The 72,089-nt window shown below is 38.2% G+C and overlaps 2 protein-coding genes and 1 long non-coding RNA gene across 8 annotated transcripts; all 3 read left to right on the top strand.

Annotated features, from left to right (window-relative positions):
- The first annotated feature begins 8,658 nt into the window (after positions 1–8,658).
- LOC121865752 lies at positions 8,659–21,172 on the top strand. The gene is made up of 2 exons (XR_006088810.1): positions 8,659–9,172; positions 21,079–21,172. It is a non-coding gene; the product is annotated as an uncharacterized LOC121865752 (long non-coding RNA).
- Positions 21,173–21,463: 291 nt separating this feature from the next.
- On the top strand, positions 21,464–28,265 carry LOC121865745 (ras-related and estrogen-regulated growth inhibitor-like). Its single transcript, XM_042365294.1, has 4 exons — positions 21,464–22,218; positions 24,566–24,696; positions 25,866–26,040; positions 26,513–28,265. The coding sequence occupies exons 1-4, from the start codon at positions 21,690–21,692 to the stop codon at positions 26,725–26,727; spliced, it is 1,050 nt and encodes a 349-aa protein (XP_042221228.1). The 5' UTR covers positions 21,464–21,689; the 3' UTR covers positions 26,728–28,265.
- Positions 28,266–31,623: 3,358 nt separating this feature from the next.
- Positions 31,624–68,640, top strand: LOC121865722 (GTP-binding protein 1-like). Of its 6 annotated transcripts, none has more exons than XR_006088807.1 (16): positions 31,624–31,926; positions 33,427–33,803; positions 37,009–37,120; positions 37,688–37,868; positions 38,894–39,072; positions 39,402–39,565; positions 40,490–40,728; positions 44,164–44,308; positions 45,658–45,918; positions 47,900–48,091; positions 48,671–48,781; positions 52,907–52,933; positions 56,852–56,952; positions 66,177–66,326; positions 66,567–66,644; positions 68,622–68,640. XR_006088807.1 is itself a non-coding variant. In XM_042365258.1 (14 exons), the coding sequence occupies exons 2-14, from the start codon at positions 33,693–33,695 to the stop codon at positions 59,289–59,291; spliced, it is 2,055 nt and encodes a 684-aa protein (XP_042221192.1). In that variant the 5' UTR covers positions 31,624–31,926; positions 33,427–33,692; the 3' UTR covers positions 59,292–61,110. The 6 variants fall into 6 exon arrangements, 3 of the variants coding, with proteins under 3 accessions (XP_042221192.1, XP_042221200.1, XP_042221214.1); XR_006088806.1 differs by lacking the exon at positions 68,622–68,640 and adding an exon at positions 68,195–68,215; XR_006088808.1 differs by lacking the exons at positions 52,907–52,933; positions 68,622–68,640 and adding an exon at positions 68,195–68,214.
- Positions 68,641–72,089: the final 3,449 nt, after the last annotated feature.

Here is a 72,089-nt window from a genome sequence, read left to right as displayed (position 1 = left end):
ATTTTTTATATCTATCTCTTCGGTACATCTTCTTATGGCTGCTGTAGTTAATAATAATCATAATAAACATTCTTTTATTTTCTTTCTATCACAATGTTTAATTTGCTGAACAATCGTGTCTCAATGTATACCTGTTGTGTACTATGATCACCTTCCATTATTGTGAATTTTGTTTTGATTAAAAATAATATTTCCAGATTTATTAAGAGTCCTACACTATAACTAATAAAATACTTAATTATTATCTTCTAAACTACTCTGTTCATTTGTAAGATCATTCTTTTGGATTCATCAACCATATATTCGCTGTTACTTGACCCGGTATTGGTAAACAAATACACACATCAAGGTAATGGAGTGAGACGTTTATTACTCTTTACATACTCCTGAAAACAGTGGTAATGAGTTATCTTCCGAGACTTATAAGGATTTCGTGTGTTAATATCATTTAGAATATGTTTTTGGTGATCAGCGAACACTGGAACGATGCAGTGTAGGAAATATGAAGTTGTGTTTACATCAAGGTGAGGAAATGGGAGACGATTTCACTCGAGAAACTTAACGAACAGGTGAGTGAAAGTTTGTTTAGCTTACAGTTAGGTGTTGAGGTAGACAACTGTATGACTAACGACTACATCCTGTACATTATGATCACACCTTATTTACCGAATGGCCACCCACTAGAGGTGGCCATGCCGAGAGAAGGAGTCTAGTGGCCAGTGTCGGATCCCTCCATTGTTTTTTATAGTATTCTTAAAGACTGTTTTGAAACCCAGTACTGTTCTGTGTTCTCTGTACCACAGCTTGAGCTGGTAGACCGTTCCATAGGTCGACCAGGTATAACTGCAGTTTCGGACAATATGGACCTCGAGTTGAGCAATGGGTTTTTCCGATAGTTTACACAATTTTAAGACACTTTTCTTCTATGACGTTTCCCTTGGGTGATCCAGGGGGCAGAGCCCCCGGTTAGGAGGTAAAGTTAGGTAATTTTAGGTCATTTGCGACGGAAACTTCATAGAAGAAAAATGTTTTAACATTGTCTAAACCATCGGAAAAACACACTGCTCAACTACTAGGGCGTATTGTCCGAAAGTGCAGTTTTACCGTCTACCAGCCTGTTTGAAGAAGTGTTTCCTTAGGTTCATTCTGCATGACAACTTGACGAGTTTGTAGTTTTGCCCTCGCGTGTTGGTGATGCGTGACATCACAAACAAATGGCCCGGGTTCATGTCTATCCTTCCTTTCAGGATTTTGAATGTCTCAATGTAGATCTACCCTATTGTGCTTTGTCTGAAGGGTTGTTAGTCCTAAAGCCCTCAGTCTACTTGGAAAATCTAGATTACAATGTTCCGGGATCATCTTAGTCGCTCCGTGTTTCAACCTGACCACACCTACACTTTGTTATTGTTGTTATAATGTTATTACCGTGTTTGAACAACTAAGGTCTTCAAGCGCGTAACACAATTATTAATACACTAGTCCTACAACGATGGATTGTCGGCATCGTTCAGTGTTCCTCTTTGCATAGGTTGAACTCAGATGACCAAAGTGTTTCTAAGTATCTCGATAAACGTGATCCCTGCCGGTATTACTGAAACTACTAATGACGAAATGAATCCTAAATTTAAATTGGTGAATGTTAATCTCTTATTGACGATGTTTGTAACGTGGTAATGCGAGTACCTCTCACCAATATGTCAAGGGTTGGAGTCCTGCTTGGTCCAGACACACTTGAGAAGGGCATTATCCGTTGGGACCTTCACTACCAAACATCACAAGTGCCCTCCGAGTAGTCCACTTTCCTCCTGTGTTAACATTGGGGAGACCAACCATCCGAATGGCCAGTAAGATGATAAGTGGTGTAGAGATAAATGAAAATCAAAATCAAAATAAAATTAAAGGTGAGAGAGTTAGTAGAGTTACCCCATAAAAGTCTCCTCAAAGTTTCATTTTCTATCATTATCAGAAAATAAAGAATTTAAGGGTCAACTTGTATATCCTATTGTTATATTTCTGGGCCAACTGGTCTATACTGTATAAATTTTCATGCTTATCCTTTTGCCAATGGTCAGCGCTCTAGCTGGTTGGGCGATCGGCCACGTCTCTGATACACACTGTTGGCAAATACTGGCTGTATTGCGCACTGCTAACAAGCACTGGTTCCATAATGTATCTGTACCTGTAGTCTTGAACGAGCTCATACTCAGTGTCGTCACAACACTCTTTGGTTGATTGTTCCATCAGTTTACAACTCTCACTCACTGACAATTTTCTGAACTTGTGGATTCTTCAACCTTAAGCTGTTAAGAATGAAGCCACATATCGCCATGGTCGGTTGAAATCTTTGCCCCTGGGTGCTTTAATCCTCCCAAACATGGCGGGAAATTATTTTAAGTCTTGACTACACAGATGGATAATAATACAGGGTACAGTATACAGATAGATAGATTGACACGAATATATATTTTTTTCTTTATAAAATCGTTAAATACAAATTTACATTGAATAACCGCGTAATAGGTTTGCAAAGTACAGTATTTAAGGAGTCGGAGTACATGTATACAATGTACATAGTTAGTGCAGGTATATAAAATGCATACAGTTGTACAGAGTGCTGATATACAATGTACAGTACATGCAAGCAGTGTACAGTCTGGGCACTGTTGCCATAATAATTTTCGTCGTACAGTTGCAATTAATCTTACATAAGGCGATTGTTGCCATTAATAATTTTCGTCGTACTGCTTCCGTTAATCATACATAAAGCGATTGTTGCCATTAATCGTTTTGAACTGGCCCTTAACCATTGATTCTTGAGGGGTTAATGGGCTAGGACATGTAGAAGTATTTAGGGTCTTTAGTTGCAAAAGCCCAACTGTCTTTTCTGTATTTATTAAGAAAATATATTATATACAGTTCCAAGTGTATATCACCGTAACTTAATCACTGTAGCTATGAGTGTTAAGATGAGGACGGAGGCTATGTTAAATAGCTCTTCTAAAATACGTCCTGTTGGTGTGAGAGGTTGAGTGAGAATGCCTGCAGTAGCCGGCTTCTATGTCCTGACCTAGTATTTTAGGGCAGCGCCTCAATAGACTTACCCATCATGTGATGTTACCATGTCACCTCATAGCCGGTGGAAAGTTACAGGGGGTGATATGATAATATAAACTCAATGTACTGCCCTGACATTTCTATAAGAACTAAGGGGCTAATACAGCTTTGTCGTACTGCTGCCCTTAATCATACTTAAGGCGGCTGTTGCCATTAAACTTGCGTTTGTTGTTTCAGTTACAAAACAAATATTATCATCTCTGTTATGAGAACACTCATTGGTGAACACTGGGGAAGGGAAGGGTTCTTGTGTTTAATAATGTCGACCAAGGGGATAACGGCATAAGATATTATGTTCCTTTGGCTGAAAAGTTTATAAAAAATAAAGTACATAAACAATTATTTAATTTTTACTTCCTTCATTATTTAGCATATAGAAATCAAACTATGATTTAAATCAATTGTTTGAAAATATATTTCATTTAAATCATGATTTAAATCTACTTTATTTAAATCAAACAACCCTTCTTACAATCCAAACAATGCATTCCTTACATGCCAAACAATAATTTCCTTGCAGGCTAAATACTAATTTCCTTACAGGCCAACATTGTATTCCTTACAGGCCAAACAATAATTTCCTTGCAGGCTAAACAATAATTTCCTTACAGGCTAAATACTAATTTGTATATTCATTTGGATTATTTTTATTTTCATTCCTTAAAATTCACGTTTATCTATTCCATCACGTAAAACTATGTTCAGCAAGAAGCGTGATAGAAATTAGGCTAGCTACTCCTTGAAATTCATGAATACTTGGTTTTCCTATGAACCGTATATTTCTAATGAATGCTATTGTTTGTGTTGGTAATAATATATTTAGAATTCCACAAACACATATTGATTAAAAATGAACTACATGGAATAACGAAATTGAGATTAAAAAAAAATAATTTTTTTTTTTTCATTATCACTTCCATTACGAATGCCATCAGGGCGCTGTTTTCTAATTTCCTCAATGTAACTGCATATGGCTTCAAAATTCTCCAAAGAAGTGTTCAAATTTCAAAATTTTCCCTGGGGGCTTACAGCGCCCCCCGGAACTCCTAGATGTTTAGGCTCGCTTCACTCGCCACCCCACCCTCTTGGGTAGTTATAATGAGGCGGGCCTCCACAAAGAGGCTGCCCATGGGCCTCCACAGGTCTAAATTCGGCACTGCCAGGGCGGAGACTCAAAATACCTCGTAAGTTACACATTAGGTGACCAATTTACAGTATAAACTTACAAACTGCTTACAATATTGTAAGTCCCCATACTGAAAACTATTATGTGATGTGGCAAGGATATTGTAAGTCGAGTGTAAATAATAAAATAAAGCCACCGCCTCGGTAAGAGCACCACCACAGCAGGTGTCAACAATATTTCCTTTATCACAAAGTGTTTTATAAGTTGATGACCCAGCACCTGTTGTGAGACGAGTGATCCCCGAGGCTGGATCATCACCGGGCCGTAAACGTCCATGCAGACCTCCCACGTGGAAGAGTAATGTTGCAAAAAGGCTTCGTAGTGAAGGCAAGACATACACCAGTCGTATGACCAAAAAATTACTACCAGCAGGACAGATAGCGCCCCCCCCCCTCCCCCCATGTGTTTCGCGAACGTCGCCTTTTTCTCCATTTTTTTTTTAAATATCACTTGTGCTCTTACTACTGCGGTGGCTTCCATTGCGGGTGGACGCAAGAGCTGAGAGACCGGTACCAAGAGCTACAGACGGACATCCAGCACGAGAGTAAACGTCTACATGAAGAAAAGTGGGCCGCCTTGGTGTGGGAGGCAGCCAACAATTACCGCGATTCTGCTGCATTCTGGAAAGTGATCAAGCTACTGATGGGTTCCACCTCTAGCACGGTCCCTTACCTGCTCGACCAAAACAACGTGAAAATATTCGAGGAAGAAAACCAAGAACAACTACATCGGCGATATTTACGAAAGATCTTTACCATTAGTGAACAGGAGAACGAGGGCTTCGACAGGGAGTTTGAGGAGGACATTTTAGGTCAGTTGAAGGACCATCAGCACCTGCTCCAGCCGCTCCCACGGACTGACTTCACTAGACTGGTGGACGGAAGACGGAGCGCATAGTTCCTGCAGATGTGTCAGCCGTCATAAAAGGGTTTAAAAACAAATCACCTGGTCAAAGTCACATTAACAAGAAGATCCTGGCTCAACTCCCCGACAACATGATAGAGAGGCTTGCTCATATATGCAACGACTGCCTCGCCTCTGGATACTTCCCTAAGGTGTTCAAAATCGCCGTTATTCGCCTCATACCAAAAGCAGGGAAGCCTCCAAACAAAGTCGAAAACTTTCGACCAATATCGCTGCTAGAGGTACCTGCCAAAATCTTCGAAAAAATAGTCAACAAGCGATTGCGGATGTATCTGGAGGACGAAGACGTGCATAATCCCCGCCAATTCGGCTTCCGCCAGTACCGAGGCACATCCACCGCCATAGCTCAGGCCTACGAGCAGATCGCCAATGCCATGACTGGCCGCCTGCAGTGCAATATAGTACTGAGGGACGTCAGCAAGGCGTTTGACAGTTTGGCACGCAGGGCTGCAGTATAAGATCATACAACTGGGGCTACCCGAAAATCTGACGCGCCTGCTGTGCAACTTCATTATGGACCGCAGAGCCAAAATCAAGATGCAAGAACATTTTGGCGAAGAATTCTCACTATCGAGCGGCGTGCCTCAGGGCTCTTGCCTCTCACCAGCCCTTTACACACTCTACACGGCTGACCTGCCACCCCCAATCGTCGGCAGCGAGTACGTCATGTATGCCGACGATGTAACACAGATCGTCACCTGCCCAGGAAGGTCCACAGCAAGGATGGCGCGACTCACTGGTCGGGCAATAGAGAATATCTCGGAGTATGAAAATAAATGGAAAATAAAAACAAACAAAACGAAATTTGAGGTCATACCCATAGCCAAATTCAAGCCGGTGCCATTGATGATCGACGACGAAGAGATTGAGTACTCTAAACAAGGCAGGCTGCTCGGCCTCATCTTCTCTCGGACGGGCATCATTCCCCACGTGAAGGACAGACTAAATATAGCCAAAGTCGCCGCAGCCAAATTAAAACGTTTTAAACTGATGCCTGAGAAGATACAAGTTCACCTGTACAAGGCGCTGGTGAGGCCTGTGTTGGAGTACCCATCTATACCACACGTCACACTCGGGAAGACTAGACTACAACAACTACAGAGCTTCCAAAACAAGTGTTTGAGGTCAGCCAGTGGCCAAGCGCCACCTTACCAGGAGACAGTGGAAACCATCAACCTAAGAAATAAAACAGAGGCCCTTAACTTCAGGTTCTATCGCCTAGGGAAGAAGGTTTGGGACAAGCTCCTGGACGACCCTCACAGCCCAGACCACCTACGCGTGGAAGACATCAACGGAGGGAGACCCCACGCCTGGTGGCCCCGGAGTCTGCCCGCATTACAACAACCCAACCCGCGACCCATCTATGTCCGCCACAGTGATCCACCTTAGATTAAAACTTAGATGATATAAATTCACATTTAACAAGTCACAATCAAGTAAGTCCATAACGTAATACAGTATAAGATGTTAATAAACTTGTAATTGTAAAATAAATCTAGTCATTGTTTACTAAAATAACCATTGTACAACCACATTCTAAATCCTAGGTTAGCTTAGTTAGGCAACAAACTTTGTAATATGTAAAACAAGGGGTGTCGTCCCCCTCTGTTTAACTCATTAAACTTCTTTTCCAACCTTTCCCCCCACGACTATATGTTGTGACTTCTCCATCCCTCATGTCTGGCTGTGCCTTGAGCCCCAGCATGCCTTCCATCCTTTCCCCACCTTAACCTAAAAAAAAACAAAAAAAAAACAGGGTGTGTCAACCTGGTATGTTGGGGTACCAGAGGCCTGTAGCACTCACTGTTATATGTGTTGTAATTCTCTGGACTGTAAGCTGTGGTCTGATAATAATCACTCATTACATTATTATTATTATTATTATTATTATTAATATTAATATTATTATCATTATTATTATTATTATGTTTGTTTCTTTATCGTCTATTGACCTTCTCCTGATGTCTTATGACCTGTGATCGAGTTCTTAACAGTGTAAAATTGTGCTCCAGATGAGATCACGTGAAGTTTAACCCCTCGACTTGATTTACCTTAAAATTAACTACCCTAACCTAACCTAGCCGAGCCCCCACACGTAGCGTTGTCTCGTTGTACTATACACGGTTGGCTGCGACGCAAAAAAACAACACTTATCTGTTAAGTCCGTAACCTATGATTAAGGTCCAACATTAAAAAAAAAATACAACTAAGTCCAAGTATACCACGTCCGTGTACTATTCAGCCGAGTCAATTAGTCAATCATACTTCCTTTGCTGTTATTTACAAACTCTTGTCTTTAATATTCAGGTTTTTATAAGGGGGCTGTCGACACACTCTGAGTGAGACGACTCTGTCCCCTCCTCACTGTACCACCATAACCATCACATACTCCAACTGGACACCAGGTGAAGAAACTGCTTCACGAAGCTACTGTACTCGACCCCAGTGAGTACCGATTCACAACCAGTTTCCCATCCGACTATGAGACCGAGGTATCGAGGCAAGCGTGTCTGCCTGGTGAGTCTCTTCTCTGCGACTGACGATGTTCCTCTTCTCCCGGGTTGTGGACGACTGATTATATTAAGGACTACTGCTGGTGGTGTTGTGATCGTTTGCCGGTAGTGGACGACGGCGTAAATCCCTGGTTCCTTGTGGTTGGCCATCACAACCTAGACTTGCTACCTGAGCTGCCACTTCTATCAGGTTTTTGTGTTGTCTATAGTAGGTGAATATAATGTTTAAAGTAAGAATAACTGCGTAATATTCTGGTGTGTTTTGTTAACTGCATATTTTGTTTTATTTGTGTTATTTAATGTACTTAATTAACTATATTAATCAATACTTAATATAAATGTTAATAAATTACTTAGTTTACATGATAATCTTCTTATCTCTTCCATTACTTAAATTTGTCTGTCACGTACACATTTTGTATGTGTTCCTTACTTGCTACACGTATTTCAACCCTTAGATTATTCACTCCTTGTTTTCACTTGTCAACTTTGTCTTTCCTCAATGCTGTGGGTAGCAAGGAGGGACATCTCACCTTGAACATTTAAAAGTGCTCTTGACAACTAATTTATCTTATCAGGCTCTGTTCCTGCTGGCCAGTTATCTCATCACCTCACCAGTATACTCATACGTCTAGTGTTTCCTCTGTTGTTACCCACCTAACCTAACCTTATCCCTTATCCTCCTCACCATCTCCTATCCCTCACCACCCCTTATCCCTCACAATTCCTTTCCCCTCACCACCCTTTATCCCTCACCATTCCTTTCCCCTCACCACCCTTTATCCCTCACCATTCCTTTCCCTTCACCACCCCTTATCCCTCATCACCCCTTATCCCCCACCATTTCCCTTTATCCCCTTCCTTTCCCCTCACCATTTATCCCTCACCATTCCTTTCCCCTCACCACCCTTTATCCCTCACCATTCCTTTCCCTTCACCACCCCTTATCCCTCATCACCCCTTATCCCCCACCATTTCCTTTCCCCTCACCATCCCGTATCCTTCACCATCCCTTATACCTCACCACCCCTTATCCCACACCATTCCTTTCCCCTCACCATCCTATATCCCTCACCACTCCTTATCCCTCACCATTTCCTTTCCCCTTGCCACTCCTTCTCCCCCACCATTTCCTTTCCCCTTACCACCCCCTTATCACCCCTTACCCCCTTTAGCAGTTGTCATTACCGATATAGGAGAAAGACCTTTTACGTCTGGCAGAGGGGAGCCATGTGAAGTTACTGCCGGAAGGGTTTTGACAACTTAACGTTCAGTCAGTGTATCAGGTGCCGCTGTAGTGAGTGGACGGGACAAGTAGTCAGCTCTCCCAGTGGATATATACCTCATAAACTATTAAATACCTTCAATACTATAACTGACAATCTAGTACTGCGCCTGTGTCTCAGTTATAAGCTCACAGCGCCAATATTAACCGGTAACTGTGCTTTAATCTCTTCTATACGTACATTACATCTGTGTTAACTGTATATTGTTATTTGTCCTTTGTGATTAGTCTATGTACAAAGTAAATAATGAAATGATATATATATATACATATAATGTGAACTCTGACCATTAACTAAGAAAGTCTCGTGTAAGAAATTATTAGTTTTTTTTTGGAGAATGCCACAGGAGGATTGATATTTACCGATTGCTTTGATGCGACTGTCATTTGTTGGAACATTTATTGCCGATTCTCTTAATGGGGATTTTTTATATGTTTATATGTTTACTGTTATTGTTTACCTGTATATGTGTGTGTGTGTGAACTTGAGAGTGAACTTAGGGAGAATTTCATAATAAAACGTTTCCCACAAGTTACAAATTATTAGTTTTTTTTTTTAACGAATACACCACACAACGGTTGAGCCATTTGATACTTACGTGGAGCCCATAAGCAGTTGGTAGACCTGTGTTGGGTAGTCAGGTTTCATTATACTTCGGCCAGAGCTGGGGAGATATTTTTATTTTCTCATTGTATGTCATTAATAAAAAAAAAGTAATGAAGCACGATACTAAATTCTTAGGATTTTTCCACTTGGCCACCTACTCAGTTACTCGGTCACCTACTCCCAGTCAGTTACTCGGCCACCTACTCCCAGTCAGTTACTCGGCCACCTACTCCCAGTCAGTTACTCGGCCACCTACTCCCAGTCAGTTACTCGGCCACCTACTCACAGTCAGTTAATCAGTCACCCATGAACCACTCACCTGTATTCTTACTTAAAACTACCAACCCATTGTCCTTCACTCACAAACATCTACTCATAGCCACCTACTCACAAACAAGCACGTACTCACAAACACCGCAGACACGTAGGTACAATCACCTACTCATAAACATAAGACTCACGGCCACCTACTTAAAAACATCTCTCTCAACACTACCCTTATCCCTCCTCTCTTCCCCTTCCTCCCTCTCTTCCCCTTCCTCCCTCTCCTCCTCTTCCACCTCCTCCTCCTCCTCCTCATCTCCCTCATGGATGACTTGAAAACAGTGAGACAGTCATAAGTAACTCTCTAGACACCAGGAACGAACTTGTTATGGCCGCCTTGTTTGAGTCCTAAGCCAGGAGTGGAGAGAGGAACGGGGGGAGGGTGTGGGGTAATCTTGTTCCTCCTCTTACGTGAGCCAGTGAGAGAAGGGGTGAGGAGTGTAGTTGCAACAAAGCTCTTCAGTAAGCTTAGCTGCCTCTCAGAGATACGTTTTAAAAATAAGCTGACGTAGGAGAGCAAATTCTTGTATACTAATAAGCACTGAGAGTAAATTCTAAAACCCCTTATTGTCTGATTTTACGTTTGTTTCATTTTTATTGAAGTTTTAAAGGGAGAGAGAGGTATAGGGTCAAAGACAGAGAGATAGATAGTGTGGTTTAAAACATTATAATTATATATCTCGACAGCATTTCACTAGAATAATTTAATTTATTATCATCCTTGTTTTGATGCCCCCACCCCCTCAAAAAAAATGTCAAAGAAATTTCCACCTTGGTCCGGATAGCTGAGTCATGTTTGTTTACATCTGGACTATTGGGTTGCGCGCGCATATCAACAAACACTGGCGCACTCTGCCATAGTTCACTGCCAAGGTCTCATATATGCACTCCACACATCCTTGACTTTGTCTAAATTTATGAACTGTTATCTATATTTACTTTATTTTTAAGGTGTATATCATTATTTCTTCATTTGTTTGTTGTTATCTTCCATTCGCTTCCTTTCACGATGATGTAAACAAGTTACTTTCGCGGTAAACTTTATTTCGCGTTCAAGCAGAATCATATTCAGTATTCTTTCTGTTGACAATTTCTTCCACCTTTCTTTTTTATCTACGATATATCTTAGCCAGAAATAAGTCACCTCGACCACACATATTGATAAGGAAAGACCATTTTCTCGCGTCACCAAATCTGTTTCAAACCATCGCTGTTAAACTGACTCGCTCGTAACCTCTCTTGTCTAAACCATTTTATTATTCATGCATCTCTCTCTCTCTCTCTCTCTCTCTCTCTCTCTCTCTCTCTCTCTCTCTCTCTCTCTCTCTTCCATGTGTATATTTCTTCTTTCGTTTTTAATTATTCACTTAAGGTACTTGTTCTGGTACTTACTGAGCTCACACTACATAACAATCACATTATAAGTATTCAGACACTTCAATACGTACGCCACACTTATATATACGCACCACATTTACGCACAGCACACATACACCTCACTTACACACTACACTTACATAAATTTACACTCATAATACTTACACAACATTTACTTACACAATGCTAACATACACTTACAAAACTTAAGACTTACTAACACTTTACAATACACATTACCACTTTATTCCCCACATCTACATAAGTACACATCACACACTTTCCTACTTAAACACCATAGTTACACTTAGAAATCATTACTTACATACTACACTTAAGTACTCACGTATTCCAGTTACATACATGTGTACATACAGACAAACTCACAAACCTACCCACTCCCCATGACCCACCCACCCACCCTGACCCACCCACCCACCCACCCACCCACCCACCCAGGCTTCTGTATATTTTCCCAAGTGGAGATTTAGTAAACTCTTGTGATTTATTGAACCGTAAACCACTAGGAAATGGTTAATAGATATGAGGTAACTTTTCTTGTTTCATGTTACCGGAAAACTTAAACTTTTCGTCTTCCTTTTCTTTCTTATTTCTTGTTGTTGTTTCCTTGAATATTACAGTAAATATGTGTATAATAATAACAATAAACAGGTTATTAATAGAATTGCTGTGTGTGTGTGTGTGTGTGTGTGTGTGTGTGTGTGTGTGTGTGTGTGTGTCGTGGATGGGGTGAAATACGTTTTTGTATTTGAATTTAAATAGTTATATCCCGTAAATGTAATTGAGAATTTCGAAAAATGTGCATTAAAATATTATTTGTATTTGATCGTTATATTTGCTGTAGTTACTGAAATACTTGTCAGATATGGTTTGGCTGCTCACTCATCCTTGGACAGTTAAAGATAGTAAAATCTAACTAGTGATGATTTTTTTTTTATTAATTGATGAAAGTCACAATTTGGGAATTTGCATTTACATAAGAACATAAAAATGAAGGAAACTGCAGCGGGCCACACTGGGCAGTCCCATATTACACCCAACCCCTATCGCTCATATATCCATCCAACCTATGTTTGAAGCTATCCAGCGTATTCGAGTTAATGATGATATTTGGTAACTTTATAACAAAACAAATCTTGCAAGAAGAATATTTATATATATAGGTAGAATATTTAGTAAGAGAGTAAAAGAGAGGAAGATTTTGGTAGCGTGGCCGTGATAGTTATTTACACTTATCGTATCTTCTACATCAATACACATCTATTACGTCTTAAGGGCGACTTCTCAAACACCGCTTCGTTACAACTCTTTATTAATTACGAACATGACATGGACACATTAATAACACCTTCTATTGAAGTTACTAGGACATTATATTTACGTTACTAGACACTGATTCTCGGACACGGACATGAAATGAATACACTTCCCACATAAGTAACTCATCCCATGGAAAGCTTTGACAAACACTCACGTGACCTAGGGGAGGCCTAGCAGGTGGTCCTGGGTTGTCTCTATGGGAGACTGCTTAGCTGGGCGCCGGAGGGAAGTCTCGGTCCTGACCGGAGGCGACCGGAGGCGGCTTGCCTCCGGCCCCTGACTTCTCTCGAGCAGGACTCGGCTGTGGTGGACCTCCTCCTCCGATCCCTGTGTGTCTCTCTGTCTCACTCCCTGTCTGCGAATTCTCGAGGGAGGACTAGCACGTCCTATATATTGGGAGGCGAGCCGTCAGGTTGAGCTGATCGGGGGGGCGGCGGCGAAGGGTCTCCTTACATTTGCCCTCGCTAATGTAGGGTCAGGTCTGGACGTTGTCAGAGACTATAAGTTGTATTTTCTGGAGAAGTCATCAGGTGGGGCCGTGTGACATGAGAGGCCCTGGTTGATTTGTGGCCCCTTGAGTTGGGCTCCGAGGGTTACATTTGACCTGGCTAATGTGAGGTCAGGTCTGGACTCTCTCTGCGATGTAGGTTATTGTATATTGGGAGAGAGTCGGCTGGTGCCTTCTTACATGTTTGTTGTGGTGACATGTCACATGGGAGGGGAGCCTGGCTGATTTATAAACCTTGGTCAACCGTGAGAGTTATCCTACACTTGACCCCCTAATGTCGGGTCAAGACTGGCGTTTCTGAGATGTAAGCTGTGGTCTGACAACCCATCACTACAACTTGTTCCACTCGTCCACTACTCTATTTCCAAACCAATGTTTACCTATTTCGCGCCTAAATCTAAATTTGTCTAATTTAAGACCATTGTTACGAGTTCGCTCCTGGTTGGATAGTTTGAGTACCTTTGTAATGTCCCCTTTGTTTAGCCCTGACTCCCATGTATACAACTCTATCATGTCGCCCCTCACTCTATGTCTCTCGAGGGAGTGCAAATTAAGAAGCTTTAACCTGTCCCTGTACTCAAGGTTCCTAATGCCCGGGATTAGTCTTGTCATTCTCCTCTGAATTCTTTCCAAGGATTCTATATATCCATTCTGTAATACGGTGACCAGAATTGAACTACGTAATCCAAGTGAAGTTTCCCATGCGCAAGATACAGTTTTAGGATGACCTCGCTAGTCTTGTAATTGCATTAAAATAAATTATATAGACATTCCAAAATCACCATATGTGTCTTTCTAGTTGACAAGGTGTATTTCACCTTGGTCCTTATACATGAACTGTATATTTTAAGTGTACATAGTTATCTCTATATAAAGTGTACTTAAATGTCCCTGATATACAAACACTATATAAAGTGTTATCTGTATCTCACTTGTAAACATTATGGGGTGTACTGGGGACTTGCTCGTAGAAGACCCGGCAAGCTCTCGTGTTTCAGGTGGGTGGTCAGTCGAGCTGGAAACGTCTGAGTGTATGGCGTCATGTTGTCCCCGCCAAACTAGTTCTGCCAGACGGGCTTCCACTCAAGTTTCGTTACCATGGGTGCCGTGTGTACCCCAACACCCTTGTTCTTTACAGCCGCTGGCGAAGACCTGTTTATTTTTGTGCCGCCGTTGTGTGTAGGTTGGGAGCTATTGATTTGTGCCAGTCCGGTGTAAAACAACGGAATTTAGTCGGCTTCTCTGTGCTTTGGATTACCTGATTGGATTAGGTTGCCGTCAAGGTGGTTAATCCTCAGGTGAAATAAGCGGCAAGACGGGAGCGAATCTTCAAGTACTGTAATCCCGTTTTTATTTGGTTTCGTTTGCTCGGGAGTCTTTCAGTGTTATTTTGGCCTCAACTTTCGTGATGTCCCACAAGTGAGTCAGTAAGAGACGCTGTTTCGTCTCCAAGTAACGAAAAACATTGTTCTTCACGAAGCTTCATCGAGTTGTTTGCCGTGTGCTTTTATTTATTTATTTAATTATTAATGTACGTCCTAATTTATTTCCTACTTATAGTTATGTTTGTTATCTTTACCAGTCAAATTAAACCACTTGAGGAACAGTTCTCGTGGTATATACTCTACTAATTGGAGCCCAAAACACAAGAACAACCACGTTTTCGATATTTGATTAAATATTATTAATTACGCTGCATCAGGGAACTTAATTAAATCAGGCATCAAAGATTTTACGGTTCAAAGAATCACTCTCGGAGACCATGAGGTTTAGCCAATCAACACTCTCGAGGAGAGCTTGAGATCTAGCCAATCAACAAAGAGTTTGAGATCTAGCCAATCAACAAAGAGTTTGAGATCTAACCAATCAACAGAGGAGAGCTTGAGTTCTAGCCAATCAACAAAGAGTTTGAGATCTAGCCAGTCAACAGAGGAGAGTTTGAGATCTAGCCAATCAACAGAGGAGAGCTTGAGTTCTAGCCAATCAACAAAGAGTTTGAGATCTAGCCAATCAACAGAGGAGAGCTTGAGATCTAGCCAATCAACAGAGGAGAGCCAATCTAGCCAATCGAGAAAAAAAACCCAATTCACAACCGGAAAAAACTGTCTCCGCTAAGTCAGTGAGGAAAGTCAGGCCCAGGGTTCACTAAAGCAACCATAAGGAGATTTAGTTTACCTTGGTGGTGATGATGATACTAGTAGTGAAATGTGTTACAATGTGGTGATACTGGTGATAGTGCTTTGACGCCATTTCAGTTATCTTTCTGTCGTAACTAATTTTTAACGATATATTAAAGAAAACGTAATCTTATGAATGTGAAATTATTGTTTTGTTTTCCCTCATTATATTGTAGTTTAACCTTTATGTTGGTTTATTTCATTGTGGGTTTATTGGTATTTGGTTTCAGTTTTATCATCGTTAGGATAATCGCTAAATAGGAGTAATTACTGAATAATCTTTAAAAAAAACAGTTGATGTTTTTGTCGATTAGGGATTACCTTTTGTTTATATGACTCTAACATATAATTGAATTTAATACGTTTATTATGAAGTGTGTGTGTGTGTGTGTGTGTGTGTGAGAGAGAGAGAGAGAGAGGTCAAGCCGTCTCCCACCAGCCTACAATATTCACACGTTAAGGGCGACCTGTGATCGTCAGCCCTCAACCCAGCTGACGTCCTGCTAACCTATGTGTGCGTCCTGCTTATATCTGTGTATGTTTTGCTGACCTGTGTGTGTACATCCTGCTGACTTGTGTGTACGTCCAACTAACATGTGTGTACGTCCAACTAACATGTGTGTACGTCCAACTAACATGTGTGTACAGTACGTGCTGCTAATGTGTGTGTGTGTGTATGTATGTATGTGTGTGTGTGGTCTCACGTCAATTAAGTAATTTTCTTTTCTGAATAAATTTAATAGACTTTGAAAAGTTTAATATAATAATAAAAACAAGAATATTGAATTATGATTTGAAAAGATAAATAAAATCGAAACTAAATGTATTCAAGATAATACAATCAACATAAACATAAACTACCATTACAAACAATCAACAAGACCTAATTTACTTAAGCAAGACGGGTTACTGATTCTCAACTCATAAGCCACAGGTTTAATTGTCAGTTCAGGTTGATTGCGTCGTCGGGAAGGGGGGAGGCAGGGAAGGAGATGGGGGAGGGAAGGGAGGATGGCTTACTCTATTATGGTGTTCGCTGAGGATGGTGTTCGCTGAGCTTGGTGTTCGCTGAGGATGGTGTTCGCTGAGCTTGGTGTTCGCTGAGCTTGGTGTTCGCTGAGGATGGTGTTCGCTGAGGATGGTGTTCTGTAGTCCCTTCCAGCCACCGTCTTGCCCTGGTTATCGTTCACTAAATTGTGGGAAAAAATTAAAAGTGGATGGTTGGTTAGGTTAAGTGGATGGTTGGTTTGTGGAATAATAATGTTTATGAGTAAATCACAGGGTATAGGGGAATGTGTGGATGTTGTGGTGGTGTGGATGTTGTGGCGGTGGTGTGGATGTTGGGTGTGGTGGTGTTGTGGTGGTGTGGTGGTGGTGTGGATATTGTGGCGGTGGTGTGGATGTTGTGGTGGTGTGGCGGTAGTGTAGATGTTTGTGTGGGTGTGGCGGTGGTGTGAATGTTGTCTTATGTGGGTGTGGCGGTAGTGTGGATGTTGTGTGGCGGTGGTGTTGTGATGATGTTCTAATTATATGTATATCAACATCACCGAGGCATCACATAATGTGTCGGAAGTATGACACATTCACCGAGACATCACATGGTGTTGGATTAACCACACACACACCCTCACTGGTGGTGTTATTTCTTGCTGGTTACCCACAAGGAGTGTACCTAACACCTACTGCTACATTCTACACCTCTCACCATTCCCACACCCAGTGTACAGTTACCTACACTCCGAGTATCCTTACACTCTTCTTTCATTTTACTGTAGGTTCATCGCCACTTTTCAATCGGTCCGGTGGTCAGTCTGTTTCTGCTGCACATTACTGCCAAGTACTGGTCATGTATTGGCTCTGTTACACACTGTTGGAGAGTTACACACTGTTGGCAAGTACTGGTCATGTACTGGCTCTGTTACACACACTGTTGGCAAGTACAGGTCATGTACTGACTCTGTTACACACTGTTAGAGAGTTACACACTGTTGGCAAGTACTGGTCATGTACTGGTTCTCTGTTACACACTGTTGGCAAGTACTGGTCATGTACTGGTTCTCTGTTACACACTGTTGGCAAGTACTGGGAATGTACGGACTCTTGAATGTACCTGAATATGGTGTTGGTCAGTTCAGTTCTGGTCTTACATGGGCTAACACTTGGCAAATTATTCTAAGAGCTCACAACTCTTATTCCAAAGAATTTAGGTTTGGTTAGGTTAGGTTTGGCTAGGCTAGGTTAGGTTAGGTTAGCACTGACACTTTTTCTGTATAGAGTGCCGCTTTGTGGCTATAACTTCTAGTGAGGCTGCCAATCAACCGCTAACTCCAAATATGTACATTTGATTGAAGAATATCCCCCAGGTGCTCATAATCTTCTGCTAAATAGCCCCTTGTCTTTCTGCATTGCAATATAGACTGTAGTAAACGTTTTGGTCGTCTTTTGTGAGGTGAGTGAGTGTCGGCAACAACTTATGTGTGTTTGGTATATTCTGTTGACTAAGCACTACACTTAAACCTACTTACAGACCGATCATATAAGTCTTTACACAATTTTCGTATTAATTCTACCGGTTTGATAGCAAGATTCGTTTGCTGCTCACAACAATCCCCGAACTATTTGTAGGAATAAACATCTAGATACATCTCAGGTTTATTCCAGTTTAAAAAATTATCTTCTTTAACTTAGGACATGTACAGCAGTGCCAGTATGCTGCCTTACTATTAGCACAACCATGGTTCATCTTCCTGCGGTTCACATCATTAACTCATCACCATTCCTTGTGACCATTCCTGAGTCCGAGAGAGATCACCCAGTTATACTTCACGGTCTGTTAGATTTTCACTTTCTTTGAATAACATGACAACATCAGAAAACATTTGCTTGGAAGTGAATATCATATGGCATATTATTCATGAAACATACAAACAACATCAGTTCCAGCACACTGCCTTGCCGCACACCGCTTGTCACGGGTACACCCACCGATTTCGTGCTTATTTCCAGTCATTGTTGTTCTTTTGTTCTTGCATATTTCTGAGTGTTTGTTATACATTTCTCTTAATACTCCAGGATGTAAACTATATTTTTGAACCTTGAACTTAGATAATTTACTTTTGATACACTATTCTGAGAGCTCTGTATATAATATACTTCAGTAATGTGCAGTGACTCAAAAAGCTATCTGCCCTTGGGATGAGCGATGAATTCCAGAATGAACACTGCGACTCCTGTTGTCACGGTAATGTTGCCAAAATCCTTCGTCCGTTGTGTCATATTTTCTCAACACAATTGTGTATAGATAGTTTGTGAGTGACTGTTTACCGACCTGCTCTTCCTCAAAAGCTGGTTACTCATTTTTGTATTTATCGCTAGACTCGCGCTCAAATGTAGCTAACATATCGCTAAACTTATAGATAAAAAATTAAATCACCCAAGTGTAAAAAATCATTTTATTAATTACTGTATAAGGAAATAAAATTATCCCACAGAACCGTATTGACACCGAGTACTTTAAGCAAGAATAAGTAAAGCAAAGATAATTAAATATGAAAAGATATATCATTTAAAACACTTACATATCCCAGCCTACTTCTTCCTCCTTCTCATGTTACTTTTTCTCGTCGACTCCCTGATGGACTTTTCTGATCACACTTCGTAAACAACTCTTCCCGCTGTGTCACAATCCATAGTTTATGACCAAGATGGCATTCTTTTTTGGTGACATCCATTTTGTTGTGCAGTGTATTATTGTAGTTATCTCTGCCCAAACACGTAATGTAATGTATCCGAATTTTCTGTTTACTTAACCTATCCTAACGGCGGGAAGGAGTGTACAGTTTAATATCAGCCGTTGGTTCTTCGCTGCGTCATTATCCCTGATGTAATTTGTTTATTTTATGTGTTAACGACAGAAATTCCTTTATTGCTAGACTGCACAAAAATCACCTAATTAACTCCCATGTTGTTAACTATTGTTTTTATTTGAGTTAATTAACATACAGGGTGTCCATAAATGATTACCCTGATTATCGCATGGTCTACCACTGTGTTTAGGGTATTCATTTATAGACACCCTGTACTGTCCTGTAAACACCGAGGAAAATAATTCATTTGACGCCTTCACTTTGTCCTGGTCTGAATCTACATAACTTTCTTCGTGTCTCCGATCTGATACACTCACACTTGTCCTTAATTCACATCTTACAGAACGATAGTCTTGACTGGTGCCTTATTCACGACCCACCTTTCAAACTCTCCTTCCCTTTTCTACACTCTACAATTAAAGTTCTTCTGTAATTCCTTTGTTATGAAATTCTTGTATAACTTAGATTTTCAGAACGATGTAACTACTCTTATCAAACTACCTCATTCGGCTACCAGGAACTACAAGTCAGGAGCTCGGTTATCCCTCGCTAGGTTCCTCACAGTCACTACCCACATCAACTGTACCAGCCAAGACGATACACTTTGGCTACAGCTCTTGTATGTACTGTACCACCGCTACCCACACCCCTTCCCACCTCACTCAAGTCTTCGTGTGGCTGACGTCCAAACAAACGCTCTCTCATTTCTGATAACTGTACATTAGACCATAAACTTTTGCTATTTCTATTCCATCATTACGCATATACACCTGTAACTATTGGTGACGTATGGTAACACTGCTGGGGGTTATACAGCTTGTGGCTTGTTTATTGTGAATTTTCAGTGACGATACTGTATTCTGTAACGATATACCTCACTGTAATTGTACTACAGGTGTGTGTGTGTGTGTGTGAAATACAAGATGGACCTTGTAGGTAGGTTACACATTTTTGTATTCTGTCAGATATTGGAGCTGCCCTTCATTGTATCACTTCCTTAACAAAAGGTTTTAATGTTGTTTAGGTTTTGTTGAATTACTGCAGCACACTTCCGGTAGTTAATGTTTAATAATTGTGAACTGTAAAATACACTCTCGATCTGTCCACAAGAGAAAACATCCATTTTAAGTAAGTTCTCTGTACAAGGAGGCGAATTGCACCGACGATCACCTCCCTTCCATCACAACTGCAGTGTTTCATCCTGTTAGTTACAACACAGTGAGGGAGGAACGTGTGGGAGCCTCGTCTTGTAGTGATCACAGTCGTGCTCTGTTCAGTACCGAGGGCTCTTCTTCCTTTAACCCTCTTAAATGTTCCTTCACTGTAGATTATATCATCTTGTGGTCCGTCACTCTCTGGGGTCATTTCCATAAAGTTCTTCCTCTTGACTCGCCGCTAAAGGCCAGAGTTTGTTATTGATGAGTTTTTCCACCTACCATGGGATTCAGTTCCTGTTTCTTGAATGATTTTCCTCAATGACCTTCTCGGGTTTGTTTCAGTTTTTTCTGGAGGTACAAGATCAAGCTGTCATGTGTAGAGATGCAAGGCTGACCACTCTGCCAGCCTTGTCGATCACACTTCCTGTTTCAATTATTTTACTCTTTGTGGGATTATTCGTTACCCTGACATAGACTCATCTGAAATAATCTTCATGTAATATTTCAAATTCTTCTTTAACCAAAAACATGTAAATCTTTCTTTGTGGTGTCTAATTTCTTAATATATTTACATAAATTTGATGAAATATTGTGAAAAAATGCCTCTTAGTCTGTTTTTTTTGGCATCATGTAAATATTAGATGAAGTGAATCACAGATCCAAGAGGAGTTAAGTGATGGTGTTTTGTTTTGTCCTCAGGACACGGAGGATAGAGGAGCAGACGACCAATTGGAAGGCATATATATATCCACGCACTACCACCCTCACCACCCACTACCACTGCCACCCTTCCTAGCACCACCACCCACTACCACTGCCACCCTTCCTAGCACCACCACCCACTACCACTGCCACCCTTCCTAGCACCACCACCCACTACCACTGCCACCCTTCCTAGCACCACCACCCACTACCACACCACCCACTACCTGCCACCCTTCCTAGCACCACCACCACCCACTACCCTTCCCTAGCACCACCACCACTCACTACCTGCCACCCCCTAGCACCACCACCACCACTACCACTGCCACCCTTCCAGCACTACCACCACCCTCACCTCCCCTTCCTAGCACCATTACCACTCACTACCACTGCCACCATTCCTAGCACCACTACCACCCACTACCACTGCCACCCTTCCAGCACCACCACCACCCTCACCAGCCACCCAGCCACTACACCTGAAGCTTCTACCTCACCGCTGTAGTATTGTGGCCACCTCCTACAATGCCATTTACACTTCTGCCACCAGTGGTTGTTCCGCTACAAGTGCAACTAGATCTACCGGTACGGCTATCTCCACTACCATGGCTACATCTACTACTACAACCACAGTCACAGCCACAACAACTACAGTGAGCAAGGAAGCTACTCTCGCCTCCACTACCACAGCAACAACAACCACAGTTAACAAGAAGGCTACTGTCACTTCCCCAATGATAAACTGCAGCTCTACCACTACTACCATCCCTCGCCTTGCCTTACCTCCCTCTGCCACCACAACACCATCCTCCTTCAACACCACTACAACAATCTCCACCTCCCCTTCTCCATCACCAAACAACAACCGCACTCCCATCACCACCATAACCCGACCCATCATCACCACCACCAACACTCCCAGTAACAACCGTACTCCAACTCCCACCACTACCACCAATCGCACTCCTACTACCACCACCACCACCAGCACCAGCAGCAGCACCACCACCGCCACGCACTTGTCTCCGTGGTCCGGCCCTACTGGTTTCACCTCGTCAGCCGGACATAAGAAGAACTCTACCACCACTGACTCGAGACTTGTTGTCCTAGGAGCTCCAGCCGTCGGCAAATCTGGTGTGTGACTTTGTCTTTCAGTTTTATATGAAGTCTTTTGGAAGTCTTCTAAATTCCTTCACTAATTATTTACTTTTAATTATCCCCACGAGAGTAATTATAATATTCACTTAATTTACTCCTATGAACGTCACAATTAAGGGGGAGAAGAATGGTGACCGTGATTACTGTTCTTGCTTCCAGAGTTTCATAGGTCTACCACTCTTAACGTGATGAAGAAGTTATGAAATTTCTTTATAGTCGTTCTGAAACACGACGCGACTACCTTGAAACAATGACTGTTTGTGCTTGGGATCATGATGAATTAATCTGAGTTAACGTCTACCATTCAGGATATTTTTAATGTCTTGATGGGATTCATAATGTCTTTGGTCTCAAGGGTCCACAGTCATCTAGGGTACTCGAGATGTTTTGTGTCTGGAATAATTGATGTCACCCTGCGTTGTACTTTGTAGGTGTTGTGTGTGTGTGTGTGTGTGTGTGTGTGTGTGTGTGTGTGTGTGTGTGTGTGTGTGTGTGTGTGTGTGTGTGTGTGTGTGTGTGTAAAGGACAGACAACATAATCAGAACGTAATGAGAGAAAACGGAGAATTAGATCGAGAAAGTGAGTTTAGAAATTAGTTGTGAATAATAATAGAATAAATCAGTAAAGGCGAAGAAGGATATAGAAAGATAGAGGTAAAGAAGGCACTAGACGTAAGAGTGATGGATATCCAGGAAACAACAAAGGGTTTAAGTGAGAGAAGAGCATCAGGGCCTCAAGTGGTGTTTGAAGGGGTGGGGTGATGCTGAGGTGTGTGGAGAGGCAGGTAAAACACACAGGTATTTTGTGTCTTGTGTAAATGATATAAAGTTCAAATTAGTTCTGTTTTATTCAGTATTGTTGACTTTACAAATTAAGAGGTGACTTTTCTGGCAACTTTTTTTTATATAGTAACCGACTCTATATCCACCCATTTTCTATTTTAAAGTTTATTTTTGTTCTAATATTATTATAAAGTAGGTTTAGAGCCGTTACTATATAAATATCTCGTCTGCCATGTCAACAAAAGAGGGCCCGTCACTCAGCATACATATCAGTAAGCTCGGACCAACAGGGTGACAAATGCTTTAGTTACTAATCAAATTACAAGATAATTTCGTTTTCTCTCATGTTACCAAATTAGAAAACGTACCTAGGTCTAGGCGGTAGATTCAGATAAATTTTATTGGGCTTGCCATGACGGTGGAAGCATATTGGAGATATTTTTTATAAACAGAGGAACAGACACAACCATTCAAATCAAATGCAGTGGTTAATAAAGATCCCCAGTGGTGAGGTATGGAAAAATGCCGCCAAACGCCTCACGTGTACAGTAGAAAACATAAAATATATATTTACATGTAGTTTGATCATTAGTTTTTGGAATAGGAAGTTGATATTCAAGCAGAATAATCTTTATTTCTAGTGAGAGTTCCATGCAAAGTTTTAGGTGTTTGTGACCAATAGGACCTAAGTGATGGATGCAAAGAGAGATTTAATTTTGTTAGAGCCTTTATCCAAAACTTCGTCCATATTCTCTTATTTATTGACCGATTTCCACTAATAAAAGCTCATTTTAATTAATTCCATTGTGAAATTAATGGGAAAAGAGAATAAATTTCCTTTAGTTCATTATTTTCACAAATAAAAACAATAAAATGAACTTTGAATGGTGGTAATCGATAAATAAATGAGTTCGAATACTTTATTTGACTATGTTATTCAATATGGCGTCAATTTAACCTTAAAAGTGATTCATCATAGACAATACAGGTATACAAAGCACATCCTCGGTGTAGCAGATATACGGGGAAAAAATACCCCCTGACTGGGCATATATACACCGGTAAACAGCAAAACAATACGACCATGGAACGCCAACAAAGCCCTGAGATGTTTATTTTCACTATTATCCTTTGCTTAGTCTTATGTACTAATCAGTAATAGTCTATCTACACAAACACAACTGTTAAGAGCAAGAATGAATGAAGAAATGAAACAAAGATGATATTGCTGTTCTTTCGTTCAAACAGACTTTAAAACAACAACACATTATTTACGCCTATATCAGTTACCTAAACATATTATAATATTTATCGAGCAACAGAATTTCGAGACAAATATTATTTTCTATTAACGCGGCGAACAGACTGGTTTAAAGTGCTGGTGGTAGACGAGAGTGGTTGTCATGGTTACAGCTCTGGTGGTACGACTATTGACTGGTTGTCATGGTTACAGCGCTGGTGGTACGACTATTGACTGATTGTCATGGTGTCATGGTTACAGTGCTGGTGGTACGACTATTGACTGGTTGTCATGGTTACAGCGCTGGTAGTACGACTGTTGACTGGACGGTTCATCTGGGAGTACGACCCGACGTTGGAGGCTGCTTATCGTCATCACACTACAGTGGACGACGAACCGACCGTCATGCACATCTACGACACGGCCGGACAGGTACGTAGGTCATGGCCGGACAGGTACGTAGGTCATGGCCGGACAGGTACGTAGGTCATGGCCGGACAGGTACGAAGGTCATGGCCGGACAGGTACGTAGGTCATGGCCGGACAGGTACGTAGGTCATGGCCGGACAGGTACGTAGGTCATGGCCGGACAGGTACGTAGGTCATGGCCGGACAGGTACGTAGGTCATGGCCGGACAGGTACGTAGGTCATGGCCGGACAGGTACGTAGGTCATGGCCGGACAGGTACGTAGGTCATGGCCGGACAGGTACGTAGGTCATGGCTGGACAGGTACGTAGGTCATGGCCGGTCAGGTACGTAAATCATGGCTAGACAGGTATGTAAATCATGTCTAGACAGGTACGTAAGTCATAGCCGGGAAGGTGCGTACGTCATGGCTGGGCAGGTACGTAAGTCACGGCCAAACAGGTACGTAAATTATGTCTGGACAGGTACGTAAGTCATGGTTTTGTTGTTTATCAGTTTGTATATTATATCACACTTGCTGTTTAAGTATCGCCTGTTCTCTTAAATGAAGATGAAGTATACATATATTTTACCTTTTCTCAATAATAAAGGCTTTTGTATACATATCAGTTTGTGTTTATAATGTGTAGTTCCCGCCTTGAGACATGAGTAGGCGGAAGGTGACAAGACTCCCATCAGAACTGACTCGTTGACTTACACAGTATATAAACAGTTATGGCGTACAGCTCAGCGGATATAACACGGGAGTAAGACAAAATATTTAAAGTAATGACCTAAGTAATGGAGGAATGTGAGGTATTTATCTTATACCAAGTACCACAACCCAGCTTCACGTGTGGAGTAGAGAAGAGGTTGGAAATGTCTCACAACTGAAGAGACAGAGAGAGAGACAGAGAGAGAGACGGAGACAAAGAGAGACGTTTTCTGTGTTACGGCATGATGGAAGAGTTGTGCAATATGTAGAGGAGTATTGTGGGATGAAATGGGAGAGAAGGTCAGAGTTATATGTAAGAGGAAGGGCAAAGGTATTTTATGGGGAGGGAAAAGAAGGGGGGGGGGCATGGTTGTGTTGTGTTTGTTCAGTGACAGGATGAACTAAGGTGTGCCTGTGATGGGATACGACCAGAGAATAACGTGTATATTTCTCTCTCTATCTTGTATTTACTTCCCCAGGAGGAGGGATGTGTGAGTGAGGCTCATGCTCGCTGGGGTGACGGTTTCCTCCTAGCTTTTAGTTTGACCGACAGACGCAGCTTCACAACTCTCGCCGCTATCCACGCTGCTGTTGCCGCCGCCAGACAGACGCCAAACTTCTCCTGTGTCGTCGTCGCCAACAAAACTGACCTGGGTTTGTGTTTTTCTTCTGCTTATTATCTTCTTCGGGGAAAGTATCAAATGATGTAAATATTACACACACACACACCACGATGTTCTATCTGTATGTGGAGTGTGTGTGGGGGCAGGTTGAGAGATTGGTTAGAAAAATATAAAAATACAATTGAAGGTAAGACAATGAGACGACCATCACACAGGTACACTTCATATGTTAATTACTGAGGTGTGGTGCCATTATCTACTCTTGACGCCTCAACCTTTTGACACAGTAACTGTTGTTGTGTGTGAGTCAACATGGGGTGCTGATGTGCTCTGTCTACTGTCATGAAGTTGCTTAGTGTACCTCTTGTCTGTTGCTCCCTAAACTTATTTCTTATTTCCCTGTGCGTCTTTGCTGTATGTATCCTTTTGATCCGACTCGTAATTTGGGTTTGGGTAAAAGAGTTACACTGTGAGCCTTTTCCGATGTGATCTTGTCTCATCAGGCCACCTAGCGGAAGTGAGCGAAGATGAGGCCTCAGAGATGGCGGGAGAGTTAGGAGCATCGTTGTTCTTGACGTCGGCATGTGACGGCGGCCCTGCCATCCAAGCGGCCTTCACTGAGCTTCACAGAGACGTGGTGAGACGACGCTGGTCCCGTCGACGGAGGTCCTCAGCCAAGACCGTCATCGAGGGCTTCTACAAGATGTTCTCCCGATGACTTAACTGGTTGAGCTGTAGTCATTATGATCACACGTCTAACATTTACAAGGTGTACCTCCCTTAGTGAATGTCACCTAACGTTAGAATTAAAAAGATTATATATCACCTTCAACAGTGACCTAATATTAGAATAATTTAAACCCTCAACCACAGTGACCTTACTTTACAATATACAAAATGTTACAAGATGATTCTATTGTATGTAAACCCATATCTATGTTACTCAGGACAGAAGGCATTTTTAACACCCATGAACCTGAGACGCGGATATTCTCGTCCCCCCTTTTCCCGTTGTCATGTCTTAACAACAACAAGTGTTCCCGGAAAGATGTATTTATGTACAATGGCAATAATTTTTGGGGGTGTTTACAGCATAATAAAAACCCTCCCCCTGTGTTTTGCTGTATTGGGCTTTGGTGTATCTCTTTGTAGACAGAATATTCTCGTTTGTGTGTGTGTGTGTTGTGTGTGTGTGTGTTGTGTGTGTGTTGTGTGTGTGTGTGTGTTGTGTGTGTGTGTGTGTTGTGTGTGTGTGTGTTACGTATACATGCTGGACGAGACCGTAGAAACGTACAGGTTAATTAAATCATTATCGTGTTACCGTAAGCCATTTTGTTAACACTTACATTTTAACACAGAAAAGTTAAAGTAACCCCTGAGTGTTGATGGTCAATAGTATCGTAATGGACGGGCAGGTCGGTTCCTTAGGTGAGAGCTGATGTGGTTAGATCCGCCATATAGTGATTGAAGATGTTGGCCCTGTAAACATTATCAAGAATCTCTCCCTGTAACTTTGATAGATATTCACCCTTGAGTTACGGTACAGATAGTCACCCTTGAGTTACGGTACAGACAGTCACCCTTGAGTTACGGTTTCAGATAATTACCCTGAGTTACGGTACAGATAGTCACCCTGGAGTTACGGTACAGATAGTCACCCTGGAGTTATTGGTATTCTCCCTGTAATAAAGGTTCTTCCCATGTAGCTATAATAAAGATACTCCCTATATTATCAATACTCTCCCTGTAACTATATTAAAGCTGCTCTTCCTGTAACCATATTACAAAAAACATCCCTCTGTAACTGTATTGAACATGCTTTATTATAGATTAAACCAAGCGGAATGTGTCCACCAGACTGTAGCATTCAACCTATGTTCTCTTGTTTCTCTGTGTTTGTTAAAGGATGGACCAAGGAATCACACATTATGCTTCCACCGTAACATTTACTCTTTAATGACGAGTGTGAGTCGACCTACACCTCCCGCAAACTGGTCCCCTGTTGTCATATACCTCACGTAAACAACAGGTATCTATCAGAGGGACGACGGAGCAGTAAATACCTATTGTATGGATAATCTGTATAACAGCAGGGGACTAGTTTACCAGATGAGTTGACTTCACGTGTTTCCGGACTTTTATTTCCCCCAAGATGTCTATATTCTTCTTGAAGTTGTCTTTCTTAGTCCATAAAAGTGTCTTTCTGAGAGATGAATTGATGTAATTATAATAATGATAATAAAGATATACGTTAAAGGTACTTATTATAGCTATAAAACCTATATTTTGTGGACTTTTTAATCGGTACAGTATGAGGTCTTTAGTACTTTATTTACACGTCATCCTCCGCCACCCAACTTGTGTACAGTATATGTGAAATCGGGTTTATAAATATTCCTTCACTTATATTTCGTTCTGAAGGTGTGAGAGTCAGTACAGAGAGGAGACAAACATTCACTGGAATTTTGACCTTATTATGCATGTATTCCATTATAAAAATAACATAGTTTACAGTAGATAGTGAGGTGGAAGGGCAGAGGCAATAGCATCAGTGGCGGCTCTTGCATAGGGCTGCAGAGCTGCAGTCCCCCCAGACACTCACTGCCAGGCGTATGATTCCTTTAGAGAGACAGCTGAATAATACACTACCAACAAATATATCATTTTATATGTTATTTAATTATTTTCAATACGTTGCTAAGTGAATTTTCATTAAAATCAGACCAAAATTTAAGTTACTTTCATAGTTGCTGTCAATGCTGTACGATTCATGTCTGTTATTAATTGGCGCCACAATGAGCTGCACTTGAAGCAGCTCAGTCTCGTACAACGTGTGGACGGTGTGGTTAAATCGTGCTTTGTGTAAATCAGAAAGTCTCATAGACTTGTTGGAGATGATGAATGACAATAATCTACAGTCAACATTTTCAGACACTGTCAAGTTGCTGAAAATTTTAATAACAACTCCAATGACAACGGCAGAAGCAGAAAGGTGCTTTTCAACTTTGAAGAGAATTAAAACTTTTTTGCGCAGTACCATGGTGAATGACAGACTGTCTGCTTTAGCAGTGATATCCATTGAAAATAAAATGATAACAGAAATAAAGGATTTTAATGAAATAGTAATAAACAATTTTGCTACATCAAAGAGCAGACACGCCGACTTTATTTTCAATTAATACTGGAACATCACCACCAACACTACTACCATGCCCTGGGAATTCGTGGACATCAACTACAACTCATACCTGAGGTAGGTCAAATTTGTGTATCCTACTGTTGTGTGAGGCTTGCAGTCCTTCCAGTTTATTTTTCACGACCCGCCACTGAATAGCATACCGGTTCATCACTTTCTTGAAAATAAATCGACATTGAAAACTAAATAAAACATTCTAAAAGTTTCCTTCTTTACGTTCACATCATCTTTATTGAGGAGGTCGGGTATGTCGCCGGATCTCTGCAGAATCACATTATATTTCCCGAGAGAGACCAGCCTGGTGACCACATTATCAGACTACACACAAGGCGATGCAGTCAATGGGTAGCGGACAACAGGAACTTGGATGGCAGACACAAAGGTGATGGGAATAGAATGTGTTGATAGACAAAAAACCTTTACACCCGAAAGAGGTTCAACATCCCTGTAGGAAAAAATACAATTATATACACAAATGTTTTTCAGGCTCCTCTCACTCTCTATTACCTCTTTTCTCTCACCCTAATCCTTCACTTTGCTTCCCTTAGTTTGTTCTGTTACCTTTCCTTAATTTATTCTCCTTCCTTCCCTCTTTTAATTGTTTTTGTTTTCTCGATCTCTCACTTCGTTTCCCTCATTTTTTGCTCACTAATTGAAACACCAAAATGAAGTAGGCCAAAGGTGTCATGGCAAGGCGAGACGGAGGTGAGTCATTAGCCTAAATTCTTTTCCCTACAGAGTATCCTACAGAGGTTCCTACAGAGTATATCTTTATTGTATTGTTTCCTAATTTGATCTTTGTATTACACTCTTGATCCCAATGTGTTGCTTTGTCTTTATATATGTTTTTCGTGTTTTAATCTAACTTTTCTAATCAGTTATTCTCCGTGTGAGTACCGTTACTCCCTCACGTTTCTGGATATTTCACACACCTTCAGTAGAGTCAGGTGGCGGACACTAAAAGATAAGATATGTAAACGGGTTATAAATAAACATCGGGACTATGAGGTTTAATCAGGCAGTGTGTTGTCTAAGGGTGAGGAGAGTCCAATTGAGAGTCCAGCCCTAACGAGAGTCTAATTGAGAGTCCAGCCCTAACGAGAGTCCAATTGAGAGTCCAGCCCTAACGAGAGTTCAATGGAGAGTCCAGCCGCAGAGTGAGAGGAGTCGGTGACGGTGTGCTAGCAACATGTTCCGCTGGACTTCACAGTGGCTGGATAATCTGATTTTACTCACCAATGTCTTCACCTTCATGTTTACAGGTCTAGCTCTCGAGGTGACGTGGATATTCCCAGAAGTATACCTTACCAGCTTACCTGCTTACCTACCTACCTACCGACCTATTAATAATTTTCCTTCAATGAGCATAAATTGCTATCAATATTGAGGAAACAAATCTAATTGTCGAGGAGAGAGAGAGAGAGAGAGAGAGGTAACATGCTATACACCTGAGCTTAACAATATCTCAGGACCTCGATATGGACGTAGCAGGTAGGGGTAAATATAACAGTCCACAGGTAACCTCCCTATCTTCACACCTTTGATACTCGGCTCTCGATTAATACACATCCAGGACTATTGCACACACACACCAACTCCCTTCACACTACATTACATATTATCACTCAATGTACACATTACATCCACAATGGTAAACAAACATGTGCTCATTCCATGAGAGTACAGTGCAGTGACTCATTTCCTGTAACAGTAGTGAGTACTGTACAATGACTCCAATGTTTGCAGTGAAAGTAGAGAGTACAGTGACTACATGCTGACAATAACTCCTAAAGGAAAATATATAATAAATGTCAATTGTAAAATTAATTAATATTTGAAGAATTCACGAATTTTGTTGAATTGGTATTTCTTTTAAGTTTGTTTCATCTCACCACATACGGGACTACTCTGGGAAAGTACAGTAAGCAATAATAACGAGTGGTAAGGTAATATGAATTTTAATTAATATGGTAATTAAATTGTTGTTGTTTTATATATAAGATTAACTGAATATATAGTAAAGCAAACCTTGCTTAATCAGTATTCTAGACGTCTTAATACTTATTTGCAGTGTATTTGATGTTGCAAAGTCTATTAACACCATACTGTTGGTAGACGTAGGGAACATTTGGCATTTACTTACGTTACATTGGTTTAATATGTGTAAAAAAAAGCAATAGAACAGTTTAAATTGACCATTAGATTACATACAAAATCCAGTAATGTAATACAAAATTCAATTAATTTTATAAGTGTTATGATTCTTATTTACAATTATTCTAAGTTTGAAGAGCACATCAGTCATAAAATAATAACACCAAATTAAAATATATTTATATAAAGATTCTATCTCTAACACTTAAAAATAAATAGAGCAATTTAAATGGATAAAGAATATCTAAATAGCCAAGTCTTCCCTACGCCAAGGCTATACACAACACAGTGAAGCTGATGACATATTTCACACAAATTACGTTTTCCTGAACAACTTTTAAGGATTATATACGTGTAGTGGTGTAATTTACCTAGTATAGATACTCTTTTACTGGGATATTTATAAATTAATGTAAATCAGTGCGAGGAAAGGTGGATAATATTGGTATTTGTGTGGAGTGAGAGACTTAAGCTTAGATATTGTTTGGTAAGGTTAAAGCTGTTTTATTATTACACCACCTACAGTCACAGCAAGAGTGTAATGCATAACTTGGATCTCGTTACAAGGTTGGTAGAAGTTATCTTGGTTGTTAAATAGCAGTGAAAGTGTATATATAGAGATGATGTCTTAGTGTGTGTTGAATACCTGTAGGTGTTGGTTAAGTTGATTGGTGTGTGTTATGCTGTTATAGGGCTGTCTGGAGGCCTGATGTGAGATATTGATGTAATATATGGTTTGTTTTAGTCTTAACTGGGTAATAGACTTGGTTAAAACTGTATACATCTGGGTTGGTATTTTGATGGTGACTGATAACTCCTAACCTTATGGAGCTAATGGTAATAGTCTACTTTCCTTTCACACTGTAATGATTTTATTGATTTCTTATTAATATTGATGTATTGTATTAAGGTATATTCATTTCTTAATTTTTGACATCTGATTCGTACTTTATTCTGTTATACACTGCAAATACTGTGATTATGTTAAGATAAGTAAACTATTACCTGTGACTGATCATTCCTCGGCTTGTCAAGTAACACATTTTTTCCGAGTGAGAATTGTGAACTCTTGGAACAATCTGCCAGAGAGTGTGAGCTCTTTCATGACCAGACTTGACCAACACTGGAGCAGGTTCTGGTACATTCAGGAGCCGGTGCATGCCCAGTACTTGCCAACAGTGCGTAACGGAGACATCACTGACCGCTCATCAGTGGTGAAGAGGATAAAAGTAAAAAATGATCATAGAGATATTGACAGTCTCGGAGGTTCTCGTTGTTGATTCCTATGCCCGTCATTACACTTAAAACTGCTTATGACATGGATCAACCAAGACCAATTTAACAAAACAACCTTAGCTTGGTAAAGATCAGATTTAGCTGCATGCATGCATTACCATACCATACATAAAATAAAGTGTCATGTAATAGAGAATGGATTGCAAACCATCTGCATTTTTTTTATATGAGTGAGTTGAAATTCACACATAAAGCTGCAAGTTTGTCATTGCTTCCACCACTATGTTGCTCTGGTGGATGAAGACAAACTTTCACTGAAATTTGTTTCAGTGGGAACAAAGTATTAAGTGTTGCAGAAAAAATACAGCATGGTAATTATTAAAACTACTGTAATTGGTTCCTTCTTGCTAAAATCATTCAGTTCAGTGAGGGTTTTCTTCTGGATCATGCAAAAATGGTGGCTCTTAGAAATGATCCCTTGCTTATCACTGATAAGAGACAGCAACAAATTGCATCATGCATCCCAACTGCAAGGTGATATGAGCTTTTCATTTGTTCAGATGTACTAACTGCTCCCCACAGGCATCACAAGGGAGAGGGCAGTCTTTTAAAGTTTGATTATACTTTAGAAGAATGCGGGGGAGGGTTCCTGCACCTTTCTCTGGGGAGAGAATTGTGGGCTCTGAAACTACATTTTGATTATATGACCAGAAAGCCTGTACCTGTATACTGTACAGTACAGTATATACAATACAGTATTTCTGGGAATGAATGGTATTTAGAATTCAAAGATAAATGTATGCCAACAGTTGTTTCTCTTTTTTCTTTCAGATCAAGCAGTTTGGTATATCTTCACAGGCACATGTTAGTAATCATCCAAGGTTTTGAAAGAACAATATTACCACCATTACGATTATTAGCATGTATATGAACATTTAAAGGCAAAGTGTTTTTTTTGTGTGCTAGTTTTAACGTGGTTTTACTGCATAAGTGGGCTGTATTCTCCAGTGCAGACTCCTTCACACTACTGGTACAAGTAAATACAATTGCACTGAACAAGAGATTGTTTTCTCAAATCTAACAAGAGTGATTTAAAGATGGCAGAGCTTGAAAAACAAGATATCCCAGCACCATTGTCACCAGGGAAAGAAGAGAAGCTGGATAGTCCACTGCAGGAGAATCTCAGGGAAAACTTTGTTATATTAAAGGTTTGCATTATAATATTAGCTGTTTTTAGACTATTTTTCAAGTTTACATTAGCATATGGAAGATATTAGATTGATCCTTCAGTAAGCATATTTAATGCTTTGGTTTGAAGAATGTAAATGTACAAAATGCAAGAAATTCATCAGATGTGTGGAATCAATAAGCATTAGGTATTCTATGTGTTAATGATGATTCACATTGTCTTGTCACATGCTTAACATATATAGCATAACTTTTTGTTTTCGAGAATTGTGGATACAATCATCCCTTAAATTCCAGAGTTTGTGTCCCTTGCATTTAAGGGTGGAGGGGTTATTCTCTTCGATAAAGTTCTGAGTGAGTCCATGCTGAAATTACAACTTGATGGAGGGAACTTTTGACTCTTTTTTTATAATTATTTTGTTGAAGTCAGCCAGATTTATAAGGATACGGCAAATCCTGTATGTTACATGCAGTGCCACAATACTTCTGTAATAAGAAGGGTTACATCAGAAGGTCCTGTACAGTTGAAGAAAAAACACCACATGGCTCTGAGTCACCGAGAGGACCCCCAGCTGCCCAATCCTCCACCACCTGCTCCCCTGCTAGCTGCCCACTACCTCACCTCCACCACCTGCTCCCCTGCTAGCTGCCCACTACCTCACCTCCACCACCTGCTCCCCTGCTAGCTGCCCACTACCTCACCTCCACCACCTGTTCCTTAACATGTACTCTTCACTCTGTCTTACAAGGTTTCAAAAGAAGTCTTTTTAAGGAATTGATAGATACAGTATGCAAAGACATTAACACTCTTTATTCATTACATGTTAGGAAATGGGCTGGAGGATCCTGGCATTTTCCCTTCCAGTAGCAGACATTGTGCTGTATGATAGTAAGAATGTAGAACAATCCAGAGCACAGACTTAAAAACTATGGTGATAAATGATGTGCAGTAAAGTATATGGTTTGAATAAGGCAACAATGCTCAAGTGATTCTGGATAATTTGTCTTTTTGGTTCTGGACCATTAATTCTCGCATAATTTTGTTTTCATTTCTTTCCACTGCCTTACTTTATACATAGACATATTAAAATAATTCTGGTAAATTTAAAGGAAGAAAGTCACATAAAAATAAAATACAGTGAGAAATAACAATGTACAGTAAAAGTCCAAAAATCCGGATGCCAGAAATCCGGACCACCCGAGAATCCGGACTTTTCAAAAACTATTTTTTTTTTAGCGAGCTTTTGTGTATGTGCGCATGAGTGAGCGCCACAGCTGCACAGCGACAACAAGCGACCACGTGGTCGCCACTTTAAAACGAGCAATCAAACTGTGACAACATACAGGGAGTTCTGCTATAACGCGTGTTTTGATAACGCGAATTTGCTCTAACGCGATTTATGAATTCGGAACAATATTTGTATAACGCGAACGCTTGTTTGCTATAACGCGATTTTTGCTTACTATTTCTCCAATTTTGTGGTATTAACTGTGAATATGGTAAAGAAGAATATCTCCAAAAAGCGCTCTGATGATAGAATTCCCGGTGATTATCGTAAAAGAAAGGATATAACACTTGAAGAGAAGCTCAATGTTATCAACCTCAAAATCACCCTTCTCCCCCATCAAGTTACATTCATATTTTTTCAAGGTAAAGTGTTAAATTTACTGTATGATTTCATTATTAGATATGAATGTAACATTTATTTAGACTGTGCTATCCTTTGTGTTAGGCTAAATACTAAATTTTTTCGATTTCGAGTAATCTGCACCTAACCCTATTTTCTCCATAAGCCCTGTTATTTCTATTACGCGATTTTCTATAACACGATATTTTACAAGAACACAATTATCGCGTTATAGCAGAACTACCTAGATATACTCGTCTATAACCCCCCTCGTTTATCAGTCGATCCTGATTCTTTTGACCAAGAAATCGTAAATTTATGATATTCCTCGTTTATAGTTCGACCCACGTTTTTGAGGGTAATGGAACAACAAAACCTTCAGTACAAACACTCTACGTCCTATAAACTGAGGCTAGCCGTGCATGAAACACGAGTGCCAAAGGCAAATTGTTTACCATTTATTATTACAACACTTTACACTGAAACGCGGGTAGTGTCAACAAAAATATTGTATATTTCCATTCAAGTATTTATTCAAGTCAATTAGGAGGGAATATTATTGAAATACAACAGTTTTTTAACTAAACCATTCGAAAAGCGATTACGTAACATCTTTTGAACGAAAGAAAGCGAAAGTCATTGTTTTCGTCACGATTTTATCCCACTTTCCATTACAATACGTACGTAATTTCAGGAAAAATATTACATTTCCGTGAATGTATTATATCAAGCACAGTATGAATAGAATACCATTGTAATATAACAATATTTTGAGTCCTACTCTTTCCATTTACAGAATACTGCACAAGCCCATAATAATGGCTCCTAAAGTAGATAAACTTCGTTGTGTGAAGAGAAAGAACAACACGTTGAAATTGAGTGACAAACTTGAAATAATCAAGAAACTAGAACTTGGTGTGAGCAATACTGTTCTAATGGAAACATACGACATTGGAACGTCTACAATTTATGATATATAAAAGGCAAAGAATAAAATTCTAGAATTCACAGCTTTTTCATTAAAACTGCTCGTTTTGATAAATGAAGCATGCTATGTTTGCTTATGAATAAGCTATCAAAATGTACCTGTTCATCTCTTCTTTATTCTTCCTTAAATTTGAATTTTAAAAGTACTGCCTGAGAATCCGGAAAATCCGAAAATCCGGACCGACCCAATCCCCAAGCAGTCCGGATTTTTGGACTTATACTGTAATTGTTCCCATAAACATTAATCCCACCATTATCATCAAGAGAGATAACCTTCTTTTTCCTCTAGTGGAGGTACTAAACTTTCCCTCTTCCCTCTAGAAACAAACAATATACTGTGCAGTGATGTTAGAAGGTAATGAGAAACCCAAACATAAAACCACTACAATAAATGTGTAGTACAGTACAGTACAGTATAGTAAGTAAGCTATATACTGTACTGTACATGGCACCATGGCAATGACTGTAGCAGTAACATGCAGGTGTTTGATACTGTACCGACAAATTCACTTGTGTAGTAAAGAAAATAATCCCCCACAATTAGAAGAATTCTTTCTGTGTTTGGTTGATTTGAAGCTTATTATAAACTGACATTGTGTGTGGCCTACAGAATATGTTGATCAGCCCAGATGACACTGTATTTGATCAACTTCGATCTCATCTTCAAGAGAAGATCTGCGATGGAAATGGGGAGACTCTTTTTGAAGTGGGAGTTGGTGCAGGTCAGTATGTCAGAATGCTTTTGTTTCACAGTAATTTTTTTGATCCTTATATTTTGTAAAGGATAATGTTAAAATTAAAAGTCTGTTAAAATTAGTGTTAAATAAGATATTACGGGTTTTCTGTTTTGAAGATTGAAACCAGATGTAGTATTTCTTGCTTTAAAGATATAAACAGTTACAATAATCTCCCAGAAAGAAATTGCACATCCACAAAATTTTTCCGGCCGTTGGTGAATGTTATTGTACCTAAACTACACATCTGGCACAGAGCCCTGTTGCTGTGGAGGCATAACTGCAGTCAGACAGACACAAAGTGGTATTTATTTATGCAAAAACTAGTGTACGCAAACAGTGCAGTAAACTCTCTCTAACCCAGACTCGCTTAATCCGGGTCCCCTTGCAAACCGGGCTGAGTCCAGCACTGGACACATGTATCCCCAACTTGGAAAAACACGACCAAAATCCGATAAGTACAAGGTGATACAGGAGGGTCGGAGAGATTACTGTAATTGAATTTAGGTGCAAATAATGATCTTGAAAGATAATTTCATGTCCACATCTTCACAGATGATTCTGTTTGTGGACTGCCTGAAGATGAGTATGAAGCGTCAGTGGCCACGTTAAAGTCTTTGGCTGACACCCTTGAGGCAGACTGTATTTTACTCCGAGAGAAAAAATCTAAGACTGGTACTCAGGGGCAGTTTCTGGTGAGGAAGAAGGCTGATGCAGAAGATTTCATGGAAGTCAGGTAAGTTTATTATGAGCTTTATCAATGTAACTAACTATCTATCTGTCTATTTATCTGTCTAAATATCAATCTTTGTCTGTCTTATTGTCTGTTTCCCACATGTGTAAGTTGTTGGATATAAGGAACAAATGTCAGTGAGAGGAAGGAAATTTGAAATCTTAAGTACAAGAAAATAAGAAAGTGACAAGAATGGGCTGAAACAATAAGTACACACACACACACTTTATAACCTTAACTTACCTACAAAGTCAGGATTGGTTAGCATCACCCCTTTCCCAATAGAATATGCCTGTAAAAAACAAGTTCCACAAAAGTATTGAGTGTATTTAAATACCAACACTGTACTGTACTGCATATTGACAGAAAACCTCCACTACATCACAGTAATGTGCCCTAACAGTTGCTCCGATATAGTTGACTGCTTTTGTGGTAAACTTTAATCTCATGAAAAAACAAAAACAGGTTTGCATTCTAAGGCAGGAAAATATATACCTGTGTGTAAATTTTGCCTACTGTCCACAGGTGACACCATCATTTGGTGTTGGTTTGTAGTTAGAGCAATTGGAAATGTTCCATTTTCCCCTAATCTGGATTAACACTCAACACCACTGTGTGGATATATTCTGTGCATAAGAACAGCCCCAAGGCTCTTTATAGTAGTTTCGAGAAGGGTTAGTCGAGGTTTCATTGCCTTGTTTACATTAAAGCGAAATAAACAATGATTTGTTTAATTTGCAATTTGATAATAATGGACCTGGTTTGTAATGTACAGGGTATGTTGTGGGGATCTCCTCTATCTGACTTATTAATCATTTAAAAGAACATTCCTGAGTTGGCATTTAGGGTCACTTTGCACTCAGATAAAGCTGGATTTAGGCTTTGGTCCTTTCAATAGGGTGTTGATGTAGGGGATTCCCCACTCAGACTGGCTTGTTGGATTTTGGCCAGAACTCTGTCATGGGCTCAGGGGATAGTTCAAGAAACAGTCTTAAGATTTTCTACAAATATTTCCATGTAACTTTCAGAGTGGCAGTAGTTGGAAATGTAGATGCAGGAAAGTCCACACTATTAGGGGTCCTGACACATGGTGAACTTGATAATGGCCGAGGTACTGCTCGCATGAAACTGTTTCGTCATAAACACGAGATGGAGACAGGAAGGACTTCTTCTGTTGGAAATGATATTCTTGGGTTTGATAGTCGAGGTAAGCTTTTTGTGTGTTAAAATTTCCATGTGTCCCACTGAAATCTTATGCATCGTAGGGGTGGAAGACGTCAGCTTATTGTTCATAAATTTTGCCAAGTATATGTGAGTTGGTGATGAAAACATGAATAACAAACTAACTGTAATGTTCATCCACCTTTAAGTGTACGTGACGGTATGTTCTACACTGTACAACTAAATAGAGAGATTTTAACATGTTGAATTATTATACCCACCAAAACTTGTATGTTTATGAATTTAGTTGAGTTTACTTCTCTCATTAGTACAGTACTATAGTTAAATGTCAGATACAATATTATCTCTTGACAGGAAAAGTTGTGAATAAACCTGATCACGGTCACCTGGATTGGGTCAAGATCTGTGAGGCATCAAGCAAAGTGATCACTTTCATTGACTTGGCAGGCCATGAACGATACCTCAAGACAACTGTATTTGGCATGACTGGTCACCTTCCCGACTTCACAATGCTCATGGTATGTGTGCGTGATATAAGCGTGAAAGTATATACTGTATACAGTATTTAGCTTGATAATTTCTTAATCAACGATGTAGAGTACTCACATTTTTTGGTGTCTTGAAAACCCAAGAACCCTCAACATTAATCGCTGGCTGGTATTAGTTTATTATCTCTTTTATATCTTCCTGTGATAGCTTGTTATATAAAAAGATATCTTTGGTAATAAAATATGAACCTGGAAATTTATCTGCATAATTGGTTTCTGTGCTCTAGCCTAACAGAACCCCCCACCCCCCAACAAATTTACAATATCTCAAAATTACATGAAATAAAAATTATTTTAGAAAATATGTAAATTTATTCAATAATCATTAGCACAACTGATTCCCCAAATACATCTTTTTGGCTTCAAATTTTTAACAAACATATTGAGGAGTTTACATCGTGATTAAAAAATAATAAATGTGAATTGCATCATATCATGTTTACTGTACCAACTTTGTATGAACCACTTCTGGGATATGTCGTCTTTAGATGACTTACAGCTCTTAACCCAGTGGTTCTCAACCTTGTTTGCCCCATGCACCCCTTTCACCATATGTCAGAATGTCATTCCCCCCTCCTTTCCATGATTGTCTGCCTCAAAAAGTGCATTCCAAATAATATGCATATAATACTGAAAATACTTTATTTTTTCCATATTAGTATCAGTTTTCCCCACCCCCTGAAAACCTGAGGGGGGGAAATTCCCCCCTGGTTGAGAACCCCTGTCTTAACCTATCAATTCTTGTTTGGTCCACTAATACTCATTATATATTATTACACTGCTCACTCCAGCAGTCTACCCTTTAATTTCCACTTTTTTCTTTCTAAGTAGTTCTCCACCCTCTTGCTTTCCTCATCTTCCATGTGCTGTAATTAATTGTTGCTTTAATTCCAGGTTGGTGCCAATGCTGGTGTTGTTGGTATGACCAAAGAACATCTGGGTCTGGCATTGGCTCTTAATGTACCTGTGTTTGTCATTGTCACCAAGATTGATATGTGTCCACCCAATGTTCTACAAGACACTCTTAAGCTACTTCATAAAATATTAAAGAGTGCCGGATGTAGAAAAGTTCCCCTTTTGGTCAGGAATGCCGAGGATGTAGTTGTCTCTGCCACAAACTTTGTTTCGGAGAGGTAAGATGTCAGTTTTGTGGTGATCTTATTTATACTGTATTGCAATAGACTTTTTAAAATGGAAAATATTACTTTAGATGTACAGTATTAATGTTGTCAATTTAGTAATGGTAAATATTTATGATTACTGTCATACTCTCTGCCTTGTACCATACCTTACACCTCTTCTTCCTCGTACTGTCGTGTAAACCCCTCTGCCAATAAGCAACCAGACCACCTCCCCACTCGGTTGACTTACCACAATGTATAATGACTCATACTTACCATGGTTCCACAACTACATGGAGGTGATGGTCAGAAATATTTTTTTAATATATACTGTAAAATGTACAGGTATACTGGAGCATCATGTTATGGAATGGATGTGTTCTTGAAAAAGTGACTGTATCGTGAATTTCCGTAACACGAACCATTTTACCCCATATACAGTCGGCCCTTAACATACGCGGGGGTTACGTAACAGAGATACCTGTGGATGTTAAAAATCCGTGTATATGTGCTGGTCCCCCCATGTCCTTATTTACCGTATATACCTGTGTGTAGTTCAAGTTTTTAAGACCAAATTATTTGGCAAAAAATTGGTGGTTGACCCCTAAACGGGTAATAGTTTCGTTAGGTTGAAAAATATTTACCAGTAACTACCAGTAAACAGTGGAAACGATGCACCAATGCACCACCAGCTGTGAGTGTCGGTACAGTTGCCAGGGCAGATCTCTTGCGTCCTCATAGCAAGCCCAAAGTAGCCAAATCCATGGTATGGTAGCACAGGACGATGTAAAACAAAGTATTCATTTATTAAAGTTTATTTATATATACTGTACATAAATTTTTGTTCATTACATTTGAAAGATCAATCTTTGTTAATTAAATTTGAAACAAAAGAAAACTACAATACCGTATTTTCATTAAAATATTACATCACAAGTATATTTTTACCTTAACTGTGACTGAATGAATATAGGTATTCTCAGAAATAAATATGGAAATATAATATTTTTGCTGGAATGACGTACATATTACAGTGGAAAGTGGGATAAAATCATGACGAAAACAATGACTTTCGCTTTCTTTCGTTATTCAAAAGATTTTACCGTAATCGCTTTTCGAATGGTTTTCAGTTAAAAAACTGTTGTACTCGTACTGTATTACAATAATATTCTATCCTATCATTAGCCTTATAATCCCACAACTGAAAACCATTCGAAAAGCGATTACGGTAACATCTTTTGAACGAAAGAAAGAGAAAGTCATTGCTTTCGTCACAATTTTATCCCACTTTTCACTGTAATACGTACATCATTTCAGCAAAAATATTACATTTCCATGTTCTCAGAAATAAATGGTAGTTTTGTTGAAACGTAATGTACAATATTTAATATTAAAATGCAAAAATAGCTATAAAAACAATTAATACACCCGTAATGTACTGGCTGGCATCTCCACTCGTCCCTGCTCCCGCGTCCAAGGTCACCACTCCTCCCAACTCGCTCCCTCCTCCTCTACCTCCTCCACCTCCACCGTCACTACTGCCGACAACGAACACAAATGTTTTGTGAATAACTGCACCTCCACTTCCTATGTACAGTACTGAACTGTACTGTGCTGTGCATTTTTACAAACAATAAACATGGCAAGAAAAGCTATTAAAAAAAAAGAGATAAAAATTTCACTTTACTGTACAGTACCTATCCTCGGCGACAGGACGGGGGTCATCGGGCTCATCGTCACTCAATTCCATAACGGGTGGTGAAGTGGGGGCGACGGTGGATTCAGCTGCTTCCTCACTGCCGCCAGTGATTGATGGTGTTAAATCTCTCCTTCGGTGATCAAAGAACATGGTGATGGGGAGTTGTCGTCTCTTTCTTTCATTTCTTCCATGATGTTTTTGTATGGAGCGAAAACGTCATCCATCCCTCGCATGAATTTCAGGGCACGCACCATGGAGGGGTCCATACTATAGGCCAGGTTTTTCAGTGCCTCAATATTCCTGGTCATCTCCCCCAACTTCTCCAACGTTATTTCTTGGTGCTCTTCCTCTTCCTCATCCTCTTTCCCTTTCGCTTCCTCTTCCTTGCCTGAGTCTACTAACTCCTGTAGATCCTCCTCGGTCAGCTCAGTGTCGTGCTCTTCAATTAGCTCCCTAATCTCGTCCTCTGCCATGTCCTGGAAGCCTTCAGCAGCCACTTTCCTTGACAGTGCCAGGGTCTTTCTGAATATTTTCATTAAAATCCATCAAAATCATTTTCCTTGTCATCGTCTTAAGCACCAAACAGCTCCTCCCAGTCTTCTCCTTGAACAGGGCTAGAGGGTACGTGTTTTTCGAATCGTTTTCAATTAAAAAAAATGTTACAGCACATGTATATTTTACCTAAACTGTGCCTGAATGAATATATTCTCAGAAATAAATAGTAGTTTTGCTGAAACGTGATGTATTTCAATGTAAAATAGGATAAAATACATGACGAAAACAAGAGACTTTACCTAACCTTCCGATGTTCAAGATATGTTACTCGTTTTTTTAGTTGTTTTCGGTTAAAATACTCTTATATTAGTGATATTCTATTCATACTGTGCTTGATATAATACATTCACGGAAATGTAATATTTTTGCAACTACAATGCTGATGTCAACACAAGTGTGATTACAGCGAGACTGACTGAGTGAGGGAGAGCTATGCGTGTGTGTGTGAGGTTGCGGGAGTGGGCGGTGTTCGGTGCCGCGTGCGAGTTGAATGGCGCGCGATTTGAATGTACTTCAATTACTTCAATGTACAGAATATTCCTTCGGCGGGGCAATCCGCGTATTTGCAAATCCGTGTATTATAAACCCGCGTATGTTAAGGGCCGACTGTACTGTACTCTCATGTTAACAGTGAAGATGCATTTACATGGAATTTTTTTTTTGGTTAACACAAGCAATAAAAACACATGTAATTGGAGATATACATTTCTAAACACATATGAATTATAGTTTAGACATTTTATAATTTTACTTACCACAAATAATAGTAAATACATAAAATACCTAAGCTATGGCAATAGCACTGCCATCAACGTCATCGATGTGCACAAATATGAATTGAATGTCTTAAAAAAATATAAAATTGTGGTAATTTTTGTTTTGCATTTAGTGATTACTTTTTTTTTTTTTTTAATTCCATAAGGTTGAATTTACATTCTGTATTCTCATTTTAGTGGTAATGATTTACAGTATCAGTAAGGGTGAATTCTATTACCAGAATTGCCAGTGTATATATATTTTTGTATGTTAGTGTATTTTGTTGTAGTGTTATGTTCATACCTTGTAAGATTCATGCCTTGTACAGGTATGAGGAATTTTGTGGCCCCTTTGTGAAAACTACAAGAATTCCTGTATATCTATTTATCTATCTATCTATCTTTCTCTTATTTTTAATTGGTTATCTTATATTTCAGGTTATGTCCAATATTCCAAGTATCTAACGTGTCCGGAGACAACCTGGACCTCTTGACCATGTTCCTGAACCTCTTGTCATCAAGAACACCCCAGAATGACAATGATCCAGCACAGTTTCAGATTGATGACACTTACCAAGTTCCTGTGAGTTGTTAGAACTTAAGAATGGTGTTAGAGATAATTATTAACCGAAGATTTATTTCCGAGTAACTACTGAAATTTGAGAACACTGAAAAAATAAAGGTTTAGCTGATCTTGAGCCATAATTTCAAAACTCTCCAAATCTCTCCTGACTAGTTATTCCACTCTGTAATATTACATGTATTCCAGTATATGGGCAATGAATACATCAAAGACTGTAGTGAGTACAGTAGATGAAGTAATTCTTTCTAACTTAGTGGCAGTTAAACTATATCATACGAACTAGTGGCCACATAAGCTTTGGTATTAGTAGTATGTTTATTTGAAGTTAGAGTGACGAGTTGCTTGAATGTGTATGTTTGTTAATAATAGTTTTGGAGTTGCTAGTGCATTTGGTTTGCCAGGCCTACATATCTCAGTATTATACCTTGTACTCATATTATTTTGTTCAGCTTTTTTTTTTATCACTTGTTAGCTTACTAGCCATTTGGATGATTGGTCTATCCAGTGTTAGTACAAGAGGAAACTAGACTCTGGGATACCTGTGATGTTTGGTAGGGTCACACTACCAAACATCACAGGTTTCCCGGGCTCCGGTTTCTTCCTCCTGGTCTAGCCCGTAAAAATATATTAATCACACTTGTTTAAGGCCAGCTCCAAGCCTAAGTTTTCTAGGTGGAACACTCAAAGGATTAATATGGTTTTTAATACATATTTTTTCTCTTTGGCAGTGAAAGTCATTGGGCACTTTACTTGTAAGATGTAGTAAAGGGATTTTATTTTTGCAGATAGACTGAAAAGTGGGGGAGAGAATAATCAAGTTGTCTATCATGGAGAATACTGTAGTTTGTGAGGAAAAACCGTCACATTCCAGTGATTTTTCTGTCTTGGATGACAACATTTAAATCCTTCAGAATTTTTTTTTTAGAAGTGATAAGTACATTTATGTATTGGATAGATAAACTACTCCTCATAGTGGTTGAATATTCTGTTGGGCCTTCTTGATCCAGTTGAGTTTGGCCATAGAGTAAAGTATCTGGTGAATCCCTTCATTTTTAATTTACTAAAAAATAACTATGAAAACATATTGGAATACTGTACATAATACTCAAGGAAAAATATGTTGGTTTTCACTATAATGGTTGCTGCCAGGGCTAAAGTACCATATTCATCATTATGGCACTGATTAGTCAACATTTTACCATTTACATTGTTGGTTTTATAAAGTTTAAATGAAAATAACAAAAACATTCTCTTCTTCCTCTGAGATAGAGGAGAAAGTGTTTTTGACCATAAGAATATTGTGCACTTGATCATTCAAAACCAGTGATATAGAATTGTATCATTTACAGGGTGTAGGTGTGGTTGTGTCGGGCACGTGTATGAAGGGAATCATCAGGGTAAATGATACACTTCTTCTTGGTCCTAATGGCTTGGGTGACTTCATTCCTATGCCCATTAAATCTATCCATCGGAAGCGAATGCCAGTGCGTGAGGTAAGAGGAGGTCAGACTGCCTCATTTGCCCTAAAGAAGATCAAGATCCATGATGTGCGGAAAGGACAGGTGCTGGTAGATCCATCTCTAAATCCCTCATCATGCTGGGAATTCAAGGTATTTTTTTTCTTTCTTTTCTCCCTGTTTTCCACTCTCAGCTAGGAATATTTATGTCAGATACAGGTATCCTTTGTTTTGCATTAATTCACTTCACATTAATTCAGTTTAGCAATGAAAAAAATTTGACTCCATTTCTCACTTAACATTATGTAAAAATTCGGTTTAACGATAGCTTGCCTCACTGGGAAGAGGGGGAAAAACTGGAGATGAGGTGCCCTGTGAGATGGCATGTTGCCATTGTTACATGTAATGAAACGATAAAAGTTGTGGAATGATTTTTACAATAATCTAATAAAGAAAATATAATTAAAAAAAAATGGAGAGCATGGGTGTGTATGTGTGGAGCCAGTGGGCTGTAACTGTGGCGCTGACTTGCCACCCAGCCGCTCGCCCTCCCCCTGATATCACGTCAGGGCAGACACCCGTCTGAGTCGGTGGGTGACTGCCCAGCTGAACTGTGTTGCGTCGCCCAGAGGATGGTTTGAGTGTGGAAGAGATTATTATTTTTTTTTTTTGCATAAAATAGGTGTTACAGGTGTTGACCATTATATAATGAAGTTAGAGACTTTGAAAAGCCATTGCAAGGTGATCGATCATATATTGATTTAATATCTTATGGGGGAAAATAGGTTCCGTTGCTGAGAACCTGAAGAGCCAGAGTTAGCACTCACAGCAGTTATTTTTCATCTCATAATTTCCTTTTTTTTGTACTCTGTTTCATGTGCACACAATCTTTCATACAGAATGTACAAATAAACAAAATAATTATTATAAGGTCGAAAACATAAGGGAATAAAAAATTGATGTGCTTGGGAACTAGCACAGAGAGCAGGGAGGGGGGGAGTGGCATGGGGATCTCGGTTCACTGCTTCGTGTCCTGTGTGTGGGGATACGATTGTCAAATGGAAATTCCAATTTTTTTCTTTTACTTATTATTATTTTTTAATTATTCCTCACATTTGCTGGTACAGTACTGGGTACCGGGTATATATTATTTTATATACTACTGTATAAAGAATAGCTTCTTCCATACACTAACCATCCTGTGGATGACATGACACAGTTCAGCTTAGCAGTCACCAGGGATGGGCAGAGCCTCCCACACATCCCTCGTGGGTCTCACGTTTTACGCCATTCCAAGATTGCAACATCGTATCTCGGAATATTGCGAGTTATTGCAAATCACTTTTTCATAACTTTGACAATGTAGGAAAAGCATTCGGGTAGTGACCATCGTAAAACTGATCTTACCCAATTCCTAGCAGTAAATGTTGTTAATTTTTTAACATTGTAAAACTGATCAACCATACAGGTATATAGATCCATTGTATAATGGTGAACACCTATATTGTACTTTATGATGTGCTGTGTATCTATTTATTGTTTATTATAGCAATTTCTTTTTCATTTATGACCTACAATTTGAAATTTGTTTAAATTAGGCTCACCTTTTGTTCACAAAATTGTTTTAACTCTGAGCCACATCGTTTATACATGAAGTTTGGTGCTAATAAATCAATTGTTTAATTTTGAAACCATTTACTGTATAACAAGGTCATTTAAGATTATTGTTAGGGAGTACGGTACAGTACTGTATTCGGTGTTTACCGCCCTGCTATTTTAATGTGTTGTTTGCCCTCCGTGCTTTGCTGTTATTTTGCTTAGCGTTAGGGTTTTCAGTAAGGCAACCCCATCGTTAAACAAGGGATACCTGTAATGCTCTTTATTCATACATCTCGGTGTACATTACTACATACCTTGAGATTATTCTCTTTTTCGTCACCACCAGAATTCCTCCAACAAAAGTGTTGTTACACAAAGTACCTCAAGTATTTTCAATACAGTACTGTATCTAAAAACACATTTCTCAATTTGAGTAAAACTAAAATAACAATTCTTTTTTGTTCCTCATCATTATAAAAAAAATTAAGTTTCTAAATATTAATCACAAAGTTTCAAAGAAAGGTTATGTCTGCAGGGGGAGATATTGGTGTTACACCATCCAACAACAATCAGTACAAAATACCAAGCTATGGTTCATGTGGGGTCTGTACGGCAGACGGCTTCCATCATTGCCATGGACAAGGAGTGTCTAAGGACGGGAGACAAGGCTATTGTTCACTTTAGGTTTATCAAGCATCCAGAATACCTGAAGAATGGACTAAAAATGGTAAGATCACTTAATTAATCATATTTTTGGTTATCTAGCTTTGCAGTTGGGGAAGTGAATGTAGTCAAGTGCAGTGACAGCTACACTTCTAACTTGTGTAGACAATAAGCTATATCTACACTCTCCTTAATTGGCTGACAGGCTTATAGGACCCACTTTCTCATATCATAGATTTTATAACTTTATTATGTTGCATTATGTAACCTAGCTGAGTGCAGAAGATAAAGTGAAGGATGTGTAATTCTGGAAAAGTCTTTGTAATTCCAATAATGATTATTTATTTATGTATACAATATTCCCATAACTTTATAGAAATTATAGTCAGTCAATATTTTTGGATAGAATGTTGATTTGATTTAATGTGTTATTTGTGTATGTACAGTATATATGTCTGTGTTGTATACCTGTTTATAGTGTTCCAAGTAAGGTAACCTGACTGTTTAGACATTAACAGTGTGTTCTTAATTACCCTTTTTAGTTAAGAAACAAAACAAATTTTAGTTTCATCCTATTTATGAAAGATAAATAACTAATAATGGGATGCCAACTTCACTTTTCTAAGGCACCTCACTTTGGCAGGTTTTCCGTGAGGGTCGCACCAAAGCTGTGGGTCGTGTGTTGGAGGTTATTCCAAAGATTGCCTCCCTACAGCACCAGAAGAATCACAAAATTATGAAGATGGTCAAACAGGTGAGTTGAATCGGAAGTTTTTCATTATCATTTTGGTAGATGAGGATTTCCAAAGGTGGCCAGTAGATCATTGTGTGGAATTGTCTTTGAGAGAAGTACTGTATCATGAGAAAATAATTATTTGTTATTTGGAAATATACTACACAATACAGAGTGTGCAAGTAAAAGAAAGGAAGCAGGAATACAGTATTAAGTTTTATCGTGGGAAGGGTAGTACAGCAGGCTCTTGAATTTGCACAACACTCTCTGGAATTTACCCTCTGCCAAGTGGTTCCAGTAATATCTCCATTAGCCGGAATCCCTCAAACCCGGAACTCTCTGCTAGCCGGAATTGAAATTTTCTTGGAAAATCGTTCCGAAAGCTGGAATTTAAAGGAAAATTCCAGCTTTGGGAACGATTTTCCGTAAAATTCTGAAAAAAAATTCCCGGTACCCAGTAAACGGAAAATTCCGGGGATGGGGGAGCTCTTTTCTGGGTTTGAGAGATGAAAATCAGGCACATTTTCTGGAAATTCTGAGAAAAATTTTCCGTTACCCAGAAAATTCCGGGGATGAGGGATTCTTTTTCCGGGTTCGAGAGATGATGTAATGGGCAGTTTCTGGAATTTTCATGAGCATTTTTCCTTTACCTGAAAAATTCTGGGGATGAGGGATTTTTTTCCGACTTTGAGAGAGTCATCTCATTACCCGGAAATCACTCATTCCCAGAAGTGCTCTGCACCAATTGTTCCGGCTAACGGAGATATCACTGTACTGAATAACATTCTTGGGGTCCTTGAGTCCAGTCAGAGTGAACCTCCTCATGTCAGCCTGGATTAATCTGTTTACCCCTTGGGTATACCCTGTACCATTGCCCACAAATAAGGGGGAAGTGATATTGTTGTTTTGAAGAACTAAAGGTCTCTTTAGATTGGTGACTACCTAGCTGAATGCTCTGTTGCCATAGCAACTGGCTCTGCCATTTTTTAATCTGAGTAAAGCCAATCCTCTCTGAATGATTCAGTATATAGAAGCTCTTTGTTGACCCTTGTGGGCATTGTAGGGATACATTAGCAATGTTTAGTGTAAGTATGAGTGTTATTTTAAATGTCAGGCAATCTTGCTCTTACATATGTGTTTGTGACTTTTTTTTTTTTTTGTACCTTCCCTGCCAATTATGGACTTGTGTATTAGAAGGTGGCTGGCCTTAGCACTGGAATTTCTGACCCTTTTATTGCACAAGCATATATCTCAGTCCACATTTATGTGGATTTACTTTGTGAGGGCCAGGATATTCTCCAGGTTGCCTGTTATTGGATAAGGCATCTCATATGCTCTGGATAGCCATAATGGGCAGATGTCTGAAGTACCTTCCTCTGCATTTGAACATTCCTGCATGTTATGATGTTCCCTGTTTTTATTCTTGGAGGTTTTAACTTGCTTACAGTTGATTTCATGGTTTTATTACTTGTTAACTGTTCAGGTGGTCTTGTCAGTTTGCTCAGATAGGTTGGATGGGCTCTGGAGTGATTTAAGCAGTGCTTATGTGAAACATAGGTACAGTGCTCTATTCCATTATAGGACTCCACATTAAAGGGAATCAAATTACTTTGGAATTTGTGGAGAGAATTTTGTATATAAAAGATTATTCATTGGTTGAGAGGGAGCTAATTTTTTGGTATTCCTTTACATTTCCTGAGGTATGTATTTGTTAGTTAGGGTGTTTCATTTAGAACTGTTGACATACAACCTCTACTTCATCTTTCCTAGTTGTTTGGAATTTTCCAGGTCACTTGTTGATTGATCTACAGTATATACTGTTAAACAAAGGGAATATCATCCTCTTCTCCTGGTGAGTTCTGTTATCTGCAGGAGTATGGAAGTTTGTTGTCCACATTAGTGACTGAAAGGTTTGTTTCAAGCAAAGTGGCTTCATGGTTTATTGTTGTGTGCCATTGAGTTTATGGTATTTTGAAATGCTGTTTGATTAGAGTTGGAGCATGTTTCTTGTGCCCTGGTTTGCTTGGGGAAGTAGCTATTTATTCAGCATTATTCACTGATCTGACAAGACTTTGTTCCAGCCTCAGAATGCAAATAGACCCCAATGTAAAGTAGGCATTGCCAAAGGGTGTTCTGGTGGTGTACTCTTACAGGTCTCTTGTGTCTTTCCCCTTAGCCATAAAATAGTAGTTCATAAATTAGTAATTTCTTTTTGTGTATTCTGAAGATTCACAGTACTGTACTGTATTTCACATTGCTTGGTATCTAGCCCGTTGAAGTACTGTATTTTGTGGAACAGTGCTCCTCCCCGACTTACGACCTACTCCATTTACGACCACCCGGACATACGACCGCCTCAGTCGTACCAAAATTTTGTCAAATTATGTATTTTTGAGTCCCAAAGCCGGTGATTGCGCTGTGTACTGACAAAATTTTGGTTGTAATTCACTTTAAAATGGCTGGCATGCTTAAAAGTGAGAGTTTTGTGGTGCTGAGAAGAAAAAGAGACACCCATTTTAGATTTTCTATGTATTATTTAAGCATTTTCGACTTACGACCATTTCGATTTACGACCTGGATTTGGGTCCCTAACCCCGTCGTAAGTCGGGGAGGAGCTGTAGTCTCCCCCATCCCTTGCCAACTACTGCAAAAAGACTATAACTGCATATTATGTACATAATGAAAAAATATAAACCTTGATAGAGGTACAGTAAGGTCCTGCTTAACGAGCGATATGGGTTCATAAAAAGGTGCTCATTTTCCCATAGGATTCCATGTTATGAGTGGAGATATATTCTAGCCTAAAAATCTTAAAACCCAAAATCCCAGGTTGTAAACTTAGATTCTCTCTAGCTTAAAGAATTTAGACCTTAAAACCAAACAGAGCAATGGTTAAACATTGTTTTGTACAATTTACAGCAATACTTACCTGAACTGAAAATAAATGTTGTAGGCCTAGCATTGTTAGTTGCAGGTGTAGATGGTTAGTGGATGGAGGGAACAAGCATCTTCCTATGTCCATCCTTATGAGGAATCAGCCAGTTGCTGTTTGTGCACATTGTTGATGGCACTAACCCTAGAGTTCTACAGATATCACTCACCTTTTCACCAGAGTCCAGTCACTGTAGTACACCCAGTTTTGTCTCTACGGTGATGGTCTTCCTCTTCATCCCTGGAGCGGCACAGCTAATAGTGCTGCTGTCATTTTTGGTTTCATCGTTGTTGGGTTTGATCATAAATGTAACGAGAAGTGAGCTAAAATAAGCGATGCACGTTTCACAAGGCAGAAAACATGATGGTAAATAGACACAGCCAAGTTTTCTAGGGTCACTGTGTTAGGCTATCACTAATTTCACCTCAGAGTATAGAAGACAAGTCTGCTAGTGCATTTGCCAGGCTCACCTCTCAACAATTGATAATGCATGAGTAGCCTGACTCCATGAATGATAATGTGAGCTGGATTACTCTAAATTTTGCTTGTTAAATTGGATACAAGTAGTATGTTAAATGCTCATTAAACTGAATTCTTCTACTGTGGGACATTAGTGTACTACTGTATAATATTGTAAGATTATACAGGCCAGGTGGATTGCAAGATTAAGTTCCTGTAACGACTGTGATGTACCTGGTTAAGATTGACTTTCTTAAGAATGACATATTGTACTGTACTAAAATGAGACTAGTACTTATGTGTGTATGGTTGAGAATTGATTGTTCTGTAATACACTCTATTGATTATTGATATGTTCTGGTAAATTTTTGCGGCTACCATCAGTGTGAACTAACCCAAATTGTGCACTGTATCGTGGTTTCCAAATTTCTGAGACTCTTCTATACTATTCTTTCTTTTTATATCTAAATTGTATTTTGATATTCATGTTATTTCAACGAGTCATTGTATGTTTTCCTGGAAAGTTGTTTCAGTATATGAGCTGTTGATGTAAGTTAGGTGTGGACAAGTAATGTTTGCTGATGAGAAGAGTGGCTAACTTTACACACAGTGATTATTGTACTATATTTTTATTTCCAAGTAATAAAAGTTTCACGTAATATAGTGTGTGTGATGCTGTACATATTTATGGTATATAACTAAGAAGTGTTAGCATATCAATATTTGGGTGTTTCATTATTGTCAATTTTCTGTAGAATGTTGGAGCGAGTGAAGGAGGACAGGTAAGGTTAAGTCTATACTATCATGTGTCATTTTGCATGACAAACAGATCAGGAAATTTATATTCATACACATGGGAATGTGTTCACCCTGTTGTGTTAAGTGAACAGCTTTGTATTTTTTCATTCCACTTCAACCACTGTGCACCTCACCAATTCCTTATATCATTTCAGTAAGGAGTTTACTGCTTAAAATAGCCTGCTAGTTGTAGGAATGGTAGTACTGTACTGTAGATGTGTCTTCACTAGTTACTATTTTAGGTGTGGAAGATGCCCTAGAGATAAAGCATTTATATGCATGATATTGAAGGTGAAATCTATTTGTAGTGTTGGATTGTATTTTATCCAGGCTGAGCAGATTATGTGGAGCATTTACTTGTCCCTGGCAAGTGACTTAAAAAATTTACTTGCCCAGATATTTTTTTTACTTGTCCTGACAAATTTTAGAGGAAATTTGCTTGCCCAGTTTTTTATGGGAAAACTTGAATAAACATATTAAAACACATTCAGATATACTGTGTGTATCAACTCCTAGATCACTTGTGTCTGTCTAAATGCCTCTTACCCTCACCCTTCTCCATCTAGTGGCATTTAAAGAACCTGGTTAAATTTCCTTGCTTCTTATTCACAATTTTTTTTTTCACTTCAATTTGTAGCACAATTCTGCTCACACAGCAATCAGTGGAAGCATTTATACAGATTTTCAGGTAAGGTAATTTTGAGAATAGACTAATAGAAATAGTGGGATCAGCTGTTAAGTCGCGTTACGGCATCAGATCAAACACACTTACACAGCCCCATCCCATCACCTTGCTGGTTGATGGACCTCTCTTGTTAAACATGTACTGAGTGGTGGGGTCTCACAGCACCTGACAGATTCCTGTCTAGGTATTTTCTTCTCAAGATATTAACTTGTCTGCTGGGCACAAGGACATGAAAAAATCATTTGTCCAGGCATGACTGGGCTGCTGGGCACTGCTAATCTGCACAGCCTGATTTTTTCCTCTTAATACTTCTTTGTGTCAGTATTTTTATTCTTTTATTATAGAATTATTTTGACGTTTGAGTATTATCTCATTTATTCGGCTGCTTAGAAAATAGCCGGTTCATTAGAATAGGTAAAATGTTGACAAACTGTAGGTGATGATATTTGCAGTACGTTGTTGCAGATTTATTTGTTGTTATGGGGTAGCAGAAAAGAAAGACTTTATTGTGACTCTGTACCACTACACTGACATTTTTTGTAAACTGTATATTCCTTCCAGCGTAAATATATATACAGGGCATATATATATATGCATGGTGGATTGTTTAAGCATCCTACATAAATGTTGTTTCTGGGTCCTTTGTACACCCCACACAGTCTCTGTTATTGTTTCAAGTTTTACAATTTAAATTGTTTACTTTTGAAAATGTAAACTTTTGGTGGGGCAGAGTAATGGACATGAAAAATTGGAAAGAATGTTTTGTTTATTATTTTTAATATTTTTTTGTTACAGTAGACTCCTCTCTCTGCATGTTAACTCCCTGCAAGTGTCAAACGTCTATGGATTTTAGCTATACGTACCAGTTCTATCTACAGTATTTGTACGCAATGACTAAAACTGCCTGACATTCACACATTAAACTCTTAACAAACAGAGTGAAGTTGATCATGACAACAAGCACACTACGGTCAGTTGTCATGCATGGAATGAGAGCCCTTTTTGTTGAATGCTAATCAATAGCCTCACTGAATGGGGGGTAAAGCAAATTAGTGTATCAGATATGAGTGATGATTTATTTAGCACAGTAATAGTGAAAATGAGCCAGTAAAGAGTATGGTTACTTAGACTAAGGATGATATACTACCCTGTTAGGGACCTTTCTTGTGATAAATGTTTTAGGGTTTTGGACATTTAATCAACTCCTATAGACAGTGCATCATGAGGGTCCATTAAAGATTAAGGATATTATAGTAGGTAGTTAACTTTTAAGAAATATGTTAATTTTAACATGTTTTAGTGTGGATTTTTATAGTTAATTAATTGTTGAGTTGAAATAAATTTTACAAAGAGAATGATTGTTTCAAGTTTTCTTTACAATATGTTCACAGTTACTTTCTTTTGAATGATTGCAAAATTTCAGTTATCCTAAGGTTGTAGCCATCCTTGTGTTATGTACAATTTTATCAGTTATTGGGAGCCTAAACTATCTTCTTGGAAGCTTACACCTGATAAACTCCAAGAAAATGGAGTGAAGTTGATCATGACCAGGTATATGAACTCTCACTAATCAGGCACATTAGTGTCAGTCAACAGCAAGATGAAATTTGGCACAGCAAGGTGTGTCTGAAGCCATGGATTCCTTCCAAGGGTTAAGAATCCTGGACCTTCAGACTCAGCATTGGTACAACAAATACAGTACACATTAAGAAAGGAGAGACTGATGCATCAATTCCATTTTATGGAATAGGGTGAGCAAATGGTTCTGTGTTATGCAAACCAATTTGATTATGTTGTCCTCCACATTACGTGAAAGAAAGCGACTGGACAATTAACTGTAATTATTTTTCCCAAACACCTTTTTACCTCACATCTCTACAAGGAAAGAGCTTCCAGTTAATTTTAATATTGCTATTCAAGGCAGAAAAATTATAGGACCTTGATGGTTTCCTTTTAAGGAAAAGAGATTCTCTCTGGCGTGACCATAGAACTGGAAAGGGTTATTTATAAGTACATAATTCCACTCCTTTGTTTACATCAGTCTCCATACTCTTATCACCATTGACACTGCTGACAAAGAGGTCAAAGGCAAGTGCTTCTTTCAAAGGCCTTGTGAAAATTTTTTAAATGAAGTTGAAGTATTTGTAGCTCATTTGTTACCTGGAAAGTTTTAAGAGAACATCCCTCTTCAATGAAAAGTAGTAGTCCTGGAATGCAAACTGAGAATAGCTTCCAAGTAGATGGACAAAGATCTATGTTGTACACTGGTGTAAACTTAGAGCAGGGGAGCAGAGGGAACCAAAGACAGTCTGGCCAATAAAGAGGTAGGAGAGTTGATATACCCTTGAACAATTAAGTCTGATTCTACATGCTTTCAACTTTCGATCACACAGTTATACCTAGTGAACTTTCTTGAGGAATTGTGAAATGAAGTAATGAAGCTTGTGTAATCCTTCTATACAGAGAGATCTGTTTGTGGGGCAATACCCAAAGAGATTATCTACCAGAAGTTTTTTTTTGTGTAATATCCATTCTGAAAGAGTGCACTTTATTCCTGACCAAGACATAGTAGAAAATTTAGAGACAGGTGTGACTTATTTAGTATGTATAGAGTGAATGGTATGAGATTAGAGTTGATTATGTTAACAGTTATACAAGATTGTATAATAAAGATGAAAAATGAGTAGTATGAGAAAATGAATGATTGAATGCAGGATATTTTTTTTTTTAAATCCACTCAGGCATCAACTAAAGACACTGTTACTGTCGGTTTTTACAAAGATAAGTTTGCAAATAATCATGATTACCTCAGCAAGAATATACCTGGGGGAAGTAAGAGCAGCTGGCAAAGGTATAAATGTTATGATTGATTGATTGTGGTAATTACATCCCTGGTGACGAAACAGCTTAGGTCATATGTTGCTGAATAAATTTCATGAAAACCTATTATGGGACAAATGTGTAAAAAAAAAAAAAAGAAGCATACCCTAGGCATTGGGTCTAAGAATGTGCAGCACACCATTAAGTTGTTTGTATGTGTGAAATTAGCCAAGAAACAGACAGTGGAGGAGGACTCTTATAATCACTGCTACTTATATATGCAAGTGAGGTTGGCTGATTGACCATAGTATCTAGGGGTTGGTTTGATGTTTGCTGTTTTCATAATTAATTATATATTGTACAGAATATAATTTGTTTTATTCTTTTGATCCCTAAGGCTGGAGGTGGAGATGGGAGTGCAACACAGCATCAGGGCCTCACAGGAGGAAACTTTGGAGGCACTAAAAAGCAGCGCAGTAGACGAGGAGGGAAACACAGGTTAGTTGACTGAAGATGTTAAAACTCCAGTAAATTCAGTAAAGCCATGATGTGATATTATAATGTTCAGACCATTATTTTGATATTCAGGATGTTCCCAATTATTAACAGTCCATCAAATTCAGTATTATGACTTAATTATGAAATATTACAGGTACAGTCACGGAAAGAAGAGTCCTGTCAGTTCTCCGTCACATCCATGAACCCATGAGATTTGTGAACCTGTGCATCTGAGACATCATCCAGTGCACCATCTATGGGCCCAGCAATGTATGTTGTCTCAGATTCACACATTAATGAATCTCAGGGTTCGTGGATGGGATGGAGGACTGACGGGACCTTTTTCCGTGATTGTACAGTAAGCTATCAAGATCTACTCCCTCCAGGTTCACACACACTTCCATTTACTATATCAAACATGATTCTGAGATTTAGTGACAAAAAAAATAATATAATATTTATAGGTGACTTCATTACTTTGGGAAAATTTGCTAAACCACAGAGGATATAAAGAAAAAAAATATGCTTTAGCCATATTACTTCTTTTATTGTAGTTTAATACAAAATAGAGTTGCTGCTGTAAAGGGCAATTAAATTAATCAGTAGTTCTACATCAGACAAGGAACAGACACAGTAGGGTGGGTGTCACAAACCCTCACTGGCTTAGGAAACAGAGGGCACTTGTCAGGTACAGGTACCACCATCATGACATTCTCATCTACCCAGACTAACCCTCTTGTTATGTTAATATGTTATAAGTACTATACTGTACATGTTATAAAATAGAACTACTGTACTGGTATATGAAATACACTAATAAAAGATATATAAAGCTATAAACAGCTTCTTATCGGAGTCAAAGGTTGGCTTTGCATTTGTCTTTTTCAATTCCAGTGTTGCCTTACCAGATTGGAGAGTATCACTAGATTTATGAATTACTAGGAAATTATTAAATTCCTAACTAATACATCAGTGAAATCACTAAATTAATGAATTAACTGAAATTTCAGAATTTTTTTGTATTTGTATAAATTTTCAGCAGAGGAAGGATGTCTCCAGACATGGTGGTCACTATTTGATGTAGTGTTATGCTTTTCTGGAATAATTTTCATAGTTTTGCAGAATATTTTGTGATGAATTAAAAATAATATTCTTAAAGAAGTTTTTTGGACATAAACAACATTAAACAGAGCAGAAACACTAAATGGCTGTTCAAAATGTCATCCATATTGGTTCTTCCTAACTGGTTTAGAATTTAGTGTTCTCAAATTTTTTCCACAAGGGGTTGGTTATTTTATGATATATGTGATACAATCTCTTTTACTGTACCTGAAATTATATACTGTAGCATAGAATACAGTATTTACTCTAACAGAATGGCCAGTGGGAGGAGGCTTTGAAGTAAGTTAAAACTTGCCAGAATTCATTGGCTCACATAATGTTTGGTGGATTCTCACAACATGAATTCTGCAGAATCAGTTAATCCTTTGTGAAAGATTCTACTTGCTCTTTTGTTAGAGTAGAGTACATATTCTGGGTTATGGCATTTCAAATACAAGAGGTTGTACTAATTGAATTATTGATGTTAGCAGTACAGTTCAGTTTCTCTTACTAAGGGAAGAAAGGGAATATTTTGCAGTAGAATTTATGTTTCCCAAACATTAATTTTAATTCTTTGATTCATGAGTTTATATTTGCTGCATTCTTAAAATATTAAGGTAGATCAATGTCAATCCAGCATTTGTCAAAAACTAAAGGCAGAAACAATAAATAATTTTTTATACATTACTAAAATATTCGTCTTTTTTTTATAATACAGTATGAGTGTATTACTCTCTTGTATGTTTTATCTATCACCATCTTTTTCATTTACTGAAATATGGAAAATAGTACAGTTATAGAAAGGGGATATCAGCACCTGTTTGTTTAGTTTTAATTTTCTTCCATGTTACAGTAAATGGTACAGGTATAGTTTTGTAACTGTTGTGTACTCATATCGGTTTTTGTATGTTCTCATAAATTTGGGTTTTATTTGTGTGTGCATATCTCATGTCTGATATGTTATTGTCAGCTTGGGTATAAAAACGCCAACTTCCCTTCTGACTAGGTCACGTGGTGGTAATAATGCTATAGCTGGTAATCCGGGAGCCCAGAGTCCCACAAAACAGGGAGCAAACAGTACTCCTGCACCGGTTACTGTCTCAAGTCCAACCCCTACAACTGCTGCAGCTCCAGGATTTGTCCATACTGCTGCCTCCACAACAAATTCACCCACCGTCCACCCTCGACCAGAAAACCTCACATCACCGCCGCTAGCAACGACACAAGTTTCAGTGTGAACAGTTGTATATCTCTTTAGTTGTTTAATGTGGATTTTAAGTGATGTTTTCCAGAGCTCAGCTCTGCATAAGATCTCATTGACATAGGAGTCTGACACTAAATATTAATGCAGTAATATTCTTACTTTTTAGTCACATTGTCATGCCATATGAAATTAAATAATTTGAGTACAGTACAGTACAGTACTGTAGTTGTTTTTCGATAGTGGGATTAAGAAGTTTTCAATCTGAATGCTTATGTGTCATGATATCGTGTAATAATAACCACTTCATAAGGACATTGTGTATAGATAACTTTTGTTTTATTTATAATTTAAATTGCAGTAGCTTTAAAGGGTCTACTTTGCAGGGATCTGTTTTATTGGCTTTCTGAAACAAATGCTTCTCAGAATGTATTAGTAGTGACACTAAATTGTAATGAAATCTTAAGTGGTTGGTTGTTAAATGATAAGGTTCTTCGGTCAATAATAAATACAGTAGTTGCATATAGCTTCAATACTGAAGATTGTTTTTAAGATACAATATACAGACCTGGGGGTCTCAGGTCACAGTTGGCATTTTTGTTTTGTTTTTGGTTTGATTTAAAACCTTTGCCCGAATCACCAGAACCTGTTTGGTGAATAACTTCAAACTGCACCCTACACATTAACATATGTATTGCTCCTGCTAACACCTTTAAAATCACTCAGTGAAATGTTTGCAGCAAGTTTGTTGACTGATTGTGTTCTGTCAGGTGAATGATCACTGTATGACTAGGCAGATTTTTTTTATGTGGAGGGTAGTGGGTAAAGCCCAGACATTGGCAGTGGAGAGCATTTTGAAAATGATGAGGTGTTTTGACGTCCCATATTTTATACATTTTCTGGTTGGAACTTAGGATGTACAGTACCAAAATGAAAAAAAATGCAAATTTTTAATATACTGTATTTAGGAAATATGGTTAAGATCCATAAAATTTAATTGCTGACAATAAACTGATCTCCCTTTTGATTGGAGAAAAGTTCCTTGTAATTTTATTTTTCTTATACTGCACAGCTTAATGTAACCATGGGTAACCTGGAATTACACATGATCAGGCTAGTCAGATTTATTTTCTTAATAGAATATTTTAATTAGGGAATATGGATTTTACTTTATTAATCCCCATTGAAAGGTATTTTTGAAACGGTAAAAGCTAATCATGTGTACAACTAATTTAACATATTTTGTTTGATATTACTATGCCCAAACTAACTGTCTTCAAGTTTAGGCTGGGTAGATGCCCCTTCACTCTGGATTACTCGTGTCATTTATTGTTACCTGAAGCTTTTACACCATGAAAGAATTGACTGAAAATGTTACCTTCAAGTACCTGTTGATGTTGTGGTTATTTTCACAGGGATTAGAGTGGACTCGTGTGAATATGATTTGACTGCATTGATTTGTATAAAATTATTGACATTGCTTGCAAGATGAATTTGTAGACGAAGTCTTTAAACTGATAACTGGAGTACACATATTAGTCAAACAATATGGTGATTAAGTCTCCTTGGTATTATATGGCTCTTGGTTAGCCATATACATATATGTATTGATAAACTAAGCCTTTCTGTGGAGAATTAGTATTCATAATATACATGTACCTCACTTGCTTAGTGTGGGTTATAATAGTAGACCTCATTTTTATATGGCATTTCTAGCCTGACTTCTTGCTACATCACAAAGTGTGCTGGAGGGTGGATTGGAAGGAAAGGTTATCTGCTAGAGAGAGGAGATCCATAAAATCTATGGATAGAGAGAGGGAGTAATAGGTGTTCAGTGTAAGAGAGAGAGAGAGAGAGAGAGAGAGAAAAAAGTTATTAGATGTCTGGTGTAAGAGAGAGAGAGAGAGAGAGAGAGAGAAGTTATTAGATGTGTGGTGTAAGAGAGAAAGAGAGAGAGAGAAGTTATTAGATGTCTGGTGTAAGAGAGAGAGAGAGAGAGAAGTTAAGATGATCTGGTGTAAGAGATTAGATGTCTGGTGTAAGAGAGAGAGAGTTATTAGATGTCTGGTGTAAGAGAGTTATTAGATGTCTGGTGTAAGAGAGAGTTATTAGATGTCTGGTGTAAGAGAGAGAGAAGTTATTAGATGTCTGGTGTAAGAGAGAGAGTTATTAGATGTCTGGTGTAAGAGAGAGAGAGAAGTTATTAGATGTCTGGTGTAAGAGAGAGAGAAGTTATTAGATGTCTGGTGTAAGAGAGAGAGAGAAGTTATTAGATGTCTGGTGTAAGAGAGAGAGAGAAGTTATTTGATGTCTGGTGTAAGAGAGAGAGAGAGAGAAGTTATTAGATGTCTGGTGTAAGAGAGAGAGGGAGATGAATAGTTGTCTAGTGTACCAGAAAGAGGAAGAGAGGTTAATAGGTGTCCAGTGTAATGTAACAAAGAAGATGGTAAAGTAATATTGGTGAACTTTTAGCTCGAGTTATCCCATTAGAATGTATAAAACCATAGACAAAAGAGTATCCTTCCTCTACACCAAATATTTTCTCAATTACTGACCAAATTATTAGTAAAGATGATTAAGATTATTTTATTTTATTTTTATATGCCGGTTCCATCCTAGTTTCAACAAAAGACAGTCTGCAGGTGGACTCAGAGAGCTTAGTTTTTGTACTTTTTTCAGTGTTTTCCGTTTATTTTACTCTATCATTTATTTAGCAGTTTTATGTGATGATGGTTCACTGTGATTGTGTTCTTCACTGTTAACACTGCTGCTATGTATTGTTGAAGTTTTATATGAGTTTTATGTACAGGTAGTTTTATTTTGTGCTTTAATTTGTCTCTTGAAAAAGTGTCCCTAATTAGTTTACTGTACAGTATATGTTCTCATTATATTATGGTTACTACAGTATGTGTTTGATTTTGTTTATTGATTTATATATTAAAACTGAAGACATTTTTTTTTATACAATACTATCTGGGTGTTGGAGACTATTGTTTCAGAAATGTCTGAACAAGGGATATTTTTTTCCTCATTAATAGAACTTCATTAATTTTTTTTCCGTTTCATTTCAAATATAGTCTACCATTATAACCTAACCAAACTATGCCAATATTAGATTAGGTTAGTAGTGATGGTACTCTTTTTATATTTTGTTCTGTACTATAATTGGCTCCATATGCAGACTAGGTTGAGCATTTGAGAAAAAAAGAGAGAAATAATTGCTATTTTGCAATTATCTTTGCTTTGTATTCCCCACACTTCTTTGTGTAATTATGACATTGTCTCTAGGATGTCTGTCTCCTTATTCTTAGGAGAGCTGGTAGTACCACTGCCTCCCACTTGCTGCCTGACTTGTTGCCAGGAGCCGAGTGGTGGAGGGCATCAAGTTAGAAATAGATCATTAACCCTGACAATTTGTTTTTGTGATAAGCCTGTAGCCAGGTAGGTCAGACACCCTCCCTTCCTCCATTGGGTTTGTGGGTAGTCAGCGAGAAATTGAATCCAAAGTGAAAAATTAACTCTTGTTATCAAGTTGGTAGCTGTAGGTGGTACCCATGGGTACCTTCTACCTCCAGAGGTAAAATTTTGCTTCCAAACCATCCATTTCACATGAGATACTGTAGTTACAATGGGGAGGGATATGTGATTAGAGGATCCCTCCCAGCTGGCAGTTAGGAGAAGTTTATTATACCATCCTGAACCCCCAAAACAGCTAGTACACTAACAGAAGCAGTTTGCCAATGGCCTTGGCTAGAAAGGTTTCAGAATCAATCCTCCATATATTCCTGGAGGATGACCACATCTTATTGATTGTCTCTCACTTTGTGTTTTGTGGTACTTTTGTATTAATTTTGATAACTGATTTATCTTGAAGGTAAACAAAGAAATTTACTTTTAATGTATTAAAAGCTATTGAAGGTATCTAGACATTTGATGAATTAATTTTTTTAGGTTATCAAATTGTATTAAAAGAAAGTGATGTTTTATCAGGTATGCTTTACAAAATATTTTTCTATAGTCTAGAAAATTGTGGTATTACGAGCTGCGGTATTGAAAGAAAATATCTTCCTTATGTTTAACTTTGATGATTATATAATTTTATATATTTTGCTTTATAATGGATTAAACAAAAGAAAAACATCCTACCTACAGCATTTTTTCATATAACAGACTTGATTATCATAAACTGAATGTAGAAATTGGACTTATATTAGTTATTTAGAATAACATGAACTATACAGTACTGTATATGCAAAATAAGATCTTACATTTTTTTTTATTCTCTCACCTGTGAGACAAAAGCATTAGATCAATTATGAAGGATGATACAAACCAGCAGTCATCATCTGTGGAAGTTAGCTGTAAGGATGGTGGTCTTCATCTGTGGACATTAGCTATAGGGATGGCGGTCACCGACTGTGGAGGTTTCATGTTCATTGCCTTTCATTTTTGCCCATTTTAGTTGGGGAGAGGAAGAGGAGGAATCGTGAACCACCAATTAAGGGTTAATATAAATGGTTTTGTTTAATGCATTATAAAGTTTTAATACTGGTAATTTTTGTGTAAATTGCTAGATACTCATTTGCCTTTTTATCAAGAGGCTCAGTGGATAGCCTTTGATAAAGATGCACTATCCCACATGGCAGAGCTGCTGTAATTATTAGCCTTCATTGCATAGTGACAGTAATACAGACATAGCTATTTTTCCAACCATATCTTGATCTATTAATTATGAGAGAAAAGAGGTTTGTATTATATTACTTTTGTCATAATTTTTAAAGTGACTAGTACAGTACATATATGGTTAGAAATGTAGTTGTCTCTGTTGAACTGTACTTCCACTATGTTCAGATGTACAATAAGAAGGCTCTTTTATGTGGGATGGTTGAGTATATCACAGCCAACCCATGCAAGTGCGGAAAATGACGGTAAAACGTTGATGGTGATGATGACAGGTCACTCACTCGTCTCTGAGCGTAAAAGAGGATTTCAATGATCAATCCTTCATCTAGTATTAAAGTGTATACTTTTTCTGTCACTCTGTAGCAATTATTTCACATTGTATGAGTTGTATAATGTAGTACAACAGAAAAAGAAGTAAAATTAGTACAACTCCAGTAGGTTTAAGATTTAGTCCGACACAAAACAGAAATAAATTTTTTACAACCATAAACAGAAAAAATTAGTTAGTACAAAGTGAACACAGCTAAAATTTAGTACAAAGCAAATACTGTATGACTAAAATTTAGTATTATCAGCAACAATAAATCGAGTACAATCAAAGAGAGATTTAATTTGTAACTTAAAAACCAAACTAAGCTTTTATGCCATTTAAAAGCTAAATCAAGCTTTAGTACAGTACAACCAAACACTAAAATCTAGTACAACTCGAAATTGATTTAAGGTCCATATATCTGAGAAATAAATGTGTTTGACTATACTGTACTGCACGTATAACCAAAATTATTTTGTTTTGTGAGGATGTGTATTGTAAGTTTCTGATTGTTGTATTACAGTGTATCACATTCTTATAATTATAGTAGTACTTGAGAAGATTAAACAACCAATTGAAGATCTGATAGGTACTCAAAGATACTACAGGCGAAGAAAAACTGCCTAAATATGAGTGTTTATAAACTGGCATACGTGAGTGTCATTGGAAAGTTGATCATACACAGAACCTCTCAGTTCTTGTTCCGTGAAGGCACAAGATTGAGTTGTAACGCAACGATTTTGTTGATATTATACTGGTAACTTTCTACTTGTATGTCAGGCTCAGATGTTATTCATTTGGGTTCAGATTATCAGTTACATGAACCTTTATTAGTAAAAGGATATGTTTTTCAGCAGAAATCTTTGCCTTGCTTTTGTGTCAGTGTATGAAGCTTTTCCCCGTGTGTTAATACCCTTCTATTAATAGTCTTAGACATTGCAACTTATGGTTGTCAAATGTGATAAAATACATTAGATATTTTAAGCACTTTGTGATTGTTTTATTTTCCAAGTGAAGTGTAATATTTAACAGTATTTAGACTTAAGTATTTAACTGTCTGTTGCAAAAGACATAAATTTCTGAACGAAATGTCATTCGCCAGAGTTGTACTGGTAATCTGCATATCAATATCCAATCAATTGTTCCCTTAATATAAAATGTCACATGGAAAATATAAAATAAATATTTCTGTCATCACTTGTGTCTTATCTTCCTCTACTGTACTTAGTGTACTATTTCCATATAAGTGTGTATGATGTGTAAACTCTGACAGTCATTTCCTTAGTCATTCGGGAGTTACATGAACACGTTTGCATGCTCCTCACATGCGAATGGGTTTCTTAAACGCGTTTCCGAATCCTCTCACAGACAGTCATGCACAGCAATACTGGGTACAACTGGTGTGAGAGGCCTTGGAAATGCATTTAAACCCATTCATGTGTGGGAAGTACCTAAGCAAACAACGTGTTCACCTAGCTCCTGAACAATTAAGAAAATTGCTGTGTAAGTCTTTTGCTTTGTGTAGGCTGTATGATATTGCAAGAAGAACTATGGCATGTTCAACCTGTTAAATGTGTAAAAATAGTTTGTGTGGGAAAGACAAGTTTGGAGAATTACAACCATATGAAATTTAATCGTTTTCCCAGATAAAAAAAAAGGTAAGTTAATGTCAGTGTTTTGTGGAAATTAAGTTATATAACCACATTCAGTGCTGGGTTATTATTCATTTTAGCACATCACCTTGAAATGCAGGTTTAAATCCCAGAAAACAATGAAATATGCCAGTGTAAACAGCTTTCCTGCCAAAGTCCAGGTCTTGTTCTAAAACTAATTATTACCCAGTGCTGTACATAGATAAGCACAGTACTCAAAACTACTCTCAGATTGTACTACAGTATATATAATGTTAAATATCATATATTTTAACAGGTACCTGGAATGGCTGCACACACTAAATATGGCTCATTTGGAGAATGAAACATTGAAACACCTCAACACATCCAATGTTGTATGTAGCAGCCACTTACTCCACACCAATATACTGTACAGTCAGTGGACCTCCTGTTGTCCCAGCAGCAGGTACAGTATATCTTCGTTTTTATTATCAACGACTTCAGAATGTACATGTTATCAGAACTTATGTGAAAAAAAATTTTGATTGAAAATATTTAGATTCTTAAGTTGATTTTAAGTGTTCCTATCAATGAGATTTAAATAAATTTTTATTATAGCAATTAATTTTGTTTTTACATTATCAGTGGCAGTATTATGGTCATAACTAGATAGAACATCTTTACTGTATTTACTTTTACTTTACAGATAACAATAACAATTTACCAGAGAGAAATGCTGAAGAAGTGTAAACCCTTTCTGTAGAGCCTATCGAGGATGACTGTGGTAAGTATGTGTAAAAAGTAATATGTTTGGAACCAATTATTTAAGACATCTTCAGAGGCAAATTTTATTGTACCAGATTTTAATATCTGAATAGCAATGTGTTTAAAAAAAAATATTTGACCTTAACTAACAAATTCAGAGTATATACATCTGCTCTCTCTCTCTCTCTCTCTAAATAGGAAAAGCGAGAATATTGGGTGACACATAATCAAGTCGTTACGTTACTCATACTGGTCTTGTTTCCTTGTGGTCGTTACTTTTTAAACAAATCTATACAGATTAACATTAACATACAATAACATAACTAATTGTATATGCATTGGCCAATATTCTCACTTATTACTACTGTGTTTCATTCTTGATGTTGACATGTCATAAGGAGAAATTCCTGACGATGTCACAAGTTCGTTATACCGGTGTAGCGGACCAGTTGCCTGCATTACATTTCCCAATTTCACTGTACTTTCTTACAAGATTTGCATAATCTTTTTTGTAATCAGACAAAAGTAAAAAAGAAAAGAAAAAAGTTTAACCTAACTAAACCTAGTTAATCTAACCTGACCTAACCTAACTTAACCTAATCTAATCTAACCCTATCTACCCTACCTAACATTACATTAAACCCAATCTAACCTAACCAATCAAATATACTGTACTAGGTTTGCTAATAATCCTGAAATTAATTTGTGCTTATCAATTTTTGTCTAATAATGTGTAACGTAAAATTTTGCGAAAATTAACTAAGTTCCAATATGTGAACATTTTTGTTATTAAAATTTCTATAGCTAAGGTTATTTTTTCAATATAACTGTCCTTAATTAACTACATAATTATTCTATACATAGCTACTATTATTATTATTATTATTATTATTATTATTATTATTATTATTAATATTATTATTATTATTATTATTATTATTATTATTATTATTATTATTATTATTATTATTATTATTATTATTATTATTATTATTGTTATTATTTGCCATTTAATACTACGGTAAAACATTTAAACCAATTTAATGTGTTTTAATCCCACATTTAATCTCATTCAAAGTCATTTAATTCCCGCATTTAATCTCATTCATGGAAGTGTTTATTTAAGTCCGTTTTCTCAGTTGTGATAAAAGAAAATGGAACATTACAATGGAAGACTTCTTTCCTTTTTTATTTTACTGTAGTGTATTTTATTTTATATTAGCAATAGCAAGAACTCTGAAATAAATATGTTAGGCCTCATCATTTCCTCCAATATGTCCTGGAAATCACACATCCTTAGTATAACTAAAGCTGCCTCCTGAAAGTTGGGAATGCTGTACAGATGCCGCAGCTACTTCACTCCTGAGCAGTTACTCCAAGTATATAAGGGATTCATTCGTCCTAACTTGGAGTACTGCTCTCATATCTGGGGTGGCTCTTCTTCTGTCCAACTGTTAGATAGGGTGGAATCAAAGGCATTTCGTCTTATTGACTCTCCTCCTTTAGTTGATAAAATCTTTCTTCCCTTTCTCTTTGCCACAATGTTGCTTCACTCTCTCTCTTTTACAGGTACTTTAACGGGCAATGGTCAGTGGATTTGGCATCCTGTGTAGCGCAAAAGGATTACAGATTAGAGTTTACAAAGGGTCATAATAATTAACCCCCGTTGTCAGGATATTATGGCACTGAATGTTACACAGTATTTCATTTACATTATTTGTTTAGTTCTATACATAAAGGGTAACTTATTCACAAATGCGTGAGTAAAGGTGTGTGAGGCAGTATGTCTGGCCGCACACTTTGTTATTCACATTTACGTGAGAGGTATTCAAGCACATTGTGTACTTGGTTCTGTACATGAAAACTGATATAGTTACTAAGTGCAAAAAAGTGGATACAATCTTAATATGTCGGCTATCTTGCCATTAGAGATGAAGTGTTGTGCCATTTCACACAGTGTGCTTGGACCTGTCCCTAAAAGGTTCTATCTTCACAGTCGAGGACGTAGTGTTCAAGTGTGTGCCCAGGCACCCCAGGGATCACCTGAACTTTAGGCATGTACAAACTGGACAATTTTGTAATTAAGAAGATTTGTAACCAGGTGAGAAGGTTGGTTCACCTTACCCTCTGACCTGACCACCAACCTTTGTGTGCTATTTAAAGATTAGTAGGGTCATTACCTAATACCTGACCATTGTGGACCTGGTCTCACCCTCCTCTGTATAATATACACCTTGGTTTGTATTTCTCTTTAGTCTGTACTCACCCCTGAAGATGTGAATTACACGAAAGCGCTTGGGAACTTTGTGTTTTCTTCTTTCCTTGTGGTTATCAGCATATACCTAGATCACGCGCACCCACAGTGATTTATATATATATATATATATATATATATATATATATATATATATATATATATAGATATATATATATATATATATATATATATATATATATATATATAGATATAGATATAGATATAGATATAGATATATATATATATAATATATATATATATATATATATATATATATATATATATATATATATATATATATATATATATATATATATATATATATATATATATATATATATATATATATATATATATATATATGTCTTTTTTTAAAGATCATCTGCCGGCAGCAACACTTGTCCTTCTGTGACCGCGGTACAACAGCCTTTCCGACCGACCCAGAGTCCTGCTGGCTGCCCGGACGTAGGATGAGGCGGACGCACAATTCAGTCCATCGTTGGCAACGGTGGAGGTTGGATGACGAGTGGATAGTGTTGTTAGCTGTGTGTGCAATGCGTTTTAAGTGGATTTCTATGTGAATTAGACAAAATTTAAGTGATTGATAGTAAAAAATCGGATTATTTATAAAACCTTGGTGATAAAATGGTCATAGAGTGATTTTTAGTAAAGGTAAGTGGAACTATATCCTGTTCTTTTACAGATGCAAAAATAGTTTAGCGGTCTTTCAGTTCACAGCCATAATATTATTGAGGCTGTGAGTTAAGTGGATCATATGAACCCAAATATTTTCGCCAGTGCTTGGGAAGTTTTTGGAATACTTATATAGAATTTTAACACAACGTAATAATAGATTTTTTTTTTTTACAAAACCAAGAATGTAAACCTTTTCATTATGCGTGGAGGAATAATTTTGTTTATGCTGTGTGTAAAGTTAATCATATCTCTCTAACTTTACTAGATGAGAACCTTTTTAGTGTTTATACTTTACTAGATATTAACCTCCCATAAGAAGCAGAATTATTTAACTTTCCTGAATTTCGTTGACACTTTAATCACGTCATTTGCCGGGTTAAGTATTTCCTCATTTATTAGCGTCCATCTATGGTCATTTTTGTAAGTAAACAATTGGTATGTTTGATTTTTCTTACCAATCTAGAGGTTTGTTGTTTCATGAGGCAGTCTTTAAGTTTGTTGTTTCATGAGGCAATCTTTAAGTTTGCGTCATGGGTAAGTTTGTTGTCATGAGCCTGCGTCATGAATCAATCCTTAAGTTTGCCACATAATAAACCAAGGCTCAAGAGTGTCGTGTTTCAAGCTGTCCATTAGGTTGTCATAAACCTGACCAAAATTTAGTGATGTCATAAACTCAACCATAAGTATGTCTTTCAGTCATATCTAGCTATTAAGTGTTTTGGTTTAAGCCGCGTCGTAACTTTTAATGAATTGTCATGTCATAAATATAGCCACAACTGACATGTCATAAGCCTTACTTTTGTTTGTCATATAAAACTAACTAAAGTTTGTAAAAAAAAAGAAAAAAACATGAATTTGTCTTGTGATGGACAATTCAACATATTTTTTTTTCTGGTGTCCTAAACTGTACCTCAATTATAAGGTTGCCTTAAGTCTAGCATGTTAAAAGTTGTTTACTTGATCATAACTGTAGTGCAGTATATGTTAAAAGTATACCTGTCATCCCTTTACACAAACGCTCTACTGCCTTATTCCACTATTTTGTGCTATACTTGAGCTGGTGTCCCTTGATTTTATTAACTCATTCACTACTGGGACGCCACTTTTAAAATTTTGTTGGCTAACGCCAGACGATATTATTCAGCTCAGAGGCCATTTGCCTCTCTAGACCCAGCAGTTTTTTGGGAACCTGGATGTTAATCGATTTGCGGATCGTGTTCCGGGTTAATGGATAGCCAGTGCAGTTGGCGAGTTGTCCGGTCTTCTCGACTATTCCTTGACACTGGGTCATGCAACTCGTTAATTCAGGGTGTGGGTGTTGTGTTGGCGACAGCTTCTACACCGTCAAATTCACGCCAAGGTGACCCTTGGGCCGGCCATCCTCGTTACACGAGGGGCAACCTTAATAAACCTTACATTGGCTTAAAGAATAAAAAAAAAAAATCTTCACCAGAATGATGTATAGAGTATCACTATTTGTAAGACGCGCTTTAAGACCTTAGTTGTTGAAGCGCAGTAACACATTATAGCCTCGCCAACAACAGCCCAAACGAGTTCTAGTTGTCATTTTCCATCATTATTTGGCACCTTTGTGTGTTTCAAGGGCAAGAGTCGTTTCCGTTTCCTCACAGTAACCTGAGAAGGATTTGAGAGATCGAAATCAAACTGGGGTTACAAAACGAGTCATGTTGTGTGGCATAAGTCTGCCTCCATGTGTCGTAAACCTTGGTGAGTCGGTGCCATTTACTCTTGGGTTTTTTTTCGAAATTTGTTGTTAAACTGAACTTATAATCATTAGGTTGTTGTTTAGTATATAAATTTAACACTAGGCCAGTATTAACAGTTTAATTTAAAAGTGTAGGTTATGTAGAAATTGCAAAAAAAAAAAACATGATTTTGACAAACCAGAGAAAACCTGGAGTCAACATCCTACAAATACTTAGAGCATTATTTAATTTAGATTTTGGTGTAGTTAGATGGATAAAAATTTAATATATATTGTCTTTATTTGTATATCTTCACTGTGTCTAGCTACGGAGTGACTACCATTATTAATTTAGCGTTACAATAAGTGTATTTTGTGAATGACGTTATGCATTCTTTATATAGCCTAATCGGTTTTTTGGGGTGAGGGGCATAAAGTATTCAGATAATTTCACTTCCAGATAGTACGTGTTTAACATTGCCTTATATCGTTGAATATAACAAATCCAGAGTATTTCGGAGGCAGAGCTGGTGTGCGTGTTTTGTTCCGTTGTTCTAATGTTCACGGAAAAAGAAAGAAAATCGTAAAAGAACTTTGAAGATAAATTGAACATCTCGGGATGACTCAGCAGGAAGTAGTTAACACGAAAATGCCGAATTTGTGACAATTATTCCTGGTTTGTGGTGGACCTTGGCTGTTTATACTCTCGCTCCCTTCTCTAACCCCTCCCCCTTACCACCAGTCACACACTCCTCTAACCCCTCCTCCCCACCCCCCTTCGCCTCCTCACCACGATACAAACACCT

The sequence above is a fragment of the Homarus americanus genome, unplaced genomic scaffold (genome assembly GCF_018991925.1).
Source record: "Homarus americanus isolate GMGI-L3 unplaced genomic scaffold, GMGI_Hamer_2.0 scaffold44651, whole genome shotgun sequence".
Taxonomy (NCBI): Eukaryota; Metazoa; Arthropoda; class Malacostraca; order Decapoda; family Nephropidae; genus Homarus; species Homarus americanus.
Note: the sequence above shows the minus strand (reverse complement) of the source record. Positions and strands in the feature narration are given on the sequence as shown.

What these genes read in the sequence shown, in the direction of transcription:
- LOC121865722 (XM_042365258.1), top strand. Translation starts at nt 33,693, where the DNA reads ATGGCAGAGCTTGAAAAACAAGATATCCCAGCACCATTGTCACCAGGG. An exon ending in CATCATGCTGGGAATTCAAG is followed by an intron (nt 45,919 to 47,899) that starts GTATTTTTTTTC and finishes TTATGTCTGCAG; the next exon opens with GGGGAGATATTGGTGTTACA. An exon ending in TTATGAAGATGGTCAAACAG is followed by an intron (nt 48,782 to 52,906) that starts GTGAGTTGAATC and finishes AATTTTCTGTAG; the next exon opens with AATGTTGGAGCGAGTGAAGG.
- LOC121865745 (XM_042365294.1), top strand. Translation starts at nt 21,690, where the DNA reads ATGGCTACATCTACTACTACAACCACAGTCACAGCCACAACAACTACA. An exon ending in TCTACGACACGGCCGGACAG is followed by an intron (nt 24,697 to 25,865) that starts GTACGTAGGTCA and finishes TTACTTCCCCAG; the next exon opens with GAGGAGGGATGTGTGAGTGA. An exon ending in CGCCAACAAAACTGACCTGG is followed by an intron (nt 26,041 to 26,512) that starts GTTTGTGTTTTT and finishes TTGTCTCATCAG; the next exon opens with GCCACCTAGCGGAAGTGAGC.